Genomic DNA, 69,512 nt, shown 5'->3' with positions numbered 1-69,512 from the left:
AGAAGAAAGGAGAGAAGAGGAGAGGAGAGGAGAGGAGAGGAGAGGAGAGGAGACGAGAGGAGACGAGAGGAGAGACGAGAGAAGAGAAAGGTACATGGTATTGGTGGGGATCTTCTATCGAACAGAGTACAAGGACTATACACCTTCGAGAAGATTTTAGATTTGAGATTTTAGATTTTGATTGTTTTATTTCCAGTAATTGCTTCATGCATTGCTTTGTTTTAACAGACTCCCATAATAACATGAACGTGATACCAAGTTTAAAAAAAATGATGATTCTCTCTCTCTCATGGTTCGCGTTTGAGCCATTTAGGACCGCACCCAGGAAGAGGGACAGACGGGCACCAGGTACCTTGGCCTTCTTGTAGATGTTGTGTCCGATAATTCTGGTGCTTTCGAACATGTCTTTTCCCGGTCCAGAGGCCTGACACATCTCTGTCTTTGGCAACAAAACACAAAAACACAAGAACACACAAGCATGCACACAATCTCGATCAATATCAGGAGCGATCGGTAGCGATCACGTCTCTTCGTCGGCCGACCTGCAAGACTAGCTCTGGGTCCCCTTCCCAAAAACAGTCCATTGTTCCCACTGAGTTTTGGATGTAAGTTCTCTGGACAGCAAAGTACATGTACATGTACTATGCTCCATTTAGGACGACCAATAGGATTAGTGTGTGTTTGTTTGTGTGTGTGTGTGTGTGTGCGTGTGTGTGTGTGTGTGTGTGTGTGTGTGTACCTACCCCTCCCACAGGGCAGGAGCTGTTCAGATAGTCGCAGGGCAGACCGGTGTTGACACAGACCGGACCTGCCGTGTTGGGGCTGACGTCGCCAAGGTTACTGGAGGAAAATCCGGCAACGAAGGGACCCTGAATCAACAGGGGGTCAGACGGACGGACAGATGGATGGAAAGACAGACCCGACGACAGACAGACAGACAGACGGACAGACGGACAGCCCACCTCTCCAGGTAGAGACCCGATGTTCTTCTCCTGCTCCAGCAGGTAGGAGGCGTATCCCATGTTGTCGCTGCTCAGCATCTGGTTGGTGTAATTCATGCTGACGCCGTGGACAGCAAACCAGCTGAGATGACGGGGAGAGGTGGATTTATTCCGATGATACGGTTACACTTTGTGAACATATAGAATACAATGCAATCGGCGAGAAAGCAACATCACGCAAGCGTATCTGAAGATGACGAGATCCAGCATGTGAGATAGTCCGGTGCGATGGCAATAAGAGATTTTGATCTCAAGTTCGGGTCTCGCTGTCTCTGCTTCTTTGGACCCTGATCCTGTTTTAAGGTGCCGAAATTCTCACGGCAACGGCATTAAGGGAGTATGACAAATGCTCTTCCTTTTTTTCCCCCCACAATATATTATTTTCATGGAGCCAACTCCAGTCAATCTGTGCATTACACCTCCCGATTACCAAAATGTGTCAAAAGTGGACAACTAGGTTAGTGACAGGCACCGGAGCTTTACACACCTTTGCTGTCCATGTAAATACACCTGTGTGATCGCTGAGAGAGAGCGAGAGACAGAAAGCCAACGCAGAGATGGCCCAGCTGTACCTGATCATGCCAATACCGTTGCCGCCCATATCCGTCAGCTTGAGCACGACCACCCGCTTGTCCGTGTTGCTGCCGTACCTGACGAGAACGAACGGAGATCAGTGATCATCAATACAGGACACGTAGCTGTCGGGTCAGCACACCGTGTGCAGGCTCCAGTCCGTCTGGCGCACGAAGAGTCACGCCTTCATCTCATTGTTGACGTCCGGACATAAAGTGTTTCATTGGCAGTGAGGTGTACCATGGCAACTGTTTCTCATTTTGTTTGGTCTTTCCTTTGCTTTTGTTTTGATTTGTTCACTTTTAACTGAACAATTCAAGTAACCGCCACCCGAGGCTCTTGTCCTGTATTAATACAGGACAGCACCACCCACAGGTTGAACACGGGTTACTGCAACCGATGTATTGTTTATCTGATTGGCTCAAAGTAGTATTAAGTGAAGTCACTTCTAATAATAATAATAATTATCTAATCTATCTAATAATTATCATCATCATCATCATCATCATCATAAGTCTCATGTCATCTATTTGCCCCACCTGTCCCTCTCCTGCTGGGGGTTGTTGAGGTAGGAGTGAGGGCTCCTGTTCAGGCCGCTGTCCTCCAGGTCTCCTCTGTTCATGTAGATCCGCCCCGGCTTGATGTTGCGGTGGGCTATGTCTATACTCTGGAGGGACAAATTGAGAAACACAAATGGGTACGTGCATTGACAAGGTGTTGGAGGTTTTGCTTTGTTTATCTTCCGGAGGGTAAATCCCCTCTCATATTCATTTAGTGTAGCCGTTTAAACAAATATAAATGAGTATATAGGTATCTTCGGTAATTCCATGGTAGGGCATGGTAGGGCATGGTTGGGCATGGTTGGGCATGGTGGGGCATGGTGGGGCGGTGTCTACCTGGGAGAATGGATTGGAAAATGTTTGCAAACTTTGGCTATTTATCCATTTGTTTCACTTTGGGTTTGGACGCCGTGAGTTGCTCCAGCAAAATTCGCTGGGAATTGCCTTAAGTTGATTAAATAGATGAAAATAAATCAAAACTGTATATCATAAGCATAAGCAGGGACATGTGAAGCAACACATCGTAAATCATGTCATGGTCATCCACATGCATGCACACAAGCGGCCCCACCGACCTGGACGATGCCGTTGACCAAGGCCTCCACGGAGGGTTTGATGTAGCCCCTGCTGGTGACCATGAACAGCGTGTACTGGAAGTAGCCCGCCAGGCCCGAGTGGGTGTGGGTTCCACTCAGAACCACGTTGTCTTGACGGTAAAGGTCTCCATACTTCTTCTGCAGGGCCTGCAGGACCTAGGAAAGACAGAACATTTTTTAAATGTAGAAAAGTGCCCAATGGGTGTGTGTGTGTGTGGCGCTTACCTCCAGCCGCAGCCTCTGAGACATCATACCGATGTCCGCGGTGACGAACGCAACCCTCCTCTTCCCGTCATCGATGATGAAGGCTCGGCTGTAGAGGCGAGTGTGTATTCCCGCCGCCGTCTGGTCCAGGTGTGCATAACCCATCTAGCGATAGAGAGAAAACACGGGCTCCTAAAATGCATCAATGAGATGGCATACGTTTAGATAACGTATAGTCAAAAAAGGAGATAGACATCCGTTCAGTCACAGTGTGCGCAGTTATATCTGGTGCAATAGTATAATGTACTTAATTTTTTTTAAGTACTGAATTTTTTTTCAGACTATGACCCTATACAAAGCAAGCTGTTAAATGCACCAGGTGACGTTTCTGTACGCCAGACTGTTGCCAATGTTGACAGATATAATATTTACAAGCAGCCAATAAAGAATAGCAGTTATCAGTGAGGTCTTGTCAGACCACGGCCACTCGGAAATCATAAACGCACACATGCGCCCGCGCACACACACACACACACACGCACGCGCGCACTTAGACACACAAACAGAGAGATTGAATTTTCGAGAAGGTCTTTAGTATAACAGGTGTATTCTTTTTTTTTTTACTCAGTGCTTGAATATGTTCCTATAGAAATCATTCTTTGCATGTTAATGAAACACTTTTTTACCCCCTAATAGGTCATATGTAAAATAGAACTAGAAGGAAAATGTTTAGTTATTTTACATATGACCTATTAGGGGGGGACAAAAATACATTCATCCAGAAGGTGTGTATGAGGGGGTTACGGACCATGGGGATCTCTGCCGGGGGTCCGGTGCAGTCGGCGCGGCCCACGCCCACCAGGTAGGGGCTCACCTGGGGCTCGGGACCGGGAGGAACGGTGGGGTCCGGGTCTTTGGAGGAGATGGGAGAGTGGGGGAGAGAGAGAGAGGAGGCCAGGGTAGATGAGGTGATGGGGGGGGGGGGGGGGGGGGGATGGAGAGGATGGAAGGGGACGGAAGAGGGGAGAAGCGCGGGGTGGGAGGAGAGTTGAAGTTGTTGTTGTCGTGTTTGTTTGTTTGTTGTTGTTGTCGTCGTGTCTCTTTACCCGCCTGGGGTCTCCACAGCGCCATCACTGCGATCAGGCTCACGGACACGGCGGTCATCACGGTGAGCAGCACGGCCAGTGTCACCTCGAGAGCGTTGAGGCCGCAGCACACTGCACGCCGCCCGCCCATGCTGAACACGAACGCACGTGCACGCACACACGCACACACACTTTTCAGTCAGTTACTCAACAAATATCGACTATGTTGACTGGGATTCTTGTATTTTTTCCCTCTTTGTTTTTTATTGAAGTTTAATTTGTTTTGGGCGTTTATCTTTGAGCCACTTTCTCCTGTCGTCTTTGTTTTTGTATTTTACGACGTGATTTATTTTTGTCTGTGTGACGTCAAGTGTCTCTGAGCACCCTGAAGAGCGCTGCACAAATAGAAAGTATTGTTATTATCATGTAAATCCCATTGCGTGCGCCCTGTGTTTAATGGGGATGAAGTTTGACCTGCCCTGCTTAGTTAAGTAGTGAAACTGTGTGATTAGATAGTGTAGTAAGTGATAAATAAAAATAATCTGCGAATATAGAGTGGAATGATGAACTATAACTAGAAAGCAAGTTTAGAGATATGAACGCCTATGCTGACTTGTAGCATGGAGAGTCACCATACCACAGAGCCCCAAAATATAAATATATTCTTTCAAAATATTAGTTAAGATGTGTGGAGATCAACAGGTGAAATATAATATAATATATCATCATATATCATCATATATAACATAATATGTAGATTTCAAACTCATAAGCCATTCAGTATGTACTGCATTTCTCAAATAAAAGCCAACACACAACAAATCAGACAAAATTCATATATTATAGAGGAATGTACAAAAGCACATCACTTACAGAGACCCAGCGAAAAATAAGCAGAAATGAACTTGCATGAGGCCACGAACCCCCAAACAGTCCTCATCAAATCATATTCATACTTACGTTCGGTGGTTTGGGCTCAACCTGTGACGAGTGTATAACCCTGCTCGCAGAAAGCCCAGAAGAGAGAGAGAGAGAGAGAGAGAGAGAGAGAGAAAAAAAAAGTGGGATAAAATGAAATAAAACAATAGGAAAAAAAAATAAAAAATGAACGGTCCGGAAGAAAAAGAAGCTTGCGCTGAGAGGAACGAACGAAGGTTTGTGGAAGGATGGAAGGAGGGTCGTGTTTTACGGTTCAGGGTGGCGCCGGCGGACGACAAGGGTCAGTCGCGTACGAGGGTTCAACCCTTACATAACTATGAGATATCTCGCCGAGTGTGCGTGCATGTGTGTGCGCGTGGGTGTGTGTGTGTCGGGTCGCACTTGAAGGCGGTGGAATACGGGGTGGGAGTACGATATTGAGGGTCGATGTGACAGGGAGAGAGAGAGAGACTTACGGCGGCGGAGGAAAAGTGCCGCCGTGCGAAATAGAGAGGGTGAGACATCGGAGGTGTGAGAAGCGGCGCTGAGCAGGTATACATGCACATGTACCAACTCCGCCTGCCTTCATCGCCGAGGTCATTTAAGGTTCATACCGATTATGTAGATAATAGTTTTATTGGCGTGTGTGTGTGTGTGGGGGGGGGGGGGGGGGACGTGGATCCGACCCAAGGTCACAGGGAAAGGCTTGTGACGGGCGTCCCGATAAGGAGAGAGATTGGTTACGATTTAACGGCGGCGAAGTATTTTTGAGACCCGACGATACCAATTGGAAATATTCCGGGGTTCAAGGGAACATAGATGTTTTAAATACCACGGCCCTAGTTTGTTCTTGCCGTTTGCCGTATTCGGTGTGAAGCGGGGATATTTTGACATGCCCTAGAAGGGTACATTCACACATCAAGTTGGAAGTGAATAACACGATTTGAGGGTGTTTTATTGAGGTGTTTGTGTACCAGCAGGAGGTTATACCTGTACAGGAGTCCACGCTGATACACAATGACACTTCAACAAAACAGGGCGACAACAACCCTTCGCGAACATCAGGTGTGTTTAACCGAACATCTGTACGTGTCAAAATGTCCGCTTTAGTAACTTTAGTAAGTTGACCAAAGTTGAGGTAAGAGGCAAGTGTACCGTTAGGCAAATCTATCATTTACGATCTCACGGTGTTTGGAGGAGATGATATGCATTCATTTCTCAGTTGGTTATCGACAAATCGGTTTCTTTCGAAGGACAGTTTTCTTTCAAAGATCCTGTTTGAATCCTCCAAAATGACAGACATTCTGGAATAGGACACTTTGGAATCTTTTCACGTGTGGACATAGAAACTCCAAAATAAACACATCTCGCGCCAAATATTTTGTGGGTTTGTTTTTATTGACTCCTTTGACCTTTCCGCACGCTTAATAACAAGACAGTAGTGAGGTATTCGTTTGGAGTGCGAGAGAGACGGCTGGACCCACAGGTCTACAATCAGGAAGTGGAGTTTGGTAAACGAATGGAGAAGTTTAGTCAATTACGAGCCACGTCGAGATCCTTGTCAGGTCAAAGCTGTTAAATTATTTAATACACATACTACCTACAGGCCCGCCCACGGAAGTGGCTGGGCCCCAGAAAAGGTCCAGCGGGGTGTTATCAGAGATCGAATGGGCCCTCCCCAAATGCCTCCGTGGGCCCTAGTGGCTGGGCCCCAGAAAGCCTTCCCCTCACGGGCGGCCCTGACTACCTACAAAAAGCCGGCAGACGTGCTGCGGTGAGATGATGATGGTATATGTGTATTCAAACTTGTTGAACGTCCATCGTGACTAAATGGACAATGTGCACAGAGCGGCAGCTTCCTGAATTCACGCCCCACAGTCTTGCTCTTCACCAAATACAAAAGGAGCGAGAACAATTTCTAAATTCTCCACATGAATGAATTCCTCCAGATATAAGGTTTCTGATGCACTCTGGGACATGACACGGGGACCAGGTGGCACCGACTCAGGAAGCTGATAATCTATTCTGCGCCTGGTCCCGCAATATGAAACAGATACTGAGAACCCTCCACCCAGTGGTGATGAAGGAAGTTACACAGAATTTCACCAAAAGTAAGATATGACCTGTAATAAACACATCCATGTACAAATAAATGAGGGGAAAAAACTATTTCTTGTATTACACTTTTGAGAAATTTGTGCTATTAATATGAATTGATACAACCATTTATATAAATCTATATGGTGACTTTTGGCAAAATTCTGGAAAATACATATATATTTTTCATATGTAATACCCTGCATTCCACTAGTCTTAGTTCATTCTTTCACAACATTTTTTTATTCCCATTCAGAGGCCAACGTGCTTGTGCCCACACCGTATGCAAAAGGAGAGCTGTGGTGGCATTCATAACAATAAGGCACTGATGTTAAAGGGGAATTGTGAGTCAGTGTGTGTACTAATTATTGATATTTGCTGTCTCCAGTTTTCCTCTAAATCGTATATGGGCATTTTTCATCCCCTTTAAAGCATTATCTACCACATTTTAATGTATATGTTCATAGACTACCACTCACTTTTACGAGTGGCTTTGATTATCAAAGGGATTTTAAATTGTTTTTATTTTTTTTACTTTCTTCAACGGGGACGTAGCTTCAATACCCACATTACGATGAGGAATTCTAACATTTATGAGTAGTTTAGGAAGTAGGATATAAAGGAATATTTGTCCAATTATGGAACTAAACCTGTACTCACACTTTCCGTCTCCCTTGTACCTTTTTCTAGGGATCCAGCCGTAGAGATCCACATTACCAGTTTAAAAATATACATTTTGTAATGACTTGGAAAGTGGTTCAGGTTTGTTCTTGTTTTTTGCTTTTGAATTGAACCGTGGCATCGATTCTCTGTGGTAAAAGTGATCGTATAAAGATATTTTTTAACCTTATAAAATCTCCCCCAAATATGACGGTTGGTCATTAACCTAGTTTACACTGGCAACATAAGACAGTGCTTTCTAAAGTGATAACGCTACTGAAGATTAGATCCTCTCTTTTGAACACATGGATTAACAATGATAGATTTTTTTTTTTTTTTACATATGCCATGCCATTGAAGACAAAAGAAAATAAAAAAATTTAAAAATAATAAAAGAAATAAAAAACTCAAAACAAATACTGATACATAGAAAAACATGTATATTTGAAATGGTCTGAGCCACCTTTGCTCTGCTGTGGGAAAGGATCTTCAGACAAGAGGCTGAAATTGTAACATAGGAACCATAAAATCACAAAACAGATAAATACAGAGCAAAATGGTGCTAGTTCTCGGTTGACTTCAGTATTTAACCATATTAAAAGGTTTGTAACAGACGCAAAACAGCGGACCAATACTTTGGCACTGGACTAAACCAATGGTATGTACGGTATAAACAGTCGTATGAAACAGCTGGGCCTCCTACAGGGATTGTATGTTAAGACGCTTTGGCAATTCAAGCATGATATGATGTCAAGGACGTTGTTATCACTAACTCCAATATCTAATCTGGTCTGAGGCGGCAGAAATCTGTTCCTTTTAGCAGCAGCGTTGCTTGGTGACGTCAGGCCGTTGAAGCCTTATTGTCCTTTTTAAAGTGTGTCACCCGTGCGCGGCGGCCTTAAAACGTTGTACGCATCAGCGTAGGACAGTCCTCAAAAGTGGTGCGTTGGACCCTAAGATCGGGGATTAAAATAAAAATAAAAAAATAAAAAATAATAAAAAACATAATGAATGCAATGCATTTGGAGTGTGTTGTGAGGAGTGTCTTTAACATTACCAGGAAAACCTTCCCAGTATTAAACTGACATTAAAGGATTGTATAAACATTTCAACTGAATGCAAATCATCCGATCTGATGGAGGTTCAACGGTTGAGTATATTTTGTCTTTCTCTTCGAGAATTCCTTTTTAGTACATTTGAAGACTCGGTTGGAGTTGACCACGTCTACTGGTATCGTCCCAGTGTGAAAGTAGCTCTTGTACATACTAGTCATATGTACAGCACAGTACAACAATGCCGCCCCCCCCCCCCCAATATTTTCGGCTTTTCAGCATTTTGTAGACTTTCGAGATGTGTGGATGCGGTGTGACCGGACTGGAGCCGAGCCAAACTCTGATGTAAAAAGATGGCAAAAATAAAAAATAAATCAAAAAAATAAAATGGCACTTTTAGAGCTCTTCCATATTTCAAGCGGTCCCCTTCCCTTTGAAAAAATACGGAGACTGGTGATTTTTGGAAAAGTTTTCAGTTCTGGGATTTCACTTTGGCCGGAGAGACGGGTCCTGTGTCGGTCGTGTGGGGTCAATTAAGTCCAGTGGTCCACAGCGCGGGTTTAAGAGTTCCAATCCCCATCAGTCTATGTGGGCGTCTGTCGGTGGGCCAGGGTCAGTCGCTGTCCCCCAGCCGGCTGTACTTGGCCGGGCTGCTCTGAAACAGCCGTTTCCACGGCAGCTGGTAGTGGCGGGGGACGATGCCCTGGACATTGGTCTCCAGGTAGAGGAAGCAGCGAAACCACCAGACCCTGGACACAAAGTTACCTTGCGAGGGCTCCTTCAAGACCTGACAACAAACACACACGTGGATAAACACAGTTATAATTGGCTGAGCATATGTTTGTCTGTTTATTAGAGATGTGAAACGGGCAGAACTATGTCACTTGAACAGCAGTTTGTTGAGATAATTTGTAGAAATTTGTAACCTCAAAATTGACTTTTGACGATTTAAGATTTTGTGCTGTAATTCTTGTTTTTTTTAGTCCTACTTACTGTACTTCTACGTTATGTTGTACTTTAGAACCTATACCTGTTAAACCACTAGTTTATCATCTAGACCACCCACACACTAGCTGGCAATTGTTTAAAAAAGATGATGTTAGAATCGTAAGTTGTCCGAAAAAAAAAAAAAAAAAAAATAAAATAATAATAATAATAATAATTACTCGAGGACATACAGCTATAGCAGAATAGCCAATGCAGCCATTTAAATAATTAATTCATACATATCTTTCTAATGTATCTATGAACGTTTACCTGCTTTTAACACGTTTTAATGTCTTTTATCTTGCAGCACCATCATGCTCAGTCGCAGCCACTTCCAGCCGCTAGAAGGCCCTACCTGCTGGTTGGCCATGGTGTGGTACCACCAGAAGAGGCGGGTGGTGATGTAGTAGGCCACCACCACGTCTATGGAGTAATGGTCGTGGGCCAGCAGGATGCAGAACAGTCCTACAGCGCAGAGAGCCCAGCACAGCCAGTGGTACCACCAGAATCGCTTGGGGGAATCTGCAGAATGAATCAAAGTTCAGTTTCATGGGATGCATTACAAAGATAGTTATGTCATTATGGGCAGGATAATTGAGATCATTTGGTTTTCCGGCAAAAATAACACTCGAAGTACACTCAAGTACATGAAACATAACATGTCACTTTTTATTTATCAAGGTTTATTAAGCAAGGTGAACTTTGTAATATTGATGTTGCATCTTGTGTATTATTGTATTAATTATTAATAATATAAAAAAAAAAACATGACTGTGAGCCACAGCAATGCAAAGTAAGGAGATAATTGTACAACAAAGGTTATCGTATCCTGCCAAACCCAGAACCATGGCCAACTCAGAGGGTCTAACACAAGGCCAAGAATTATACTTGAATGAACTTTCTTTCTAATGTGACACAACATACAAATAGTGTAGCCTATTGAAATTGATTTCGCTTTTTTTTTTCCCTTTGCTATTTTTGATGGAGATCTTAACATTTCTGTAGGTGTTATGCCAGTTTGACGCCACATGGTGTCGCTTGTTCAACATAAACTCTCAAGCGTTTCAGTGCATTTATGCGTGACCTACTGTGTGTGTTAAAACTCACTGTAAATTCATGTGTTGAAGTGCTGTGTGCGTGCTAGCACTTCTGTAAAAGTGGACAAACCATAGTTTGTAGCACAAGATAAGTGCATACAAAAAAGCCAAACATAAGCTTCTACTTGCTGCACGGAAACTCAAAAACGTACTAATAGCTAAACCACCTGACCATAAAAACAAGCATACTCAAGGCTGAAATGGAATTTATATGACTTCAGGCCTCCTCCCCCCCCTAAATGCTACTACAAAATCTTTTTGAAATGTCTATTTTTATTTAAATTCAATAGTGGACACTCATCCGTACGAATGATCGTTGAACAAGTCAACTTTTTCGACGCATTCCTCTCAACTAAATAAAGCAGATACTCAACCCCCTGTTCGAGGGCTGCGCGGTGCTAACTTCGCCTCCGATTGACCGTACTCAACAACGTGGGAGTGTTGGGTTGGAACTCCTACTCCCTCATAAAGAGGTATGTTGGTAGTGGGTACAACATGGCTCCGACCACACACGTATTGAGATTAGAATGTTTGAGTGTGTGTGTGTGTGTGTGTGTGTGTGTGTGTGTGTGTGTGTGTGTGTGAGAGAGCGTGAGAGAGATCGAGTATATTGCTACACAGATACGCAAACTGCCTGTTAAAGTGACTAAACAATTTAGCAAAATATATTTCAAATCATTGTGAAGTTATAAATTACCTTATAATATAGTATAATATAGTAATAATCCACAAAATACACAAATAGATCAATGGTGACTTGGATAAGGATTTGGTCAGAATAGCCCACATACTAGTGAAGATTGGAAATCAAGCCTTCAATGCCATGGGATGTTTCCAGTGTGTGTGTGTGTGTGTGTGTGTTTGGTCCGTGTGTGTGTGTGTATGGCTTGTAAAGGTACTCACACTCCCGGATGAAGAGGTATGAGAGTGTCAGCATGACGGTGTGACCACTGTACAGGTAGTCACCGCACATATGGTGGGAGCCAGTGATGGTCAAACCTCCCCCGGCGATCATCTTCATCACCCTCCTCATCTGAGACACATAGTCTCCCAACACCTGGAGTAAGAGAGGTGGGAAAGAGAGAGAGAGAGAGAGAGAGAGAGAGAGAGAGAGAGAGAGAGAGAGAGAAAATTTTGGCATCACCTCATAGGCAACACATCCAGTCAACACGATATCACCAAAAAAATGTAGCAGACCAATATACTCAAAAATAGACCATCATTTCTGGTTGGCACTAAGTTCCCGCATGTTGAACTCTGACCCCTGAATCCACACCATCATCTACTCGGTAGCTACTTTTGAGGAGATCTCCAAATGCAGGAGCCCCTCAGCCCAGCTGTGCAGCCTGGCTTCCTGTCACTGGTCGGTCTTCTGACAACAGTGTGACCTCTTCTCATCAGAAAGCTCGTCTCTACAATAACCGCACGCTAAGCTGCTTCAAGCGGGCCCCGAGATATACAATATCATATCCTTCATCCATGTGGAAAAGTGCAGAGATCCAAACACTTCGCTGTGGATGTGACCGGCCAAGTCGATAGAAATCATAAACCGTCGTTATTTGCAGCCTCTCACAATCTCCCACCAGCGCCATACAGACGGAAGATAAAGAATTCTGCTCCTGCCCTCTTATCGTCGCTACCATGGCGACAAAATCTATAGTGGACGTGCGTCGTAAGAAGGCATTTATGTTTATTATGGGCAGAAATCAGCAGCAAGTGACCACACATCCAGAGCTACGCAAACAAAGAACACCGCTAATGTTACTGAGATGCTGGGGGAGAAACAGTTTGCATTTACAGTTCGCAGGGGACCCAGGCTACGGCAGCTACGCCTGACCTCTTGAAGCCACCTTTCCAAACGGCTACAAAAAAAAAAAAGTGATATATATCACATACTGAATGGAAATACATATTCACTTAGTAAAACAGGTTGAAAAGAGATATAAAGGTGGCTAGGGTTAGTGAACGACGGTTCTTTTATGACTGAGCCTTCTTTGCGACTTCCTTGATTTCCTTCCAAATACTCATGTTGGGAGCAGAACAGAGACACACACACACAGGATCCAAAAGCATAAGAGCGAGAGAGAAAGAGAGACACAAATATCAAACGTGTGGCATTGTGACAGTGACTGGCAGCACCTCATCGGAAAGTGGTTCAGATGGCGGTGTACGGTGTGGCACGCACTCGCACGACCATGCAAATATGTTTATACAGCTTTGTTGACACCGAGGCTAGCCGTGTTAACCTCTATTGTACTTGAAGAGATGATATCAGCGCTGTTGAGACAAGGCGTCATCCAGTAAGGTGACCCCCCCCACTACCAATCTCAAAACTTATCTCAATATAAACATTCATTTCTGGAGCCTTTCAAGTGCTTTGCACACTTCGCATTGTTACACACATATTGAGGCGATTCCTCATCCTCGAGTTGCTTCTAGGATTTAACTACGACTGTCGGGCACACTGTCACCCCAGAAAACCCAGTTAACCACATGTTTTCCCTTAGCGGTGAGATAGATGGAAACTAAAGCTGTCGTGCTCAAACAGAAATATTACATCTCTCATGCAGAGATGTGCACACACACACACACACACACACACACACACACACACACACACACACACACACACACACACACACACACACACACACACACACACACACACACACACACACACAGCCCTACCGTGGATGGAAAATTGGGACCAGAGAGGTCGCCACAGTCTGGGAAAGAGGCTCGTCAACAAAACAGCTTTAAAAAAAATAAATAAATAATAAAAATTGGAAGGTAAGAAGTTCCGAACAGGAAAGTGTGGGTTTTATTCTATTTTTCTTACCTTTGGGGAGCATGTGAAGTGCATGCCGGGAACTGGCAGGGTGGTGACGTACATGGTTATGCACCTGTACAGGTAGAGCGTGCCCACAATGAAGAAAAAACGACGCCCCACAATTGACCTGGGAGGAAGAGAGCACAAGAGAGAGAGAGAGAGAGAGAGAGAGTGTTACGATTTGGAATATAAAAGAGAAATATAGAAGAACAACAGAAGACAGGAGGGGGAAAACTAAAAAAGAGCGAGAGGGGGAAAAAAAATACGAGGGCTTTACGATTCTGGGAGAAACGCTTCTTTTAAGGATTATCTTTAGGCTCAGAATTGAGATCTCCCTCCTCGCTCACGGGTCTTCTAACTCGCCAATTTGGTCAGCAAAACATGTAAATCGCACGCCTTTGCATAACACAGTGATATCATAACGATGAAGCCCTCCACTGTTCAACCCACATGAACCCATGCCATCGAACCAATGGTACAGAGCACAGGTGTTAAAATCCAAGCGGGCTCGTACATCAGTTCCCGTGGCTCCCGTATGTGTAAATAATCTGTCATTTTATCCTTAATAAATAGGTTAACACTATCAACTAAAGTCAACACAGTGGTTTGTTTGTTGGCTCAGCTTGCTTGGCATGTCATCAGCCGCAGCCAGTGAGGGAAGCAGGGATGAACAACCTGTGCTTTTAAACACGGGTCTGTCCTAATGCAAATGGATTTTATTTTTTATTTTTTCCATTTGAGACATGATTTGAGTTTGTGATATCAAGGTGATTCTTCGAGCAGCCCTTGATGGAACAAATCGGGCGAAATAGCGAGAGGGAATTAAGAAAGGAGGGGGGGGGGGCAGCAAACATGTACTGGAAGCTGAGGTTAAGGGTCAAATCTGGTTTCTATTATCCACACATTACCGCAAAAACATTTCATGTCTCGCCACACAGAGAACCACTGTTTCAACGGATTGAGGGAACTCGCTGACGCAATATTTATGGTTCATACACATTTTAGAGGTTCACTTGAGTAACACCAACTTATTTCAGATAGCATAAATATGGTATGGTTGTAAATTAGGACTTTTTTTCCCCCCAGCTCAAACATATCGCTTTAAGCATTTTCCAAAGGGGGTCAACCTTAAATGATGAATTACCTTTAATCACACATGGGAATTAATCCAATAATCAGTGTGATTGTTGTAGCATTTGTATTCATTTTCCCCTATTTCTCTATATTGGCAGACCAAAAGACTATTGAGCAGTTGGACTGCACAGGTTATCATTACTCCCCCTCAAATATTGTACATAATCAGAAGTAAAAGTTGAAATTCTTGATGAAGTGAATTGATATAAATTAATCCGATCGAGAAGAAATAAGGTCTAAGGAACATTTAACCTATGTGTTTGCGTGATTGGTCATCTTGTGACCAGTTAAATATGTCGTCACGCATCTGATACTGATATACCCTCCATTCATAATATACTACACAATATTGCAACACTATTCAAGAAAAGCTGAGTTTCAAACACAGGTGTAAGGGTTATTTATCTTACTCTTATCTTACTCGCTGAAGTATTTTTATCCAGCACCTGGCCTGTTCTGGGTGTAGATGTGCACACACAACCTCTTCTTGGTGCCTATATCACACGCACGCACACGCACACACACACAGACACACACACACACACACACACCTGTATTTGAGGATGGACCACTGTATTAGCCACAGTGCTACCAGCACCATCCCATTGACCTCGCAAATCATAAACGCCCACTCCTTCCTATCGAACAAATCAAAGAACTTGTCCGGCAGAGGAGGCGTGTTCTCCTTGGGCGGGACGCGTTCATGGACCACCGAGATCATGACGGTGGTCAGCACAAAACAGACCATGGCGTAGACAAGGGCCAAGCCTGTTTTGCCCCATTCCTCGGGAAACGCCAAGCGGGCCGACTCGGGCGGCGCCTGCGCTGGAATATGAATCTGAACCTTGGAGTCTCTCTGGTGTTCGCACTGCTGCTTGTAGTGGTGGAATCCATTCTCCACAAGTCCGTTCCGCACTCCATTTCTCTGAAACGAGTGCGTGTGCTTGGCGTTCCCGTTGATCACCGCGTCGATCGAGTCGACCTCTGTGACGGTGGTAATTGCCGGCAGTCCGTTCAAGGCGACGCCGTTGACCGCAACGTGTCCGTTTTTGTGTGCTTGGATGTGGTGCTCCACCCGCAGCGTCTCGATCCGCTCCAGAAGTTGCTTCCCGCCGTCTGACGTCACCAGACAGAGGGGCGGTGTTGTGAAGTCCGATTGGTGAAGGCTCAACAAGGCTCGTCCATTGAGACTTCTGAGAGAATCGCAGTACTCCTGCAGCCCCTGGTCCCCGAGCCAACGCACCACATCCTCTCCTGTCCAATCAGAAACTTTCTTCATGATGACTCACCTGCAAGAAAAGGAAGGAAATATGAAAAATCTAGGAAAAATATTAATGGCGGTGCTGTTCATGTTTGTGTCCTCTCGTAACACATAAGAACTTCTAATTCGATAAAATCGAGAAGTCTGAAGACGCACGGCTGACTTTAGACTTCTATTTGTTGACTTTCATTTGCAGCAATATTAAGTCACGCTCAAGTTGCGAAGTGACATATCCACCCCAAGTGTCAGTGTGGTTTAAAGATAAAAAATAAAGCAATTACTCAAACTCTATTCTTCCTGTCACGAAGAATAAAGACCATCTGCATAGACAAGAAGCGTTTCAAAACCAGCCAGCCTAAACCTAGTCACAGGCCAGCTGAGGTACATGCATGTTGTTGGAGTAATGACGACGGTAACACCGTGCTGTGATTTACTGCAGTCTGTAGAGCAGACAGAAGGCGTGCTGCTGCTTTTAGTTTGCACCGACTCTCAGTGAAGACAAACAGCCTGTGATTTTAAATCAGCTAAACCAGCAAATAAAATCACAAGGGGGGGGGGGGGGGGTCACCTCCATAAAAGGTTTAAAACACAACACTTCCATAACATAACATAACACTACCCTCACCAACAACAAAAGATACAACAACTGACATTTGTAATCTCTTAAGCGTTTCTTATATTTTAGTAGCTTAAATAGCTTTTTAATTTAAGTTAGGTCTCTGCCATCATCTACTAAATATCCTCCAGTTGTGGCTGGTATTGGGGGGGGTTTAGGCTGGAGGTATTTGGAGAACTCAGCCAGGGTGGGTGGGCTGGGTGGGGCACCTCCCTTTATTGACAAAAGCTTCTTACCATCTGTCCACACACGTCTCCAGGACACAAGCGATTCTGGAGGGTAGTTGTAAAGCAATTAAAAACCAAGAGAAATGAAATGGTCTTTAAAAATGTTGAAAGTTGTATCTTTTCTAAAGAACAGTTATAAAGTGCTTTACAAATTGGGTTGAGAGGTGAATAAAAATAACGCAAGGCAACACAACTAAAAGACAACTGACAGAGATTGGAAAAAATTATATGTGAATGGTGATCTCAGGCCACTGAAAAAAAACAAAGTGTCTTGCCAGGTATGGGGAGCCATTGTTAAAGCAATTCATTAAATTGAATAATTCATTTGAATAAACATATACGGGATATACTCAAACATAATGGCTTAACATAGTTTTAAAAAAAACTATTTTTTGGATATACTTTATCATTTTAAGTCTTTCACGTTCCAGTTGGGGCTGCAGGGTGAGGTAGAAGTTAAGTGTCTTGTTCAAGAGATAACCTGCCTTCCCCGCAATGACTGAGGGGACAAAACACTCACAAAAAGGCAGTAAAAAAATATATAGAAATATATAGAAATATAAATAAAAGTAGGATAGTAGGCCAGCATTGCATCTTACCGCAAACAAATGATATGTCATTCCACTGCTAAACTCTAGACACCAAAGGAAATGAGCTACTTTCATGAAAATACTTGGGATCAAGGTATCTATAGCTAACACGAAAACAACTGGTATTCCTGTCTTACTGGTTGGGTGGAAGACATGTAGAAAGCAGAGACAGGGTGAAAGAGAGACAGAGGGAAGGCCTGTTCTTAGTCGCACAGATATAACAGTGTGGGTATTGATGATCCGTCTCACTGCCTGTATCATCTGATTCAATCAGGGTCACAGAACCATAAAGAGTTTCTCAATCAGCCGCAAATACGATATATGGTTCATGTATATAAACCACAGAGGTGTTTAAAATACCACATCAACTGTTTTGGCACGATGATGAAGTAAACCAAACTATCCCTCAACCTGTAATACTCTCCTAAATAAACACAGCTATATTCCCTTAGTGACATTTCCCAACAACGGCTATAGATGAGTGGCTCTCAAATGGTGGGCCCTGATCCTAAACTGTGTCACAGGTGCGTTTTGAGCGGGCCGGGGTGTTGTGTATATGCCCACCAAATTAATACCAAATTTCCGATGAGGTTATTTTGAAACAGCCTTTCCAACCGTGGTGTGTGGCTGTGATGACCTCATTCTTCAAATGTCCCACAGGTCTCACCATCACACAGTTGTTAGCCAGGTCAATTAAATCAAGGCTTATCTTATCAGATCATCACTTGCTACACTCATGCTTTCCACATTAAAGCTTTAAACTGTTTACACTTTTTAGTCGAGACCACTTAAGAGCCACTGCTGCAGATCAACACACGAAAACCTTCACAAGGTACTTAATCTCCTACGTAAACAAACTATATATAAGATACCTGGCTGCTATTGACGTCTGCGTATTTCTGAAGCCTATTCATCGACTCAGCACCGGTCTTTATATCGACAATCTCACCGCCAATGTATCACTGCCAAAATGCACAATGTTAACATATTCGATATTTATTTTTTTGATGTCGTTTATAGTCCACTGGCCTTACAGTGTATGTAGAGAGATAATTGTGCATGAAACCCTAAATGTAATTTAGCTACACTTTAATCTGTGCGGAAAGTTCAAAGTGCAAAGTTTCTTTACAACTTCTGGTGCAAAACAGTTGAAATACACTTAAGAACTTAAGAAATTAAATGAAAGAGGGTGCAGGGGACAAAGAACTACAGCCTCTTTATCTATATTGACAATCTATATTGATCATTGATAACCAGTTTTAAGGGGTCAAATACTATTTAGCTAGAGGGTAAAATGTCCCTTATTCAGACACATTGCTAAAGATGGCTCCTCCAATTGCTTTACATATGTCTGACAATCAGTAAATCAATAATCCTGATGAATTCACCCACTGTGATTGATTACAGATGTGTCACTGTTTTGTCAACAGATTACAGTTCATCCATTCTTTGCAATCTGACACATGTCTGCCGGGGCCTTGAGCTGCCTTAGGAGCTGGGAATATTTTTTTTTTTTCCAGATATATTTTTTTACATTTTCATGCTTTATTGGACAGTGACAGTGAGTAGAAACAGGGCAGGGGGGAGAGAGAGGGGGTGACATACAGCAAATGGCCTGGTGCTGGAATCAAACAAAGGCTGCTGAGGCAAGGACTTCGCCCAGGATATGGCAATTTTAAGCTGTTTTTACACATGCACTGCAATCCTGATGTATGTATGTATGTGTGTGCGAACGCAAATGTCCGAATCTTTTGACCTGGAAATTACTCAGACTTCACCCAGCCAGCCCTCTAATGCAAAGTCCAGGTAATGTCGGATGCAGTGGTATGTGTGAACGGAGCAGGTAATTTCCCGGATCATTAACACGCGAGCGAGTGGGCGCGCTGCGTGTTGATGACGTCTCTTTCATGCGCCAGTTATTTACCTTTGTACACGGAGCATAGCTGATCTTACTAGTTTCTGCTTTCTTTATTCCTTTACACTCTATTAGTTATATTGAGGATATGTCCAAATACATGGAGTACCAACGTTAAAAAAAAAAAAGCCAAAGTACTGATAAATCTGTAGCCTCGTCCGCCATCTTGGGTGTGCTCTAAAAATCTGCGACATCATTGTGTCAAATCCTGCCTCCTGTATGCTCACCCAGGCTCTGCCCCTGGTCTTAACCAAACTGATTATTTCCAGGTAGTGTAAACGTGTCTGACACGGACAATCTCTGTTTTTTTGTGACATGTGTGAATGGGTAACTCCGGACAATGTCCGGTTATCAGGTCCAGACATTGTCTGGAATGCATGTGTGAAAGCCGCTTTAGAGTAAACTTGCTCAAGGACCATCTTATCCTTATACAATCTGATCCAGCCTTTTCATTTTACAGTTTACTCCAACCTTTCACAAAAATAACATAACTGGCAGATTACTAATGAAAGCAGAATTTTAAACATTGTTCTACATGGTTGACAGGATTGCAGTCAAAAGCACAAGTAAATTCTGTTCAGGTCACATGGTTTATGTCTTTTAAATATATGTTGTCTCTTTTTTCTGCTCGGACTAAAATTTGTGCTGTGGCCGGGCATCAGATCATATTAGATCCTGGCAATCCATTTTATTTCAATGTCAGTCCAGCAACCAATAAACCATAGAGATCAGCATTTCAACTCCATTAAACTTGCATTATGGTCCATTTACTCTTTGTGAGATGAGACCCACTCACCCTGACAGCTGAATGTTGGAATTAGGTAAATGCACAATACTCTCCGCACAGTACAGCATTGTGTCCATAAGCATATGACCATGTGTGTGAGTGTATGGTGTGAATAGGGGTGGATATATCGTAATCGCTCCAGGGTTTCTCCTTAGCATCTAATAAAATACAAATTAGGAATCACAATGAAACATGGTTCCTTTTCACTGCAACTCAGCAATGGTGGTTGTTACAAGTTTCAACAACAACAACAATCTTTATTTGTCACACAGCACACCACACTACAACACATGCTTGCACACACACACACACATGCACATGCTTTGGATGGTGGCCGGTGAAATGAGGCCTCTGCATTTAATCCATCCTGGCTTGTCCTTCCTCCGGGGCCACAGCCAGGAGCAGTGGGCAGCGTACGTGTCCATCGCTGGTCAGACGATGATGTGTGCATGTTTTTTTGGGGGGGGGGTCCTTACTGACGTGAGGTGGAGGAAACCCCATGTGAGCACGGGGAGGACATGCAAACTACACACAGAAAGGCTCCTATTTGGGAGATAACCCGCCGGAGCACGGAGCCAACAGCGCCCCAGGCGGGAATGGAATCCAGGACCTTCTTGCTGTGAGGCAGCAGTGCAATAAGACTAATAAGACTGCCATCTTATTAATGGCTATACAATCGTTTTTAAGCTAAATGGAAGCATCCAGTGAGCACAGGATGGGAGGAGGAGCAGTGGTACTTTTTTCGCTGACTCCCCTGGATGTCTTGAGATTCTTTATAGGGAAGCAGCCGTCGGAGAGCAGAGTCTGCTTCTAACTCTGTGGCTGTACTAATAAATGTTCTGATCTATGGCCCCGTAAAAGTTCAACGGAAGACAGACCTTGATTAGATTAACTAGCCATGTTTGTATGTATGTCACATGGATGTGCGTCATCTGCGTGTGACCCAACATGCTTCTAACTCACTTCCCATTTGTGTGCAGACTACGTTATTTCCTGATTGCACACACACACACACACACACACACACACACACACACACACACACACACACACACACACACACACACACACACACACACACACACACACACACACACACACACACACACACACACACAGCTTGCTTAATTAATTAAATTTCGTCAACAGTCTTAATAAGAGGCCAAGGCCGAAAAGCAAAGTCATGACATACATCCATAATGATTGCAAACGATGACATATAAAGAACAAAATGCAAGTCACATGAAAACAGATTACATTTTGTTCATAAAAAAACAAAAACAAAAACAAAAAAAACAAACGGATCAGGAATCATGTTCTTTCTGTTTTCTGTCTGCGACAACAAAGAGTCATTCTAATCAGTTTAAAGTCACCGGCAGAGTCCAGCTCTTTCTTTCAAAGCTTTCAACAACAAGATGCAGAAGGAGAGACGAGCGCAGTACGAGAAAAACCCTTTCATCCAGTTTGTTTTGTAGCCCTGGGGATGGAAAACAAAAAACAGGCCCTGTGACCGGTTTTCAGCCGTCTCACTGTCCTTCTTGTCTCACCTTTCTGCCGTGCGTGTCACCGTTACGATCACCCCCCCCCCCATCGACAGTCATAAAAAAATATAAATAAAAAGTATATTATCTGTCCATCCCGACCAAGCAGGCTGCTATTATTGCTTCCAAATCATGAAGGGTTGACCCTTGACCTCACCCTTTCGCTGCTCTCTAACTGGCATTATTGAACAACTGTTGCTAGAGAGCAGAATACGGAAGAGCCATCCCTATAAATCCCCTATACGATCACCATCCATAACTTCCCAAGTATTTCAATGCCGTATAAAAAACGTGAACACAAGACGATAGAAAACTTGTGAAACATGCTTCAAAAGATAACGAACATCGCAAGTCAAGTTTGTCTTTCCCGGTTTTATTTCAGGACTGCACTAAAAACTGAGCAGCAGCAATGTAGCCAACCAATAAAATAAACAATATATGACTCAGAATCCATATAAGATTCAGGAGTCGTGTGGCAATTTAAAAAGAACATTTCTGGCACACAAGTGAATCACCGTTCTCTAAATGATGGAGATTATGCTTCTGTCAGTTAGAAAACATCATTGTTTGCTCTCGTAGTTTGGTGTGTTGGAGACACTTGGGTGTGACCCCAAGTAAATAGTGTTGTAAGAAGGGTGAAGTCCCCAGACCAAACTGATCAAAGCAGACTGAGTCGATGCCAAAATCCAGAGCTGTCTTCACACTCGATCTTGCGTACTTATTGGGCAATTTCTTTCCCCCAGAAATTAAAAACAACAATAACAAAGTCATCAACTTTAACATCAATTCAAAAAGATGAAACCAAAGTGTTAATTTCCGTATTAAAATAATGTCTGAGGGTCCGCACGGTCCTAGAGTACCACCACGCTTGTGAGTTTGAGCTAACAGAATGAGCTCCCAGCATAAGGTAGTCAAATCTGATCCAAAAAAGCTGCTGTTATAGGATTAAATAGTGGATAGGATAGAGAGTGAGAGGAAAGTAGAAATAAAACTACAGAATTAATACACACTTATTTTTTTTTTTTTTTTAAAGGGACTTACTGTCTTGTGTTGCCTTCAACGTTGCTGTTGTGTTCCCCTCCAGGACTCCGGTGGACTGAGTAATAGTGACTCAACGGAGCTACAACTCACTGACTGCTCCTCCCTTCGCCTGAATAACTCCTGTGGCCCCGCCCCTCCCTCGTGTCCCTTGAGCCCCTTGTCCAATCACAGAGCGGTCAGCAGGTACTGGAGTTAACACACTTAATATATCTGCGGGCTAAACAATACCATGTGCTATTTTTACAGGGTCAGCAACTGGATCTGATAAATAACTTCTGTCTCCAAGTTACGCAAACACACACACACACACACACACACACACACACACACACACACACACACACACACACACACACAAAGTGGTGGGGCCATTTTGTTGTTGCTCAACGACGCCTTACTTCTTTAAATCTTTAACCACAACTGAAATCTCTCTCTCTCTCTCTGTCCACCCCCCCCCCCCCTCTCGCTATGAGCTAACTTCCAAGTGTGTCCGTGAGTCATGTGCTTTTGGGTTTGCTGACTGACACCCATGTTGACTTAGAAACGGATGATAAACACAGAAAGAATGAGAAAGGGGAAGATATTAGGAGACCCTGGGGGAGAGAGAGAGAGAGAGAGAGAGAGAGAGAGAGATGGAATGCATTCAAATATGACAGGCTGAAAGGAAAAGTTGATCAAGCATTGGGTATCCATGCACATTGCGAAATGGCAGGCTAGGAACTGAACAGATTTATCCTTCCTAAGAAGATTATTATTATAATTATTATTATTATTATTATTATTATAATACACAATCGCCAGTATAGTACCAGTTATATAGCAACCAGTACTTACAGCAATTTCTGATTTGTAGTTGTTATGCTCCAGGGAGAATATTTTCTGATCCACCTTGTAGCCGACATTTGACAAATTCCTTTGCCAAATCAGAAGTCAAGTGAGAATTTCATTTCAAGGGCATCACCGCACAAAAGTCTCAGCACAAAATAAGCTTACAAAACCAAAGTACATTTCCCCCCCCCCCTCAACACTTGAAAAGGAGAGGGCGGGTGAAACACCGTAAATAACTAACTGCACGACCCAATATTGACAACATACGCAAAACCTCCGAGACCTTCCTTTTGTCTCACGCCGCCGACACATAATTATGTAAATGTTGATTCTAAGAGTTCTCAAACGAGCTGAAAGACAGGTCCAAACAGAACAACGCTCAACCCTCTTCTCTCCGAGACGTTTTGATGAAACTGAGGTTTATATATAGTGGGAAAGTGAAACCACCCGGGCCTGTCGGCATTGTCTCAGATACACGCCCAAAACCTCTGCCCCGGGGCTACAAGAACAGCATTCAGCTGGCTGTGACATTCACACCCACAGGCCCCGGAGCGCTGCTTTTCAATGAGCCATCAGGGGACAGAAACGTGTGGAAAGATTTTGGGACAAATATTTAGTCTTCCTGCGTTTAGAGACTTTGGAGAGCTTGTAATTCTGCCCCCACTCTCCCTCTCTCTCATAGACAGAGACACTAAACCCCTTGTCAAAATGTTGCGTTTGTATATCCATATTTCTGTCCATAATACATTAGGAAAAACCATTTGGTCAAAAGAGATTCTATTTCTACAACTTTGTATTGTTAACAGCCTCAGCCACGCCTGCTTTGCGTGACAACTGACAATGAATCATTTACTCCAAGAACAGATCCAATAAACAGAGATTTGGCCAATTTAAGTCATTGAGCGTTAAAACAGAAATGTATTAGTATATATAATAAAAAAGAGAGAAAAGACTCTCTGTTTGACACCGAGACCGGTAATTGCTTCTCTGCCTTGTCAGGCAGCAAAGACCAGCGGCTGAACCGGTGAAACACACCAGTGGTGCAGAACGTTGATATAGTTCTAAGTGCCGTCTCGGAGAAGCCGGCACATAAAGATGAGCAATGAAGCCATTACTGCGCTAACACCGCGTCTGCACAGTGAAGACATTCATTGTTTAAGGAGCTTGTCTGCTGCACCCTGCCCTCCGAGAAGAAACCGCAATGTCTTGGAATTTGCTAATTGTGCCGAGCAGAGATGAGAATCAGATTAAGTGTGTGGACTGAAAATGGTGTTAAGTTGGATGAACCAATTTGCAGTCCGCCAAATTCCTTCTACAATTGAAATAATGCACTATCGATTGTGTTCTATTTTACCCTTAAGATTACCACATTTGCATATAATAACATCAAATCTGGGTAATATTGACTACCGTAATTCAAATATCACAATTTTCTTTTACCCTTTTACCTCAATATCAATACTTTGACCATATTTTGGAGGATGACTAATGGCGCTTTCATGAGATATTTACACGCAAGAAATATTTGAGAAATAACCATTATTAATGTGGATATTATGAACATCCGGCATTGATTAGAACAGGAAGAACAATCTATCACGATAAGAAAGTTGCATTACTTCACTGTGATGCAGACTTTAAGACAACATTTATCGATATTTGGATATTCTATATTAAATAACCTAAATCCCAGACAACATCTAGCCTCATATCACTGTATCAATAATATATTGACATACAGTAATATGGCCCAGTCCTATAAACACAGACACATACAGGCTCTAAACCCCAATGGAAACCTGTGGCGTCTCCGTAAGTGGAGAAGTGGAAGAAGTGACGTATTGTTGAACTTTTCTCACAAAATAACTTTCAAATGCTTGTCATGGGATTCCCTAAACCACCAAGGACAACTATTCACTCTGAACTGCTAAATGTGTCACATAAATTGTTCCGTGCCGGGATCAGACCGGCAGTGCCAGCAACTGCTCCCTTCTGCGTCCGAAAACAAAAACATTAAGCAGCGCAGTGGCCTCTGCTTCACCCCGGCATCGACACGGCAGAGATTTCACTATCGCCAGTGTGAAATTGTCGAAGGGGCTGACCCGGTACGACGGCAACGCCAGGCATTTTTGCACCCACAACCCCTCACTACTCGTGCAGACAGACGCAGGCTCACAAACACACTGGAGTGAGCACACACACTCACATTTTCCATGGCACTCACTCTGACATGTTTAAGTAAACAGCACAAGAGCAGGCGAGAGACCACACACACACAGACACACACACACACTTTAAATTACAGCTCATAAACCATGATTACAATTTGTTAAGCAGGTAGAAACAAACAAACAGACCACCACTATTTGGAGATTTGTTTCCCTGCTATGGCATGTGGTATCTGACCTGTAAGGAGAGCGATATGTGCAGTGCTGGAAAGTAATGAGTAACAAGTACTTGGTTACTGTTCTTAAGTACATTTGTCAACTATGTTCACTTTTACACCTCTCACTTTTAGAACTCCACATATATCAACATATATCCATACTTTTTGATCTCCTAGAGTTGTTTGTTTTGGGGTTTTTTTTTTCCATAAGAATGTCGAATGTTGAAATATATCCAAAGCAAAAAGATCAGGGACTGGATAGGATTAATGGCAGAATAAGATAAACTAGCATTTAATCCCCGGGGGGAATTTGGTCCATATCTTTATTAAATTACTAGGAAACCACTTGCACTATTTTATTGTAAATGGTTATCAGGATATGCACTCATCTGCATTAAAAAAAAAAAGGTTTAGTAGCACAGCCTACAGTCTTAAAGCCTGTGAATAACAAGGCACTGGATTTTCACTTTAACTTCTTTAAGTACCGAAGTAGAAATGTCAATGTGCTGCTTTAAGTAGAGCGGTTGTGTGTCAGGGCACAAGTACAGTTATGTAATGTTAACATATACGACATAGCTTCACATACGAAACTAAACCGAGGGTGTATGACACCCAGCTGTGTCTTGTCAGTATTGGTGCATTACTTCACAACACAACGTCCACACTGGAGTGGACATCATCCATTGTCCATGGCACACAACGGCAACGGTCAGGTCAGACGAGTGCAGGAATCAAGACCTGTATCGTCTCAGAATGTACAATAAGTAGTACAGCCACAGGTTGGATAGACAGACGGGTAGATAGGCGGATAGTGATAGACAGTGACAGACGGACCAACAAATGCATCACCAACATGTTGAATATGCTCATATATTTTGTGACTTGTGCTATTAGGCGGCAGGAGCCAAACCCGTGAGCAGGCAAAGAGTTCGTTGTGCTGTCAACTTTTGCTCTGAATTCACCTTACCTGGGGGAGAGGGAGCTCAGCGGCGAACGTCGGTTAAAAAATTCCATTTGATTCCATTTGATTCCATTTGATTCCATTTGATTCCATTTCATCCGTTCGCTCCGCGCAGCGCCCCCCCCCCCCCCACCCCGCGATACAGCGCCAAGCGGCGACCAACCCGGAAACGTAAGTACAAATAAACCCGCGCCTTAGTCGGCGTTTTCAGTTGTTCTCCAGAAAGGCATTTTCTATTAAATGCAGGTCAAATACTGGTAAAATACTGGTGAAATACAGTGCGCATCTTCTGTATGGAACGTGTGTGTGTGTGTGTGTGTGTGTGTGTGCACTGGCTTTGAGTCGAAAACCCGTGCGCCTCATGCGCCGGAAACGTTTTGTATTGTTCCCCGTCGCCCTCTACGGGGGGGATGGACTAATACACCGAGGACATCGTTCTTTTGAAATATCGACAATGGGTTTTTTTATTGTTATTATTATTATTTTAAATCAACATTTGCACCGCGTCTGGTATTTGAGTTATAGTCTTCGATGCCATTATCCATCGACTCGAGATGGTTTTTCGTCGGCCACCGAGACGCTGAGTGGATTTGCGTCCAGCGTATCGCGAACTGTCGCCCTCTCCTGGTACGGGGAAGAGTTACAGAGCGGGGGGGGGGGGCTACATTTCGAGCCAAAATTGACTGTGCACGGTGGATATCATTAAAAATAAAAACCCGTATAGGGGGTGTATTATAAATCCATCTTTGCATCACATTTGATATTTTGGATTTGTTTTTGCGACGGTGTGTTTAGTTCAACAATCTATCAACGCGGGTAATTGTTTTGGTCGGCCACCGAAATGTATTTGTATTTGTATTATTAACGGTCGCCATCCACTGGACGACGCAAGAACTACGGGGTGGGAACTACATTTCGAGCAACTCCACATGGTGCATTTCATTGTCGAAAAAAATATACCAACAAAAACGATATAATCAAAAAAAAAACTCTATCCGCGTCATCCGTGGTGTTTGGGTTCAGCTTGTCCCAATGACACGTCTCGAATGTAACGTTCTGTAAACTCGGGGAATATTTTTTGATCGGCCACCCTAACCAAAAAAGGTAAAGTTCAGAGGTCACAGCACGAACCCGGAACGAAAAGAAAACACGGCGTGTTTGAGGCCAGTGGCGTTAACGCTTCTACCTCCCCCCAGAGCCGAGCATGACACCCGTACGATCCAAACAACGGCTACTCCTCACCACGTTCAGTCTGGCGCTGACTCGGCTGTCCTGCTGCTCCGTGGCCTCGAACATCCCGGCGATCGCCGACTACTTCGGGACGAAGGGCCGATATGAAGAAGTGAACCCACACCTGTTGGACGATATCGCGTCGGTCAACAAATCCCTCCCGATTCCGCCGCCGTGCGACTCTTGCAGACCGGTTCACTTGACCGCGATTATCCGACACGGGACCCGGTATCCCACCGTGAAGAACATCAGGAGGATGCGGCGGCTGTACGAGCTGGTGGTGGACCAGGCTTCGGGCTCCGAGAAGTGGCTGGAGGAGATCAGAACATCCTGGAAGATGTGGTACACCAGCGACATGGACGGTGAGGACGGACGGAATAGGATTTGTGTTGGAATGTGATAGTGAGATTTCATTGCCAGAAGTTTTCTATTTTTCTATATTTACTTTTTAAAAAAATATATATATTTTTTTTAATTTAATTTTTATTTTTTTTAAGATTTCAAGATCAAGGTTTTTTTTATTTGTCACCTAGATCGCATAATGGAATGAGGAAAAACCTAAAAGTATCATCTTAAATCAGAAGACATTTATACAGCAAGCGAAAAGTATAAGCAAAACATATGTAGCAGAAATGTGTGTGTGTGTGTGTGTGTGTGTGTGTGTGTGTGTGTGTGTACTGTAATTGTAAGGGGCCCCGAGCAAGATTATTATTTTCTATATTGTTTTGTTGTGGTTGTTTGTCTATAAACTCACCCTCACTAATGATGTATGGTAGGATTTTATTCATCTCAGGAGAAGCAATTGAGGTGTTACAGCAGATTATGTCTAAATAGGCAATAATAATGAAGCAATAAATAGAAAAAAATCGGCAATAAACAAAGAAATAAACAATTTATTTTGTTAAAATAGGAAATTGTGCAAGTTGCATGAATATCTATACAATCTGTACAGATACTCTGTGTAACAAGGTGAAAAACAGTGTATAACTAAAAAATAGATACATATAATGTACTAGAAATGTATGTTGGCCAGTGAGGTGACTAAACAATTTCCTCACATAGTTTGCATGTGGGAACAAATGGTCGTATCGGCGATCTTCCCTCACATCCTCTCGTGTCATGGCATCCAGGTAAACTTGTGGAGAAAGGCAGAGACGACCACAGGCATCTGGCGGTGCGGCTGGCCAAGCTCTTTCCGTCCCTGCTCCATGTGGAGAATCTGAGGAAGCACCGCATCCGGTTCCTCACCAGCTCCAAGCACCGCTGCGTGGACAGCGTCGAGGCCTTCCAACAGGGGCTGCACGAGCACTGGGGGCTGGGAGGTAAGAATCAACCATAGCGGCCGATTCGTGTCCGACTTCACGGTGCACTCAAAAGCCTCAGATTCTTTTTTTTTTTTTTTTTTTTTTGGGGGGGGGGGGGGGGGGGGGGGGGAGGGGGCGACAGTCGGATTCAAATGGACAGTGCACCACCCCTCTCCAATGTGTTCTCCACAGGGTTCTTACCAGGTCCTTGAGGTTGCCTTAAGTGCTTGAATTTCGTCCTCAGAAATCTACGTTATGGAATACCTTGAAAATACACCATTTTGTGCTGAAGTGCTCGAAAAGTCCTTGGGGGAAAAAAATCTGATGATTGAAAACCTCTTATATCCCCCCCCCCTCTGGGTTTGTTCTTCAAATCGTAACATAATAAAGTCATTTCTAGAGTGTCTTTACCGCATAAATTATGCCAGGAAAATGTAAATTAAATCCAGCGTGGTTGGAAGTAGACACTTATAACAGTAGATGACAATTAAATTAATAATAGATGTATAGATAATTAATCTAAATAACAATCAATGAGAATAAGATTATTGTATTTTAATTAATCAACATTACATTGAGGAGTGATTATATTTGTTTTCTGTGAAGTCCTTGAAAATGAAAAAATAGTGCTTGAAAAGGTACTTGACGGTTCTTTTCTAATGCCAAAGTGAACCCTGCCCAACCCTCCCTTTCCAGAGGTGTGGTACCGGCACGAGGTGAACGACGATCTGATGCGCTTCTTCGAGCACTGCCGCGGTTTCGTGGAAGGGGTGGAGAACAACAAGACGGCCCTGGTGGAGGTGGAGCGGTTTAAAGAGGGAGCGGAGATGCAGGGCGTGCAGAGGAGGATGGCGCAGCAGCTCAACGTCCCTCAGCACCGCATCACGCCCGGTCGGGGGACGCGTACAGTACGAGACGAGATTTCCTCGATTAACACTTGGGTGTAGGTGTCTCTAACGTCCTCCTCCCTTTCTCGTGGCTCTTCCTACACCCCGCAGACCTGGTGGAAGCCGCCTTTTTCCTGTGTTCCTACGAGTTTTCCATCCGGTCCCTCCACTCGCCGTGGTGCCACCTCTTCAATAAGAATGATGCCAAAGTAGGTGCGTCTATCTAGGTGAGGGTGGCTGTGTATGAGGAGGGGCATATACCGTATACTTTCGCTTATACTACATACACCGATCAGCCCCAACATTAAAACCACTGACGGGTGAAGTGAATAACATGGCTCATCTCGTTCCAGTGGCTCCTGTCAAGGGGTGGGATGTATGAGGCAGCAAGTGAACAGTCAGTTCTTGAAGTTTGATGTGTTGGAAGCGGGAAAAATGGGCAAGCGTAAGGATCTGAGCCACTTTGACAAGGACCACATTGTGATGGCGAGACGACTGGGTCAGAGCGTCTCCAAAATGACAGGTCTTGTGCTGCGTTCCTGGTGTGCAGTGGTTATTACCTACCAAAAGTGGACGTCAGAGCTGTCTTGGCGGCACCAGGGGGACTTACACAACATAAGCGGTGGTTTTACTGTTGTGGCTGATCGGTGTATGTTGACATGTCATTTCACAAAAACGTTTACAAAAAAAGTCACTTTATGCACTTTGGACTTGTGTTTCGTCTTTTAAGTCAGCAACGTCATCAAATACTGCCTGTACGACTGAGATCCGAGTCATAGCATATTCCGTGCCTCGTGTTTTCATTTTTTATGACTTCCCGATTTCAAACCTGGTCTATTCGAGCGTTGACGTCATTGTGGAGATTGTCAGTCGCACCCGTCTGTGTTTCCTCGCATTTTGGGGAAACGACAACAGCTTGAAGAATGACGCAGCAGATGCGATGCTCCTGATTCTCTCTCTCTCTCTCGCTCTCGCTCTCTCCCTCGCCCCCAGGTGCTGGAGTATAAGAGCGACTTGAAGCAATACTGGAAGAGAGGTCACGGCCACAGCATCAACGGCAAGTCCAGCTGCACCCTGTTCCACGACCTCTTCACCCGGCTGGAGCTGGCCGTGCTGCAGATCAGGTCAGCCCCCCCTTCTCCTCCGTTTCCATGCAGGTTGGTTGGTTTCTTCCAATACTTGTGAACCTGAGAGAGGGGGGGGGGGGGGGAAACAAACAAAAAAATAAAACCTATCCGATGTTTTTTCATGGATCATATGTCAATCCCCGTTCGCGGAGAGTCCATATTGACCTGTGATTGGCTGTAACCCTTCCTCCTCCCGTCTCTCCACCCTCCCCAGATCGGGGCAGGAGTTCCCCGAGGCCGTGACGGTTCAGGTGGGCCACGCCGAGACCCTCCTCCCCCTCTTGTCTCTGCTGGGGCTCTTCAAGGACCAGACGCCACCCACAGCGGACAACTACTCCATGCAGAACGGTACGGCGGGAGTCGTGGTGACGTCAGGGGGTGGTGGGAGTTGGCGATCATTTTGGATTCTGGATTTTAGAGGCATCGTGGTGGTGCTTCGACAATACGTTCATTTTTATATATCTTTCTTTCAATCCTTTGAAAGACTATTGGATAATAATAGGACTGGTGGTTAAACCTACTACTAGTGTGTGTGGCACTTTTTTTAAAAGGGTATTTTGCGTTTAACACTATTTTATATGAACATATTTTGGAAAAATATGCCACAGAAATAACCAGTAAACCGCTTTTCATTTCCCTCTCACTGTTCGTATTCATCTTTTATTTATTTATCCATGTTTAACAGGCAGAAGCTTCCGCACGGGCCAGATCGTCCCCTACGCCGCCAACATGCTCTTCATCCTGTACGACTGCCAGCGCGGCCCCAGGCTGCAGTTCCTCTTGAACGAGTCGCCGGTTCGATTCCCGGGGCTGGACGAGGACACGCCGCTGTTCCGGGACGTCCGTCAGACGTACAGGGAGCTGCTGGACGGCTGCGACTTCCAGAAGGAGTGCGAGGTCCCGGCCAGCGAGCGACCACGCGTCCACGATCACAACGCCGAGCTCTAACACTCCGGCTGCCTCTCAGGGGTTTTGGGAAAAGTGGTGCCGTTTCTAAACCCGACCGTTTCCAGTGCGTTTCCCATGAGTTCCTTTTGCGGGTGCATTTGTTTTGGCGTGAAAAGTGGAGAGATGTGGCAGCAATTCAGGGAAAAAATATCTGCAAGGTCATTCGTGGTTTGGTCATGTACTTACGATGTGAGTATGTTTGGCTTGGTATCATGGCTTTTAAATTGCTCAGATTTGACGATAAAACTTTTTGACTCGTGATGTAGGAACCCCCAATGTTTTTGCAGATTAAGTCAGGTAAACTTCTTTAAGACTTGACACTCTACTCATTCCAACTGAATCCACCGATAATTGTCAACAGAAGTTGGCTGACTGAACTGGCAACATCAAGTCGCGTAAATAACTGTCCGAGGCCGAAGGGCGTGTTTCCATAATTGCGCAGGAGCTAGGCTAGCTGATCCCACCCGCAGCCCTGCATTGAGCTAACACAGTTAGCAGCAGTTAGCTTGTCGCTGTCTCCGTACAGGACACACAGGTTTCTCTCTATATGCCACAGGCATATAGAACCAGGCCATTAGAAAATAAATTATTTTAGTAACGTTCAGGCTGATTACTTTATGGCTACAGATAATCTTTTGCACAAGTTGAGATCTGCACAGATAATACTTGGTAGTATAAAACAAGAGTGGCGACATTGTTATTTCCTCTTTTAAATTTGGGGGGAAAATATCAAAGATGCAAGGACTCTCTATATAATTGTGAGGTGATAGCTTTTAAGGTTAATCGTTTGAAGTGTGTTTTTAAGAAAGTAAGTAAACACATTTGGCCTTTTTCCAAGGTTGTTGTGAACATTATTTGAATGGCACAGCAAATCTTAGGGAATGATGAACACCCTTTAAGAATGATTTTTAGATTTAGATTCTATTTATCCTTTACCAACATACTACAGGGTCTATCGGGGATTGTTTACCTACAGGAATAAAGCTTTATATTTATGGTTGAAGGTATGGTAATTTAATGTTTTCTTTTTTTTTTATGGAAATAACGCTTTTCTTGTTTGTAGTAAGTTAGATGAGGACCAAGATGGTGATGTTATTGGCACATGAAGGCAGACATTGTTATGATCCGCTGGGCCAATAGTGTCTCCGGTGAGGATATTTTTAAATACACCGATCACCAAAAAAAGGTAGCCATCACGTTATTTTTTCACACTTCACGCAAACATTCATTGTAGAGGACAGGTTTTTGATATTTTTCACACCAGGTCTCATTAAAATGCTGGTTCCCATGATTTACAACTGTTCATAGCACAACCTCGTCGAATGCTTTGCTATCGAGAAGCGTACCACTCTGCGGCAGCATCTAACTGTGCTTCCATGCAGTCCAATGGGGCAAATGTTTAAGGATATAATTCAAACATTGAATGTGTTTCGAAAATGAGAATGATAGCGTATTTCCTCAAATGTAAATGGGTAGTCAAATAAAAACCAGGCCCTGGAGGCGTGATCTACACAAACACATAAAAGCTCGCCTCAAACAAAGACCGGGGGAATAACTTATCGGAGCTGCAGTGCTGTTCCACTCCCCGAAAAGCGAATAAACACAGTTTTTATTGTTTATGTATTTGATTCACTCAGTTTCCTACTGGCGCAGCAGTAGGGACAGAGGGAGATAGATATTAAGCCCTGCCTCTAATATAAGCCTGCTGACAAAGGCCCTGTATCCTCTGCAGCTGAGGTAATTAATGGCCCCGGTCACTATTTGAGGAAATACCGTAGACACGTGTCTAAGTGTATTCTTTGAACATCTTTTGAATAACAGTGATATTACATTTTATTTCACGCTACTTTTTGCACTTGCCGCTGCACTCGGTTGGCAGATGGATGCGGGGCAACATCCTGTTTTTGAAAAGGAGATTTAAAAGCTTCAATGTTTGGGTAACCGACATTTTATTTAAAAAAAAAAAAAAAAGCCCCTTTTCTAGTCTGCACTAGGACCCAGCTGGCGAGTAAACAGGTAAAACCAAATTTTAACATTCATTTATAGAACATTCTTTTTTTTTTTTGGCCTTCACTGTTGATTTCGATAAAAACCTTTTTTTTTCCCCAGTTTTGCTATTCTTTTCATGACGTGCTTACAATGCTTTAAAGTGCTGGAAAATTGTTCCGGTGCACTTGGCAAAGCTGTACGATGGTACCACAGGTTTTCAACTGACAGCTTGAATAAATATCTTTCAATTTGAGTATTTCTTCATGAAGTTGTATTTATTGCTCAGACTACTAAAATTTCTACTCAACATATTTAAAGGTCTGAATTTTCCATATATGGATAACACATTGTTTAAGCATACACATAATATATATGAACTCTACATAGTAAACGTTACTGAACCATGTAATGTTCTCGCTAAAGCTTCTACTCTGCTCTATTCTATGAAGGAGTATTCAAACGTGACTATGTCAAAGCTCGATACGAGTTGTGTTTAACACAGTTAAAACAATGTTCCAACAAAACTATTTTCACCTCAAAAACAGAATCAAATAAACAACTGCATTATTCACCATTGTTTATACATATTCACAGGTAAATACAAAATAAACACGTTGCTTAAGAAGTAAAATGCCCTGTTTCTTAATTTCTCCTCTGGAGGGAATAAACCATTAAAACCTATCTATGGAGTAATATTTAAATCCTTTTTGTTTTTAATCCAAGTTGAACTTCAGATCAATGTTATATTTTGTTGGCAGTTAAACTCATTTTTAAGTAAGAAAGGTGAGGCGGCCGGACATGAATGTTAACTCATCCAGAATTTTCCCCCAGGAGTGGCACAAATTAGCAGGAAATGTATTTACGGTTTAGAGAAAGTGTCTTCCTTTACCTAGATGAGGTTTCCCCCAAAAACCTTCAGTAAGCCCAGACTACACTGTAAAAGATCTAACAAGTGAATTAAAATGACACTCTTGAATCTCAGCATGCTTTTTTTTTTTTTTTTTTAAACCATCTTAAGTTCCACTTCATGCTGTGAATTTACATACATATATTTACAGTCTTATCTTAAAAAGATAAAAAATAACTATTGCTGCATGTATTATGCATTTTTATGCATTGAAGGTTTGCACCTCAAATTTTACATCTCGAGATTTAAACTACCAATGAGTTTTGCTTAATATGTCGGCCAAATAAACGGGCTGTGACTTTGCCCCCTTCCCGAAAACCACAGTATGACGTTATGGTGGAATATAATACCAAAATAGTGAGACGGTCGAGACGGCCTGACACCGGGTCCCAACAGTGAAACTACAGCACAACGTTGACTGCCACTACAGGAGGACAGCAGCCAAAATCTTAATTAAGGACTCAAAGGATCTCATTTGGATAAATAAGAGGCCCCGTCACTCCCATTTGAGGCAGTCTATGATTAATCTCATCCTGATATGAATTAAAATATAAAACTCTATTTGACACAACCTTGAAATACGAACTTAAACCCACATATTCTAAGCACCTCCCATTTTAACTCGCAAAGTCAAAACTAATTGCACCACCCACGCCAAAAAAAAAGACAAATTCTGCATACTTCGAAGTATGTTCACATATTATGCTGTAAAACTTAATTCAAAATGTGCCCCCCCCCCACATGGAAACAACCCAACTATACAGTGAACCAGGAATCTACCAAGGATGAATACGCTTGTTAAAAATGAATCAACTATAGGTCAGAAATAGAATGCATATAAGCAATATCCATCATACCTGCTGAGCAGAATAGATCTACCGTTTTTATTTAATTAATACTGTGATAAAATAACAAAAAAAAAAAAAACACAAAAAAAAAACAACAACCTTCAAATAAAAACAAAAAACAATTTTATATTTTCTTTTTGTTCACATGCAATCGTGTCAGTTGGAAGATTTTGTCCAAATGGTAAACACAATGTTGTGAAATGAATTCATGTCATTACAATGGATAAAAAAAAAAAAAACTAATAAAAAAACCCCACATTATCCTTGGTGAATAGGTTTGCAACACCGAAGCCAAAATAACCTCAAAAGATGATTCATAGAAACTTGTGTCAATGAATTTGGCAACTTCTTTCTTTCATCAGGACGCATCTCCAAGGCTTTGCAACGATGACTGTTGTTTTTTTTCTTCCCCGAAACACAGACTTATATCAATGACACACCAGGGAACTCCCAGGGAAACAACTCTTTAAAGTCACTTCGGTTTTCTCTGATAAAAAAAAAAGAAAAAAAAAAAAAGTCAAAGCACAATTTTGACCCTGTGCTTCTCAATTACCTGTTGTGCATCTTATTTTCCTGACAAAGTGCATTTAAATGCCTTTGTGGTAATACCTTACCTTCTATCTTTTATCCAAAAATTGTTTCTGTTCAAATCAAAATTGTCTAATGTACTTAATCTGTACAGTCTTAAATGTTTACCTAATTTCTCAAAAGCACTAAATATGAAGCTACCTGGGTAACTTGGAGGCAAATAGGACTTTGGCATGACCGAATTATTACAAAAAAAGGCAAACTACCGCCCCTCAACACGTTACTAGAAACACGACCGTCCATGTGCGTGTTGCATCGTAGACACCTTACCCTTCATAGCAGTAATGCATAAAAACCGGAGGGATATTTTAACGGGTCAGCTTTGAACTAGAAATAGATTCCTGGTAACATAACAGCGACGGGGCCCCGACGAACAAAACAGACCCAAAATAGAAGCCAAACGTCCACAGCCAGAGGTTGAGGTGTGAGGGTGCTGTGTGTGACACGCGCCGACTCGTGGCAATGACTCAAAGCACGAGTAGTTTGAAGCAGCCGTAAGAAAAATAATAATGATTAAAAAAAAATAAAAAAATCTCACCCAACGCGCGCACACACACACACACACACACACACACACACACACACACACACACACACACACACACACACACACACACACACACACACACACACACACACACACACACACACACACACACACACACACACAATGCATATCCATGCACCTGTATATTTCCTTCTACGTGTAACTCTCTTGAGTAAGTACACTGGTTTACATTCAGGGGCGTTCTCAGTCTAGCGTGGCGTGCATCAAGACGCTCTGTCCGCCCGCCAACTTGGACTTCTTCATCTTACTGATGGCTTTCTGCAGGTCCGACTGCTGGATGGGACGGATGTAGTCCTCTGTCGGACTGAGGGAAAGACACACAAGCACCGGGTGGGAGGCACTCGTTAAGGATGTACTGAGAACAAATGAAGAGCCTCGACCGCTAAAATAACTGGCAACAAACGGCCTTTCGATACCTGTCGACTCTCTGCGTGTGCACAAAGTCCCGGACGCAGAGCAGAGCGGCGTCGCGGCACGTCTCCCGGAGGTCACTCCCCGAGAAGCCGTCCGTCCCCCGGGCGATGTCACTCAGGTCGACCGCCGGCTCCACCTGAAAAGCCAAGAGACGCCACCCCCGCCCGCTCTTTCATGAGCATGTCTATGTCTATGATGTCTATGACATCGGGTCAGTTTTGGGCCCGTTCCTGTTGTGTTCTGTTTGTTTTTTTTACAGCGGAAGCGAAGCAGGCACACAATGCTCTCACCGTTTTGATTTGCACTGTCTGTTATTATTTATTGTTTGAGTTCATGGTGCAAGACGGCCGTTAAAAAAAGCATTTTTATTTATTTCCACCTACACTTTCGTTCTCCAAGATCAACCTCAGAATTTGCTCTCTCTGTCTCAGACTCTGGAGGGAGAGGGGAGAAAGAAAGTGAGAGAGAAAAGGGAAAAAAAGGTTAAGTCCAGGCTGAGAGGCTGAAGTTCTCCTGAGGATGCTAGATGTGTGTGTGCGCGCTTACAGGCTGGTTGATATGGAACCTGGTTGGCATCCTCCTGAGAATAGCAGAGTCCAGGTCCTGGGGACGATTTGTGGCCCCCATAATGATGACCTGGTCAAATGGAGAGAAATAGAGATGAATAAAGAGCAGACCACTGAAAGTGATGTGATAAAGTGAGCTTGAGTAAGTAAGGTGATAAAATTAAGAGGGCTATCAAATTTTATTCAAAGTGTAGCCTATAGTTAAAGTGACAATCCATAACAGTATTTTGTTAGAAACAAAAAATAGATAAAAATAAAAATAAAAAATACTGTGGTGTGGGGATGGTGAGGTTTGAGCAGCCACACCTGTCCTGGGTCTAGGTTATTGGGGTCCAGGATCAGGGTGTATGTACATGTTGCTTGTTGGTTGGTCTAACGAGCAACAGGTAAAACCCCCATCCCCACACAAACTCAGGAGAGGAGCCTTGTCATGACATGCTCTCCATCTGCTCCAGGGCTACAATAAACTGGTATCTTCTCAACTCCATCGTCTGCTTCTCTGTGCCTGAGGGCCCTGAAAACGTGTGGTAGGCGAAACTGCAACAAATACTATCGATTTTTTGTCATGGATTACCACTTTAAGCTATAGAACCTATTGTCATTTATATGCATGCATGTGTTTACCTGACAGTGGTAGTCAGTGTCAAGTCCATCCCATAAACTCATAAACTGGGCTTTCATCATGGCTGTTGCCTCGTGGTCAGAACTGGACCGACTTCGCAGGAACGAGTCTGCAATAAAAAAAAAAAAAAAAATGCCCAGTGGAGCAGGAAGTTGTCGTAGTAGATGGAGGCTTCGAGCAGAAAAGCAAACAACAAGCATGGCTGCGCGTGGAAAATGGGATCTTCTCGACGCTGAGGAGGAAACTATGTTTATTGTTGCTGAACAACTAATGCTGCGTTGAGATGGAACACGGTAGACAGAAACACGATAACGGCGCTTTCTGAACGGCGCGGGGAGAGAAAAAAGAAGAAGAAAAAAACCCGGAGTGAGAGGTACGATGGCAAAACAAAACAAGCGATATGTTGCTATGGTGATGACTCCAAAAAATATACTAAACTAAATTATTTTGTCTGTTATTCATATATAAGAATTCTAGCAATGTTTAGCAATTTTATTAGCGCCTCGTCGGTCCACATCTGGACCACACTTGGTCTGCTACGTAACATACCGCTAATTCCGTTACGGAGGACGGCAAATAGTTAAAATATTTAACTCACGCAAAGATGGGTCGCAAATATTCTTGTATGTGCGAACAAGCTCGGCAAGTCTTGTCTTGAACCTCTCCTTTGTTTAAATGAAATTTAAGGAGGAGAAACGCTCCTCGCGGCAAGTCACAAAACCTCGGAGGTGTGGGACGCTGCATACGTCCCCACGCGCCATGGCGCCACCCCCGGTGGCGATGTCATTAGCTTAAATGTTATCAGTTAATCAACCATTATTTGTTATGGTTAAGAACAAGCGATTGAGGAACTTCCTTTAAATTTGGATCCCTAGTCGGAATAATGAGGTCTTATTTTGAGGAATGGGGCAATTTGCCCAAATCCAACTGCCGGCTCCTATTTGCGCACGCTTGGAATTGCGCTTTCCAGGTTAATAATTTGCCGAGTTGGGACTCTCAGGGAGGCAGACCATGGAATGGAATTTGGATCAGCACATGGACCGGTGACGTCAGTCAGATAACCGACAAGTGAATTACATCAGTATTGGCACCCGTTACCGATATTGGATCGGACCCATCTCTAAATCTAACAATGACTTTGTGTGTGTATGTGTGTGTGTGCTGAACATGGAAACATGGACAACATTAAAGGTTCGTGTGTAAGGAGCGTACCTATCTCATCAATGAAGATAATTGAGGGCTGTAGTTTGATGGCCAACGAGAACACGGCGGCAGCCAGCTTCTGTGATTCGCCGTACCACTTGTCCGTCAAGGTGGATGGCTGCAGGTTGATGAAGCGGAAACCTGCCTCCTTGGCCGTCGCCTTGGCGATCAGAGTCTTCCCACATCCGGGCGGGCCGTAGAGCAGGACACCTGTGAACCAGTCGGGCAGCACGGTTTCTACCCTGTAATAAAACAACTTAGCAAAGGCATCTCGCTCTCTACATGCTCGCATGACAGCCGGTCTACCCGTCTGAACTGAGCCTTGACACCCCCCGCCCCCACATCCACCCACCAGGACTGTGCTCCATCCTTACCTTTCGGTGGCTGGAGCAGTCTGGACCCTTCAAAAAGATGCCGTTTCTGAACAGGCAGAATGACCGTATCCTTCAGTTCGGTGATCACCTCGTCCAGGCCAGCGATGTCATGCCACGTTATCTACCCCCACAGAGAGAACGGTCAGATATGCACGGAGATATTTGGCACATTTTACTACACTTCAACACGCTAAGAAAGCCAACATCTGCCAGGTTTGTGTGGAAAATATGCATTCCCGTCTAGTGCATTGGCTGAACACCATTGTTGACTTGTTGTTTTCTTCCTCACAATATTCAGACACTGTAATGTTAAAAAAAACATTTCATCCATTCCATGATGAATATCCCAATTGAAACATAAATAAAATGAAACCATACAACCAAAACAATAAAATGGACTCTCGGGCTCGAGTCACACGCTATCTTCACCTGGTTCACTGTCGGTGGGTGTGTGTGTGTGTGTGTGTGTGTATATAAGGTTTAAAACTGGCTATCCAAATAAGATATACAGGAGGATCTCAGTCCATCAAATGTATGGGACTGGCTGGATGCCAAGAAGCAATGCAGAGATAGAGAGACATATACAATACCAAAATTGGAATCGCAGAAAGAAATAAAAACCGAAGGAACAGAGAGGAAATTCAAATCCGTCCTCTGATGCATCAGTTTTATTGTTGCTTTAATTCTTTTAAAGAAATACTTTGATTCTTTGTACAACTTTGAAAAAATTTGCTTTTTCCTTTGTATGATTTTGAAGAATTATAGTGAAGAATTATTGAAAAGAAACAGCTGTATTCTCTGATCTTTTGAAGCCCCAACCCATCAAACAATCCATTTAGTCATTTGAAGGCTTTTTCCTCCACAGTACCCAACTCAGAATTTTGTCAGCTGAATCAGATTTCGGCTGTTCAATGCAAATATTCGACGAGCCCACGGCGGGTGCACGGGCGAACGGAGGAATGGGGCACAAGTTCCTCCGTGTCCCATTCCTCTAAATAAAACAACTAAAACAGTGTAAACATCTAAAAGCACACTGTTTCTAGTGGAGGAACAGCTCCAAGTCGCTCCACGATCAGGACGCACGGAGAGCTGTGTTCGCGTATAAAAAAATATATTTATGACTCCCCCTATTTAAAATAATAATAATAATTATTATTATTATAATTATTATTATTATTATTTGTAAAGCTCAATAAAAATTAATATTTTTTCGCCGGGGCACAGTGCCCTAACATTTGAATATTGTTGGATAATGGTTAATGATCGGGTTAACAATGGTCGGCTATCAGTCAGAAACAAACTTCTGAATTAGCATCTCGGGTGTTGACCCGTCTACAGTACGAGCATCTTTTTACCCCCTGGCTGTCAAACACACTTTCATTACAAAAAAATATGATAACAAAATAACTCAACGAGTATAGCTTGTTTCTAGAGAGTGGCTGTGACATACAGTTGGTTTGCTCCTGTGACAAATGTATTTTTTGTAAGTCGCTTTGGACTAAAGCGTCTGCTACATGACATTATGTAGTGTTTGTGTGTGTTTCTACCTGCATGCTGAGCGGATCCACCAGGTGTGCAGCAATGCTCATCTCATACTCGGACAGTTTGACGTTCTGGACCCCAATCTGACGCATCAGCTTCTCCGCCTGAGATGCACAACAAGAAATAAAATATGTTGAGAAAGCAGGCAAGTAGTTGTCAGTCAAACACGTCATTTATTAGTAAAGAGTGACTATTTTTAATCTGCAACCAGCAGATAGTGTAGGTTCTGTTGGTCCGTCAAAACTATAAATATGACTGTATCACTAATTACGTGCTTGTTCAACAGTCTGCGCTTTTAAACCACAACCCACACACACACACACACACACACCTGTTTCTGTGCCTCTACTTTCTGTTTCCTGGTGGGGTCTATGGCATCCACCATCCATTTGATAGTGAAGTAGGTGACAGCTCCAAATATGGTCAGGCGGAAGAGCAGGCCGATGACCTCGTTGCGTCCCAGGGGGCGAGTTATGTTGTCAGTGGGAATCTCCTTTAAAACCATGTTTGGATTAGGACGCTGGAAGACAGAAAAAATGTTCATCATGACAAAGCTAAAAAAATAAATAAAATAAAAACATATATACGATCAAACACAACAGCTTTGAGTCCGTGGCGACAAAGCCCCTGTGAGGAGTACTGGAAAAAACGTTATTGTTTTCTCAAACAAACATGACATTTCTCATGGTCTCCAAGGCATCACGTTGCAAAGTAGACGCAGCAAGCCAAATCGAAGTCCTGTTGGGTGAAATCAAGCCGTATTCGTTTGTAATATGCTATGCGTGTGGTGCAATTTTCCCTCCTCGCTATTGAATTCTGAGAAATTCTGCTCCACTTATGCACGCTGAGCGACTTTCAGTAGGTACGTTTTCTTTTCACTGAGTTTGAAGCCGGTTATGTTCCGTTGCGTATGTTTCAAAGTAGCTAGCTGCTATCAGGTTCCGCTTTGCAGTACAGGCGAAATGCGGATATATAACGCAAATGTGACGCCAGTTCATGTACTTTTTAGAATTGCATTTGGTTCTCAAAGGAAAAGGACCATTACACCATAGCTACTGGATGCATCAAGTACTGCAGGCGTAGGATTTCTACGACACATTTGAACTACATTTAGGCTAAGATTATGGACAGGGCAGAGGCAAGTAATATTAGGTAGAAATACTGTGTAGGATATGAGAGGATATGGATTGGGTTATTCTATGAACTGTTATTACACAATTTTAGTTTAGGTCAGACAGCAAGGTAAGCGATATTTTTTCCCTCCATAACTTCATAAAGCACAAGAATTTTCTTGGATTTCTCAATACAGGCAAGTATTAAGTGCGTTGTTTTCTTTTGGAAGGTAGAAGGTACGTATTGGGTTCAGCAGTAGGGGTCTTACAACGTCGGAAATGTCGAATTCTGACAAAACATATGGATGATTCAAATACGCTGTGGTATGTTTATGGTTAAAATGAATTGAAATTTGAGACTAATTAAAGACTTGAAAAAAACTGTATTCAAGATATCTTAAGACAGAACAGGCGTTATTAATCAGAGAGAATGTGAATTGTTTAGACTATTATCTCGGTCAGAAGGCGGGGGAGGAACGACACCACACGGCATCAGCTCCCGGTGGCTCTAACCTTCTGAGACGGGTCACCGAAGACACCTTACGGAGCGAGGGCCCACGACCACTTCACCAAATAAAAACAAAACAAAACAGGTGATAGCGGAGAAGCGGAGGAAGAGGTTTCCCGGGCTCCGGCGTCGCCGCGTTTACAAAACACAACAACAACAAAAACCCCGAAGTTCGAACCTGCAGCCGACGTTAGCTTGACCTTCATCAAAAGGACCGACGCGCCCACGGCGAACGGAGGCCGGAGCGGCAGCGGAGCCCAGTCACCCCGCAACGCGGTTCAAACGACGCACCCGGGCGGGGGAGGGGGGTGGGGTGGGGTGGGGGGGTTTTCCCGACGTTTACCGGCGAACCGGCGCAGAAAGCGTCGCAAACTCACCTCCGTCACGTCAGACCGCTTCCGCGTGCGCGCTTCCTCGACGCCGTGGCCGCGTGGCCGGTGCGAACCGGCGCCCCCCGTCGGTCGGTGGACAAAACACGCCGGTGAGAGGTTCTCCTCCCCCCGGCCCGACTCGGTTCTTGGCGAATCGTTCGATTTATTATTATTATTATTATTATTATTATTTTATTTTTATTTTTTTCGCGTTTGCCCCCGAGTTGTTGAATGGGGTTAAAAATCAAGATAACCGTGTCCCGAAAATCGCCGAGCCTGATTCTTTCAAACGTATCTAGCGTGAATCGCAAATATAATGTATTTCGCTCGGGTAATCTGATCTTGGTGGGCTGCGAAATACACCGGTCGCTTTCGATATGACTTGTGCCAAATGCCTCGGTCTCTCTTTTTTTTTTGTTTGTTTGTTTGTTTGTCTGCTGTGGGTTTTGATTTCGTTTCGTCAGTAAGCCCTCGGGGTTTTTCAGGTTCCCCAGCCCGGCTCCGACTCCCGAGTCATGTAGGATCCGTTCACCGCGAACGGATCGTTACCTGCCGCGCCGCCTTTTCGTTTTCCGCAGCAGAATGACCGCACGGCGCGCCGCGGTCCCGTTAACCCCCAAAACACGTCACGAAACGTCACAAACACGCGTGTCTGCACCGGGACCCACGCAATACTCACAGCGTGCAGTTTCCCATCGGAATTAGAGTAATAACCAAGGCATTGTGTTTCAGAGAAATCACAACAAAAACAACTTAGAAAACAAACAAAAAAAAAAGCTCAACTCATAAATATAGATCAAGATCAAGATCAAGATTTTTTTATTTGTCACATACATATACATACTTTCATACATATATGCAGTGAAATGTAATGCAACGCACCCGGTGATAACACACAATAAGTCCCTAGGAAAAAAAAGAAATAAAAGTAAAGAATTCCTTTCTAATAGACCGACTTACTGACTCCTAAAACGTAATACAGTAAGTGGAATACTTATAGAATAAGATAAAAATATATAGAATAAAATACAATAAAAATAAAATGAAATAAAATGGAATAGATAGAGGGAATATGCCTATGTATGTACAGATATGTGCAATTAAAGTGGCATGTGGCATATAACCATCTATTTTTGTTGTTGTTGTGACGCGAAATGTATTTTCCCCCTGTGATTATGAAAATGGTGGAAGTGGAAATATTTAATTTGTTTCAAGTGGTTCCAAAACTAAATCGGTAGATTTTTCTAAACGAGCGAAGCGTGTCATCGGTCGATCGGCGCAGGCTGCTCGCCTTTCATCCAAATAAACACTGAAGTTATTTATCGCTGAAGGAGTGCGTGGTGCGCACAGATGTTCCGTCCCTCCTGCTGGAAAATCGACAGAGCAGCTATGTTTCGAGGGCTTAATGTTTGATATCCATTCCTATATCAGATTACATCGGTGAAATGCTCATATTCTTGGGTGTGCTTCTGCAAAAAGTTGCGTGTTCATAACGGCAACTTCGATCTTTCATCTTTCAAGCCGACGCAGAGGTTCGCTGGGACCGTTTGTTTACTCTTTTATTGACTATGTCGCCAGATTTCTAAACGTCACCACTGCGTAAATCCTTATTCATAATAGCAAAAATAGCGGGCGTGAGCAAGGCAAATCCTCTTTAAATGTATGAAATTATGAATTATGAAATGATAAACATGTGAAAATTTGTATCATAACGTGTCGGCCAGTTTACACAAGGCTTGTTTATATTGCAGAATGCGTATTATATTATATTCACAAGTTGTTTGTGTTCACCCGGGCTAATCAACTATTTTTGCCTGGAAGCTCTTCCCACGTTGGTGATGTTGTGGGGGCTTTAGAAGCTGAAGGCCGAGATGAAAGGTCCTCTGGGGCAGACAGTTTGTCTTGGTGCAGAAGTTGTTTTATTTGACATTGATCTGTATGGTTAATGCAAACGGCAAACTGGTGAAATTTCAAGGCGGTGTTGGAATTGTTGATTTTATCTATCTATCTATCTATCTATCTATCTATCTATCTATCTATTGAACAATCGATCCCTTTAATTGCTGATTCTATCTATCTATCTATCTATCTATTGAACAATCGATCCCTTTAATTGCTGATTCTATCTATCTATCTATCTATCTATCTATCTATTGAACAATCGATCCCTTTAATTGCTGATTCTATCTATCTATCTATCTATCTATCTATCTATCTATCTATCTATCTATCTATCTATCTATCTATCTATCTATCTATCTATCTATCTATCTATCTATCTATCTATCTATCTATCTATCTATCTATATCTAGAGAGAGAGAGAGAGAGAGAGAGCGCTATCTGTCTGGGATGCCAGGTTTAAGGCCATCAGACGCTGAATTGTGGTAAGAGGTATGGCAACCCTGTGGGGCTGGCAGAACGCTCTCCGCTCTCCGGACTCCTCGCTCCTCTAGCGGTGACGGACGTGAGCGTCAGTCCGCTGCGTGTTCCAGTCAGAGGCGCATCGGAGAGGCTCCTCTCTCCGCTGTTCGGGGTCCAACCACGGCGTCGTCGGTGCAATCGCCGATTTGGACTACTCCCCTTCGGATTAACACGGCGCCCGGGAAGCTGGCATCTGATTGCTTTGTACGAAACGCGGATGGTTTTGTCTCCAATCGGGCGACTGGGAGATCTGGGCCTAAGGTCCCCGGCCTCGCCTGGTTTGAGACCCGGAAGACGGCGCTAGCTGCCGGGCCGTCCGTCTACCAGCAGGTCGGCTAGCCGGCGGACGCTAGCACCTTGATGTTAGCGGACACTCGTCGTTTTCTCAGTGGGTTTTGTATTCGGGTTAACCGGTGCGACCAGCAACTGACAGACGGGGCGGGTTGGGCATTATTTCCAGGTAAGATATAAGGAGGACCGCCGTGGAGAAGGGTTTCTGCACGAAGCAACTCCAGATCGTTTGTCCGGTTTCGAGGATCGCGAGGAGACGTGCGGGCACCGCTATGGCTGCCATCATCAAGGAGATAGTGAGCCGGAACAAAAGGCGCTACCAGGAGGACGGCTTCGACCTGGACCTTACCTGTATCCTTTCTCCGCCGACACTCGCTGCTCGGCGGCTAGCCGCTCGGCTAACGTTGGCCGATCGGGCTCCGCTCGGCTAACGCTAGTCGCTTAGCTAACGCTGGCGAGCCCCGAGCCTGCCGCGTTTCCGCACGGGTTTCAGTTGTGTCCGTCGGGTAAAACTGAACGTGTGTTCGCGACGTTAATCGCGTCCAACGTTCGAGCCGCTGTAGCCGGTGGGGGCTGGCTTGTGTTCCGCACAGTGCTGGCGCTCCACTTAGCCTGCGTTAGCGCTGTGCTTGTATTGGCGTTGCATCAGCGGGGGAGCTAAGTGGTGAGGAGGTGATCCACAGCGCGGTGGCTGCAACAAGATGAAGCTGCAGATGGATGTAAATACGCGGGGGGCTGGAGGAAATGAACGTCTTTCGGGATTGAATCGAAGCTCGGTTCCCAGTGCGGAACCACCGCTGTCATTCGTCTTTAACGGCTGCGAGTCCGAATGCACATATGGACAGTGACAGATGTATTAGGACCCCTCGCCCTCACAATTATGCATTTATTTTATCAATACGTGGATATTATGTGGTGTTAATAACATGTGTCTTCTTAACTTTTTGAACTCTTTAAAATTGTTGCGTCGTTTTTCATTGTTAGAGATTTCTATTCACAGTTACAGTCAGTTTTGCCTTGATCCTATTTAAATTTGAGATGAGCAATATTGCCTCAATTGACGACTGTGACTCATAAGCGAAACATCGAACAATATATAAATTAATCAGGATCGTGTGTGTGGGCTGGTATCTGTTGAAACTTGACAGAGGAGCCGCAGCTGCCCCTGTGATGCCCTTTATTCTAGCAGTGATTGGCCCTAGAAATGTATTGGAAGGATCGCCCATAAACATGGGAGTGAGGGATAATTTAGAGGGGGTCAAAGGTCACAGCGAGTCAGGAACAGATCCTCTGCAGCAAGGTATATGTATCACGCACACGCACTTTGATCCAAAAATCCAAGCCACAAACTTAGCAGCGAGGAAATCTGCGACTTTCTCTCCTTCGTCTGATTATTATTATTTTAATACAACGGCAGCCTCGGACGTTGCCAAAGCAGCTGCCGTGAGTTGCCAATATGCCAGTAATGGTCAAACTTCACCAGCGTTGGCTTGGAGTGACATAAGTAACATTGGCAGTCGCACTCAAAAATTTGGATCCTTTGGAGGCGGAGGAGCGGAGGCCACGACTGGAAGGGAACAAAATGAAATTGTCAAGTCTCTGGAATAGAGATTTGCACATTGAGCCAGAGAGAGACCGCGACCTGTTGGAACACATGGAACCTCTTGGGGGCGGGAATCAAACGTAATGGCGCACCATCAATTAAAATGTGAGGAAAGTGACGAGAATAATGCGAAGCACTTATTCCCGCACACTGTACTGCAATTCCAGTGCTGCGCTGTGAGGTGACGCTGTCGCTGGCAAGTACCCTGTTCGGCCCAAATGTTGCGATTTATGTTGGGTGTAATGTGTTGTTACTGAAAACTGCTTAGATGTAAACAGAATGGCAATCTTTTCATCCAGTGGTGTTGAGATTGGGGGGAGCGGAACCCAATCAACTATCTTCACAGATATCAAAACCTAGGTAGCTATAGGTCATAGTTAGAATTACTAGCAATATAGATATGGAATCTCAAATGTGCTTCATGCTGGTATTTTAACAAATTAAATCAAATTAAATGAGAAGACCAATTTCCAATCAGGAGTAGAATACAGGAACACTTCAGTTCTAGTAGCATACTTTTTGAATATAGTCACGAGATGCAAGGAACGTGTGTGTGTGTGTGTGTGTGTGTGTGTGTGTGTGTGTGTGTGTGTGTGTGTGTGTGTGTGTGTGTGTGTGTGTGTGTGTGTGTGTGTGTGTGTGTGTGTGTGTGTGTGTGTGTGCGCGCGCACACATGTCTGTATATATATATGTGTGTGTGTGTGTGTATATATTTTTTTTTTTGTGTGTGTGTATATATATTTATTTTTGTGTGTGTATATATGTATGTATACGTGTGTGTGTATGTACATATAAAAAAAAAAAAATACAATCAATAATTTCCACGAAAGATAAGATGCTGAAAGTTCAAGCAGTCGAAAGTGAAGTTTGTAGTGGGGTTACTGTAGGGTAACCAGGTGAAAATTGCATTAAATGATGGTACAGCACAGAAAAAAAAGGTTTAAAGTACAGTTCAGACAGCAACAAAGCTGTCTGAGAGGACCAGCGTTCCCAACAGCGTCAAAAAGGCAAAAAGAGAGATTGGCATCGTTTCTTTAAGGTGGAGGTCTAGCTGCACTTGCGGTACGATGCGGTGAAAACCATTTTCGTGTCTCTGCCATGGCGTTCTTTTCACTATTGTTTAGAAACTGGACTAGATTTAAAAAAGGCCTCTTTATTCGGATCACATCGGACATTTCCTAATTTATCTTTATTTACTTTAGTTATAAACCGTTGTTACCAGAGGAGTGGAGTTGCTGCTTTGTTCCAGAGTTGGCCGAGGATCCACTGCAGAGAATTTCCTTTGTGGCAGATCGGTGGCGCTCATTTACACCAGGGTACTTAAGTGGGGCAGGCGTCAGCCCTCTAGTTAAAGCACGGCGTCCCTGTTTTGTGAAGGAACGTTGGTTCTGTTCAACTGCACTTTCAATTATTTAAGTAATGTTTTGTTTTTTTGTTTTTTTTTTGTTTTTTTTTAAAGATGAGTTGGACATTAGTCTCAATGACTTGACCTTTGTGGTTGTTGCCGCTTACGGCGTCTTTGATCACGTTAGAGGCAAATTGGCGCGGCGTTCTGAGGGCTTTCGGCGTTCCAGATCCAACGCGTCACATATGTGTTCGTCTGATTAGGTTGATCTTCAGCATGACAGTTTGAGGCAACACCGAGGACTAAACATTTGGCAATGCAGTACCGCAAAATTCTCAAGGAAATCTTGGTGTTCTGCCTCGGTCTCGGGGCTCATAAACCCTCTCCTGGTCTGCTGGCCAGAGTGGCCCGCAGCCACATCTCGACACTAACCAGCCAGTCGGCGTCGGCTCCAGCGTGCAATTCCTGCAGCATCACTGAAGAGCGGTGGTTGCCGAACAAAATAGGTCATTTTGGTATGCATAATGAAATGGTTTTGGTGTGTGCCGTTTCTGTTACCTACCGTTTGTGGAAACGTCGTGCATGCACGGAGGCATCAGAAATATAGAGATCGAGATGAATGTCTTTTGTAGAATATGTGTGAGGCTGATGACTGTTGCTGCAATGCTGCTGAGTAGAGGGACTAGCTTGACAAAATAGGTCATTTTAGTATGCATAATTCAATTATTCTGTTGGTGGAGGAGACGGGGAGAACTCCCCATCGGGAGACCAAGAAAGGCAGCAGAAATTAGAACGGAACACAAGCCTACAATCCTTTTTTATTAGGTTGCTTTTAATTCCCGTTTAACTATTCAAGCCTATTGCACTGGTGCTCTGGTGTTTGTTTTTATTTTTGCATTTGAATTCTGTTGGATTTTCTGTGGAGCGCTCTCCCGACTGAATTTGTCAAGATTCCTTTTCAATTGCTCTGCTTTTCTAGGTTGATATTGGAGTGGCTGGCAGAGAGCGAGAGAGAGCGAATTAGACGCGAGCCAATATTCAATTTTACTTCCTTTAGAAAAAGAGAACGCCTACATAAAAAATAATTGCAGTGACTCATAACTGTCTTAAAAAAAAAAAAACAACAACTTTTTACTTACATAGTTATAAGATTGATTTTGGTTGCGGCTGCCTAAAAATGGAGGGAAAGAAAATGACAACTCGATGTTTTCTATCGCAACTAGTTATTTAACACTAACCTTAACTGTTTCTCCATGCACTGGAACAGTAAGCAAATATAGCCTTACAACGTGTGTGTGTGTGTGTGTGTGTGTGTGTGTGTGTGTGTGTGTGTGTGTGTGTGTGTGTGTGTGTGTGTGTGTGTGTGTGTGTGTGTGTGTGTGTGTGTGTGTGTGTGTGTGTGTGTGTTTTAACATGAACCTGTTAGTGGGGAGGCTTCAGTTGCCACACAAGCGGCTGTATCGATGATGTCATTGTTACAGAAGGAGAGAGAGAGAGGGCGAGGGACACTGAGTAAGAGAGAGAAAAGGTGCCAGGATGAGGGGCTAGAAAGAAAGGATTTGAAGCAGAGGACAAAGAGAAAAGACTTGCTGAGAGAGAGAGAGAGGGATGTATGAGGTGGAAAAGATGGAAAGGGAAGAAGTGTGGCTGAGGGGGCAGGCGAGATGTATGCAAGGGAGAGATGCGTGGTGGGGGAAAAGGTGAGGTAGTGATGCGGTAATCAGACAAAGAGGCAGAAGAGACGCTCTGAAAACACTGAGGTTTAAAAAAAAAAAAAGGCTTGTCGGCTGGGTGATATGGATGAGTTTTATTATTTAAAAAAAAAAAAAAAAACGAGACGGTCAATTTGTTTCCCTGCTGGTGCTTGAAAAATCCGACGGAGGTTCATCTTATTGAACGGCATTGTAAAGTATAACAAGCCAAAACTCTGGGTTTTCAAATAAAACTCCCTTTTTAAATATGACGGACTTTACAAGCGTGACTCTTATGTGGTGTCCTATTATTTATTTCGAAAGCAAATGTCGTGCCTTGGCAATGTCTTAATTTCTATGATTTATTTGAGGTTGAATTATCGCTCTAGGCCCTATTGTGAAGCGAAAGACGTAGGAAGGAAGGAGGGAAGCGAGATGGACGCACGCAGATGAGAGGCAGGATAGGAGGGACAAAGAAAGAAAGGCGGACGGAGAAATGTCCCCGAGACAAAGGGATATATCGTCAACCGCCTCAAACCCGCTTCGTTTTGACGAACGGTCACGCCGCGTGGACGCCGCCGGTCCCGTGGACGCGCGGCCTAAAAAGTCCGTGGACGTGGCGTCTCGAACCGCGCACGTGTATTTAATTTAATTTTTTTTCCTGTGCCACAGTTGAATGCCGTGAGTTCTGCTTCGATCCTTTAACAGACTGGGCAGGTATCGTGACGTGCATTGATTGTGCCTAACGTGTTTGCTTGTTCCAGAGACTGGGACGAGCAGGAGAGGAAAGGAGGGAAAACGTTGAGGGAAGTTGCTGTGTAGGACTGGGCGAAATATTGACAAAATCAATCGTCCTCACGTTTATGGATAAACACCTCGATATTGATCATTGGACGATATTTTGGAGATGCCAACCGGTGCTTCATAAGGACCAAGCAGGTGGATGCATTGATGAGAACTGAAGTGCAGGGAGTTGCACTGGCTTACTGTGATTAGATGGGTAACCACAATCCCAGGCAATATCTCGCCCCGTATCACGATATAGATATCAAACCGATATATTGTCCTGCCCAACAATCTGGATATATGGAGAGAAAAGTGTCCCACTTGTCTGCTTTGTGGGGGGAAGCCATTTGACCCTCGACCTCTGGAAATGAAAGAGATTGTAACCGGGACGGAGATCAAATCTGGTCCCTCGCTCAGGAGGAGGAAGAGGGTAAAGGGAAAGCGTGTCGCAGAAGAGGGTGGTGGATGCGAGATTAAGAGCAGGGAACCCGGCGGGCGATTGAAGGTGCAGATGACTATCTGAGCTTTGCAGCAGCGCCCCTGTCTTCTTAGAAGACGATAAATATCTGGAGAAAAACCTCCAACCAGATAAAAGTGGGGTCGCTTCCATCTTTGAGGACTTCAATGGTGGTCAGGGCTGGAAGCGCCATCTGATCTCGAGCTCCGAGCCATTGTTTTTTGTTTAACGGTAATAACTGAGACGCTTTGGGATCATGACCAGACCATAATGATCGACAGACAAGGCTTGCCTCCATGTGTCCAAAATGCAGAATATCTCCCTCCTCATTTCAGTTCAACGCAGCTCCCGTTATCTGATTGTGCTGGTGATGGTCGGCGATACAGCGCCCCGTTTTAGTGGCGTTGGACCGACGTGCGTGTTAGTCCATCGCAAAAGGTAGTAAATCCGTTCTTCAACAGACATATCAATGATGTCATTATTTCAGCCAGAGGAAAGGGAGGGAGAGGGGGAGGGAGGGAGGGAGAGGGAGAGAGAGAGACGCAGTGAAAAGGGATTAGGGATACTGGAGACAATCTCACATGGCTGTTTTTAAGCTTTTGTTCGGCCATATGAAGAAGTCCTGGATCAAATGGAATTGTGGGGGGAGAGGGAGGGAGAGAGAGAGAGATGAGGCAGGGAGAGGGCAGGCTTCTGTCAGACATGTCTTTGTCTATGAGTCTATGATGTCATGATTCAAACTGCAGGAGCGAGGAGAGAGACGGGTGAGATCGGGAGGAAAGGGACGGGAGATCGGGGGGGGCGAGATGTGTGACAGAGTGAGAAGGAGCTGACTGGAGTGAAAGGGAAATGCCGAAGGTGGTGAGGGGTCGACGTGATGCGGATTAGGCGTGTGAAATACAGACGGAGACGGGGGAGAAGAGGAGTGAGCGCAGTCGATAGCCACCGACCGACGCCGCTCTTTCACTCGCTGTAGAAAGCGCATTTCACAATATTTTTGACCGAATACTGCTGCATCGATCATTTGCTGTTTATTTCGGGGGGTGACTTGGTGCTTCCGTAAGACATTTACACACAAGAGAAACATTCGGCTCTCACATGGATATTACGGACACCCAGTCGAGGCATTGTTTAGAACAGTCGACAGAGTTCCAGATATTGCAGGAATCTACTGTACTCTAGCCTTAAAGACGGCATTTCAATATACCATATTGCATGACCAAAATCTATAAACAATAATGATTGACGTGAAATATATATTTTTTTCTCCCTTAGTGACAATTAACATACTTCTATGTGTTAAAAAAAATTAAAAAAATAAATAAATCTTGAACACATCTGATGCTGTTCTTGGTGATTTCTGTCTTTGAAGGGGTGTTCACCCGTACCCCAGCTTGGCCTGGTGTGGGATTTGCACCGAAACCGACAAAACAGAGTGAACGACAAATGAAATCAGATGTGAATGTTTATCTAGTAGATTTCAACTGAATAATAGATGAGTTTTTCTCCCTTTTTTTTTTTTTTTTTTTTCTTTTTGCCTCGTCCCCTGAGCGTGGGAGAAAGCTTTGGAGTCCTGCTGTGCATTTCCTCAACCGTGCCTGTCTAGATATATACCCCAACATCATAGCCATGGGCTTCCCTGCAGAGAAACTAGAAGGCGTCTACAGAAACAACATAGACGATGTTGTACGGTAAGTGTGTGTGTGTGTGTGTGTGTGTTTGTGCGTGCGCGCGCGCGCATCTAGGGATGTCACAAGCACCATACACCGTCTCAGCGGGTGCTTTGGTACCAAGTCAGTGGCAGAATTCCTAAAAGGTGACTGTTTTTCTACAGTCGCGGCAGGTACTGAGTTGGTACCGCACGGCTGTGCGACTTGCCACAAGCGGTGATGTTTGGAAAAAGCTGCACGACGACAAACAAAAACCCTCTGCCAAAAACAGGCAGCAAGAGTCGTGCGTAGAAGTGCTTTGAAAGGATGTTCATACAGTAGGAACCGTGTACAAACGGTACCATTGAGAGTTTCAAACGAGAAGGAAACAAATGGAACCCAACCAGCACCAGGAAGAGCGACACCCCAGCCCAAGCAGGCATCAGTGAGTTTAAAATGACAGCATATCATCATGGTGCAAGGGTTACCCCGAGGCCCGACACTAATCTTTACAAGTGGTTGCCAGTTGACAACCATACATCAGGATTGGGACGCCGAGACTGACAGAATTATCGCCAAATTGTATTCATTTTATAATCAAGTTACAATTATCCGGCTCTTATCTAAAAACTTTTAATTAAATATGGAAGTGGTTGCCGAGCAGACCGTGCGGGATGGTTGGCCCAGATCTGGTTTCCCAAGGCAACTGGGCAACTATTACAATCTGGTCCTGCCTGAACTCCACGTTGCCGTTAGTTTTTGTTTTGGGACAGCGGACGTTGCTGTGTCGCAGACTATTTTCAATTTCCATACGCCTATGTGCCATGGCTATTACTTCATGTTTTGAGCTAACTGTCGCCGGTAGTGGGCTACTGTCCTTACCCTTCTGTCGAATGTCTCGTCAAATTATAACGTTCGCGTTTTTTAATTGAGAATCGTGACGGATGGTCTGATGCGGTACGTTTTGTGTATTTTGTATTTCAACTTGACTGAATGCAAACACGTTTTTTTTTGCCTTGGACCGCCATTCAAAAGCTTTTAGCAGTCCTGTTCCTGTATTCCTTGCCAGGAAAACAACAACCAGAATAGTATTGATTACTGTTCAATACGTGAAGGCCAAAAGGTTTTTTTTATTTTTGTTTTTATTTTGAATAAAGGAGTGGATTCTGAAGCACGTGGGGTTTCAGGGTCAATGTATTAGCTCTTGGGCATCATGGACTTTGCATCAGCCACTCAGTCTTTGTGAGGACCCTTGTTGTTATGTGGTCGCTGCCTTTGCGACCCTTTCAGACCCCCGCGTGAGAGTGAAGTGAGGTTCCGCCCACATCATGTTCACCTCTCTCTTTTCTCTCCCAGTAAATAACAGTCTTTTGCCACGAAATGCAAGCTTTTATCGTTTGCTTGTTAAGTGTACAATGTAAGGGTGCAGTCTGCCTCACCGTCCTCCCGTTCTCTCTCCTAGGTTTCTCGATTCCAAACATAAAAATCACTACAAGATCTATAATCTGTAAGTATTGTTACTTTTTCCTCTACCTTTTTATTTCCTTTCACCGTTCTGATATTGGCCGTTTGATAAACAATTGGAAACCCAACTATGAAGACTGCAACGTCGTGCTGTTTGGATATGATGGGTCACCTTGGCCATACGGCGTGTTCCACTGAACCCTTACAGGGACGCGTTGCAAGGTTATTCTGAGTGTTTGCTGACGCTCCTCCTCTTGTTTCGTTTTCCCAAGATGCGCGGAGCGGCATTACGATGCAGCGAAGTTCAACTGTCGAGGTAAGATGGCTTTCCCTTGCGGATAGCCCATTTTCTTGACATTTTTCTTCCCATGATCTTGCTTCCTTACGTCTTAAATGAAAATGTATTTTTGTTTTATTATTATTATTATTATTATTATTTATTTTTAATTTTTTTTAATTTTTTATTTTTGTACAGTGGCCCAGTACCCATTTGAGGACCACAACCCCCCCCAGCTGGAGCTGATCAAGCCGTTCTGCGAGGATCTGGACCAGTGGCTGAGCGAGGACGACAACCACGTGGCGGCGATCCACTGCAAAGCCGGCAAGGGCCGGACGGGGGTCATGATCTGCGCTTACCTGCTGCACCGGGGCAAGTTCTTCAAGGCACAGGAGGCCTTGGACTTCTACGGGGAAGTCAGGACCAGGGACAAAAAGGTACGACGGATCAACAGAATCCAGCCACCGCCCCTTACCTGATAAGTCATGAGGGGCGTTGACGGTATTGCAGAGGAGCGGGATGCACTGGTACCACGTTTTCCCCACCGATCCGAAATCTATAAGTGTCCAGCGATACGGTTTACCAGTCCAACTCCCATTTTTCTTCAAAAGTGACACGTAACATGAACTGAGAATGATGGGGTTTTTTTTCTTATCTAAGTTGGATATGGCTCTTGGTGTCCGTTTTATCTGTCGTGGATGTTCTCCGATATGCGTACCTGAAACCAGTTGCTGCTCCAAAACAATTGAATTATTTTGTTAATTGATCGAATTTCTGAGTCGATTTGAAAGTTGTGAAATCAATGCTAGGTTTGGGAGTTACGCCACCATTTTGCCGCTTAAATTAAATACCACCAGAGTCACTAATTTAAAGTATTTCATCGACCCTGCCAATAATATCTCATACCAGTATCAGTATTGGTCCGTCCCCAGTCACATGGTCGAGGGGCATTGTGACGTGTGATGTTAACACGTGTGTTTCTCTACAGGGTGTGACCATCCCTAGCCAGCGGCGGTATGTTTACTACTACAGCCACCTGCTGAGGAACCATCTAGAGTACAAACCGGTAGCGCTGCTCTTCCATAAGATGGTGTTTGAAACGGTACCAATGTTCACCGGAGGGACATGCAGTAAGTCCCCCTCCTCCTCCCGATTTGTCTATGTTTTGAGTCACTTTGTGGGGTCTCTCACTTTAGCGTCAGCCTCTCGCTCGCTCGTGTGTCTGCAAATCGAAATCGTATTTGTAAAATGATCCGGCGAGGGAAATGTGGCTTCAAGATTGGGGCTTACAATAGAAATTAGGGGTATATTTTTGATTTTAAAACCCAAGACAAGCTCTGGTTACGTACTTCCAGGAGCAGCTATATTCTCAAGATTGACAGGTGGCATACAAAGCTTGAGTTGAAATATACAAGATTTGGAAGTTTCATGTCAGAAATCCCCTGTTCTGCACCTAAATGTAGGCCTATAGGCTTGAACTAGAATATCAGTTCTCAGTTAACTCTAAGTTAAATTTTTATTTTATGATTGATCGCGTTGTTGTCAGGTGCAACACCCCATAAAGACAGGACATTGATGCCATTTTTTAGCATTAAAATGACAGCCCCTTTAGAACGCTTAGAATGCAAAGATCACTGGTGAGATATATCTCTTCTTTTTAATCGAATGATTAACAAACTCAACCTGCGTTTCCTTCTATGCATCTCCATTTCCTGTCTGTTTCAACATTCCAGCTCATTTTGTTTTTTTTTTATATTTTTTTATTTTTATTTTTAAATGCAACTTTCATACGCTTTACACTTGACCCTCTTGCTCCTCTGTCAACTTGGTCCGTGCCTGTTCGGGACCCTCGCTTCTACCTGATAAACACACAAACCCACACTGTTACACACTTGGGAGCTCAGGTCGGGTGACTTATATTCCACCGATTTCTAAAACGGTGTTGGCAACTATTGGCTTATAATGACGAGAGAAATAGTAAGAATAGTACACAAAGACTAAACTTCACCAAAACCCAAGTACATCTTTTTTTTTTTTTTATCTTATTAAAAAAACAAAACGGAACAGCCCCCCCAGGGATCAATAGCCTTATCATGTCTACATTTTACATTCTGGATAAAGTTATTTTCTGCCGTTCTGAGGCTCGAAGTGAGGATCTTCGTCACCGACTGAAAAGCGGGCTCCGGAGATGGAAATGCTGGAGCTTGTTTTGCAGACGTTGGTTGTTGGACAGCGGGGGCTTTGACTCACGAGTCGTAGTCAGGACAGACGCACTTGAAGTGCTGTAGTTTGGTGAGCTGCATCACCTCGTAAGGCCAAATACTTTGCATTTAAAAGATGGTGTTTTGTGTTTCTCACCTCTCTGCAAATCTGTGTTGTTTACTTTTTGTTGTTGGTTTTTTTTTGGGGGGGGGGTTGGAAACACATCAGGGCTTGGTTCCCACTGTCCCTCTGACTCTCCCACTCCGGGCGTGCAAAGACTCACCTGCCTTGTGCAGTGGGATGTACTGCGGTGCATGGCTTTGCTCTGGCTTGTAGTAATGGACACATGCCTTTGGTTTCAGGCGGGGCCTTAGGGGCCCAACAACGTTCCCTTTACCTCAGTGGTGTTACTAGCGCTTTGAAGGTGAAGCAAGTTTTGATGGTTCTCCGAAAAAAATAAGATAAAAGCAACCTGTTGGGGAGAAGGGTTGCCATGCTCTCCTCACAGGAGCAGCTGCACACTGTGAAGGTGGCGTGATATAACAACTGGCTTCTGGACAAGCTTTTTTTTTGTAGGAGAATCTGCCAAAGTAAGAGGGCACTTTATTAAAGGTCATGGGAGGAAAGATGAGTGTCATTCTGGCAAGCTCCTCTTCCACCATTCTTCTTGTTTTCCATTGCAGCAACTCCGGCACAGTACGTTTTGTCCAACTTGAACTTATCACGTTCAATTTTTATTTTTTATTTTTCCTCTCTTGCTGTGAACTTCTAAGATCCGATGTCGGAGAAGATGTGTTGCTTTGACCCACCGCCCCTTGACCTACATCGTGCCTTTGGAGTGCACTCAGTGCATCCTGCCATGGATATAGCCGGTCCACACTTTCCCCCCCCCAAGATCCCATCCAAAAATCTGAGCTCTGATTTCGTTGCTTGAGACAAAAAAAAACAACGGATCTAATGAGCGTTCTTGTCGTATTAACTAAGATTTGGATGTAAAATGGCGGGACGCGTGCCAGCAAACTGTCTCGCGGCCCTGTCTTTCCAACAACCGTCGGGTCCATGATGTCAATCGTTTCGTGGCTGGAGAAAGCCGCCCGGTTCTTCAACTGCGCAAAATATTCCACAGCTCTCTCCCTGATTTTTGCTTCTTCCCGTACCCAACCCTGCAACTGGAACGGCAACGGTTGATCGACAAGGGAGTTGGAGCGATGGGGAGACCTGCGAGGGAGGGGGATGTTTGGATTTATTTTGAACCCGGGGGGACAAGTTTGTGGAAGGATCTTCCACTCTCGGTAGAGATGGAACGTAGTATTCCTGTGCTTGTGGACGTCGTCCTGTCACCCCGTCTCCTATTTTTCTGCTCTCCAATCCCATTGGTCACCTCAACAACACACAGGAAAACGTTACTAATCGTTGCTACAGGGAAGTAAAGGTACTAAGAGAGGGGTTTTATTTTGAGACCTTCACTGAAATGACCACAACACAATGTCCCACATGCACGTCCGGAGTCGATGTGTCCGCCCTGAAGAGTGTCTTCATCGCGTTTCCATATATTTTTTAAACTCCACCCCCAACCACCACCCTCCTATCTACACACACAAATCTCCTCATCTCTCCAGTCACAGTGGTTGCGTGCGTGCGTGCGTGCGTGCGTGCGTGCGTGCGTGCGTGCGTGCGTGCGTGCGTGCGTGCGTGCGTGCGTGCGTGCGTGTGTGTGTGTGTGTGTGTGTGCGCGCGGTTGTGTTGACTTCTCTCTTTCTCTCCAAGGAGACTCTGCTGTTAAAAACAAGAGCGAGGCGATGATTCCTCATGGCTTCAGGAGAGGGAATTGGCACTGGGGTAAAAAAAAAAACGATTTACTCTAATCATTCCCATAGAGATAAAGTATACATGTGTACCTTAATTTGCACTTAATATTTCCATATCAATGTACCCTATTGTGTTATGTTTGCATATTTATCTTTTTTATTATATATAAATTTTTTTACAAAATCAAAAATGTTCTATTATTTTTATTATTCATAAACCTAGTTTTACATTGTTGACACTGTTGAGTTTTTAGTTTTATTTCCCAGATTTTAAGACCTAAATGATGTGAACACCCTCTGTCGTTATTAGGTACCAACAAATGTTATCCAGTAAAAACAGATAAAATTATGCAAGCCATAGTTAAAGCGCTTCTGCTTAACAGCTAGTTTACATTACCCACCATGCCTGTATTCCATGTCGTAGCTGCCACTCGGGGTTGAACAGAGTTTTCCCCATCTTGGAGATGGTTTCGATCGAATGTATTCGGGAAGGAAGATCGGCTTCCCCGTGCCCCTAAAGAACTCGTGGAATGTGAAATATCACTCGCAGCGGGGCGCCGGCTTTCTCGTCCAACGGCCACGTTGGCAGCCGGATCCCAAAACCGGGTCATTTTCATTATTTTGGTGAAGATTTCCGTCATCGATGGCTGTCATTATTCCGTCTATCAAACAATCGACAGAAAGAGCAAACGCGGAAGATTTGAGTTCAGCAGGAAGATTGAGACACACAAATCAACTTAATCCTCCCAACCCCACCACCGCTCACTCTCTGGCATGCATCTGTTAACTCCACTGCTGCCTCCACCCCTCTTACTCCTTTCTTTTCCCTCCTTGCTTCTGTGCAATCTCTCTCCGGTGGCTAGCGTCCGTCGACCGGGTTGCCAGTTCCGCAGCCAGCCGGTCTAGTCTGAGCCTCGTCTTAGCTTTGTGAACGTGAACGACTTGACGTGCTGTGGCGCTTCCCTTTTTTTTTTTTTTTTTTAATTGAGCGCAAAGGGAGGGCTGCGCGGGCAGCAGAGCAGGCCAGACGCAGGAGGGTTGGTTTCCCGGGGGGGATTCGTCCCAGCGCAGGGAGCATCTACGTGGGGGTCTATTGTCTTGAGTTAAATTTTTTTTTTTTTTAATACTTCTATCTTTCTATTGGATTGTATTTATTTTGCCTTGCATACTGTTCACTAAGTACCAATTATAATCCGCTGCACATGGGTGTTGTCATCAGATACACCTGTGTAGGTAATAATGTGGTCGTAGTCAGTCACTTTGAAACGCCGCTAAACTGTTATACGTGTGTGTGATAGGCGAGTTAGAAAGCATGCCTTCAAAATAAGAGCGCACGCTAATCTGCTTGGTTGTAACTGCTGCCGCCCCCTTGCCCCCACCCCGCCAGATCCTCAGTTCGTGGTGTACCAGCTGAAGGTGAAGATCCACACGTCCAACCCGGCCCACACGCGGCGGGAGGACAAGCTGATGTTCTTCGAGTTCCCTCAGCCTCTGCCCGTGTGCGGCGACATCAAGGTGGAGTTCTTCCACAAACAGAACAAAATGATGAAGAAGGTGAGCGCTCCGCCGAATAGCCAAATCGCTTTTAAGACGAGCTCTTGCGAAAACCGGAGGAGCGGTGGATCGCGTTCGGTGCTTCCTGTGCGGCCTCTTAATACCGTCACATTGTTTATTATATTTAGTTTTATTTATTGCGGCGTTATTATTTTCCAGCTTTTTCAGCTCATCAGCGTGTTTGTGAGACGGAATGTCTTCTCACTCAGTTGCGCCGTGAAAGGCCAGAGCAGATGTCGCGATATATTTTCGCCAGGGATTCCAGTCGTATCTATTAGGGATGTAACGAAAGATCAATATGCTTGACAAGCACATTATCCACTACTCGATCAATTCTCTTAGTAAGAGTATTGATATTCAATTCTTCTATTGGGTGAGAAACATCGTTCGGAAAGCTGAGGTTGTATTGCACCGACATCTGACACCAAACTCAAATAGGGTATTCGAGGAGACCCTCAGCACAGAATTGGATTTTTACTTGACATATAAGAATTGAAATGATCCCGATTCAAATATTCAGGGCGGCTCAAGCCATCGGCAGAGGATTAAATTTTAGGGTTTGGCATTGGTATTGGCCCATACGTAGAGTTGATACAAACTGATACTGATATATCGGTTTGGCCGATATGTCGGGCATTATTTGACTTTATTTTTACCACATCGGATCGGCAGTTGTGCAGCCGATGTTTCCCGGTTTTGAAATAAGTGTAATAAACCAATGAACATTGATTATTTATCCTGTACTTGTCTGTTTTACACTACACTACACACTTTTAAGTTGCTCACCAAAATAAGCACAAAGATCCGACTAGGCATTATAAATCCATCCATGTTTGTTTACACTCGCGTTGAGACAGTGCTCTCCAAGCAGGAAGCCATGCTGCGTTCATGGGAAACTCAGACAACTCATTTGTTCGAAGTGACGATGCGTTCACTGGAGCTCGGGGAAACCAAATTAAATATTTGATTTGAAATCATCTTTTACATTTATTTTATCTATCAAAAAGTTGTTTGTGTTTTTATTTTTATTTATTTGTTGATAAATTTTATGTTCTAAAATATAGAAACGTAAAAAAAAAAAAAAAAAATTCCAATTGGTGAAATTTTTTTGCACTTTTTGAAAAATATCGGTCAAAACATCGTTAAGCGGTGGGCTAGGACTCTCCAAAATCGAGATCAGCATCAGACCCAAAAATCTGGCATTGGTCGGGCTCTTGCTGGTACTAGTACTACTAGTGTCTGGTCACTGCAATTACAGTTGTTATGATCATGACATTTCTAGTTGCAAATTAATTGTCAATACCATTAATTCTGATTAATAATTGAAATGTCTTTTTTTTTTATGCCACTATGATAGCATAAGCTTATAATAATCTAATAATACTAATGTCCTGCTGTTGCAGAAGAGCTATTGACATTGAACATTGAAACATACATACATTTTAGGCTTAAATTTTGTACGGCAACATATGATTGTGGCAGCTAATGATTTTACAAAACGATGAGCACTAACAGCTCCACTATAACGCGACGGTGTAATAACGGCGCGCGCGCGCGCGTCGACTGCGGCAGCTCTAACGGCGACTCTTGGCATCCCCCCCAGGACAAAATGTTCCACTTCTGGGTCAACACCTTCTTCATCCCTGGGCCCGAGGAGAACGCCGAGAAGCTGGAGAACGGCAGTGCCGGAACACCCCGGGATCCAGCCGACGGAATCTTCCAGAACCTGGCGCCCGGAGGCGGCGGCGGGGGCCGAGAGAATGACCGAGACTACCTGGTCCTGTCTCTTACCAAGAACGATCTGGACAAGGCCAACAAGGACAAGGCAAACCGAAACTTCTCCCCCAACTTCAAGGTACCCGTTGGTCTCTTTGATTGATTTCCAGCGCTCGTCGTTTACGCCGCTGAATGCGGGGGGTTAATAGCGGGGTCCGATATCTGTCCGACACCAGGTTGATGCTTCATAGCGATTGCGATTTCCAACGTTGGTGACTTTAACTTTTTATTTTTATTTTATGACTATATTTTTTTTAAGTCTCTTTTTGAGGCAATAACGTTAAATGCTCCTGAAGAAGAAGAATGGATTTAATGTTCGTCATTATGTTGAAATGAGCGGGAAAGGGATTGTTTTAAGCCCCGCCCTCTTCAGTGAAGGCCTTTGGATCGGTACCCGGCATGGGCCCTTTCCGAAAATGTCGGACTCTGAAATGATATCATCTTTTGCGTCAAACTCGGATCCTTCAGGGAATGACAGCCCGGCAGAGGTTGACAATTCCAGACTCTGAAAAAAAGGCCCGCCGTGTTTTTGCGCGCCCCACACACACACACACACACACACACACACACACACATACACACACACACATACACATACACATACACGCCGGTGCCTGTTGTGTGAAGGTAGTTGTGTGTCTTTGTTTGTGCGGCAAATTGAAACCTTCCCCTCTCTCTCTCTCTCTCTCTCTCTCTCTCTCTCTCTCTCTCTCTCTCTCTCTCTCTCTCTCTCTCTCTCTCTCTCTCTCTCTCTCTCTCTCTCTCTCTCTCTCTCTCTCTCTCGCAGGTAAAACTGTACTTTACCAAGACGGTGGAGGAGGGCGCCAACTCGGACGCCACCACCGCCTCGGTGACGCCGGACGTGAGCGACAACGAGCCGGACCACTACCGCTACTCGGACACGACAGACTCTGACCCCGAAAACGAACCCTTTGAGGAGGAACACACACAAATAACTAAAGTGTGACGCACTTCTACACAAAAAAGAACCCCAACAAGAGAGACTAGCTAGCGGTTAGCTAAGGGGGTGTAACTGATGTGACGGACCAGTGACTGTCCTCGGGACTCACCCTCCCTCCCCTCCCTCCCTCCCTCCCCTCCCCTCCCCTCCCCTCACCCTCCACCCCCACCCCCCTCCCCCGTCCCAACCGCCCAAGAGAAGGGGGCAGCTGGACAATCAGATGGGGGTCAGAGTGGAGGGACGGATACACATGAACGAATGAATGGACGCGTAGAGGACATTTTAATATTAAGGAGTAAAACTTGAATATTAAAAACTGAGGGACATGTAGACCTATATAGAAACTACACCCAAGACGTCTGGTAAAACGCCACACACACACTCACATATATACGGTCTGTGTGTGTGTGTATATGTGTGTGTATGTATGTGTATATATATATATATATATATATACACACACACACATACACACAAACACAATCACAATCATGCTTCTTCGTTACTTTCCCTCCAGCTTGGTTTGGGGGGCGGGGGCGGCTGTGCTGACTAGGATTTTGTTTTGTTTTTATTGTTGTTTTTTTTTGTTTTTTTTGTTTGTTTCGTTAAATCATTTCCGTTTGCCTCACACTGCGTTTTTTCCGTCTGCAGAGATTTTTTATTTTTATTTCTTTTCCCCCGGCAGTGTAGGGGGGGCGGGGGAATGGTAGTGTAGCGCTCTCTCGCTCTCTCGTGCTCTCTCTCTCCCCCCCCCCCCCCTCCCTCAGTTTCTTTGACCTTCTCGATCGATGGCGACCCAGATCAACCTGATTGCGTTGTCGACTTGCGCGCCCGGCTGCATTATAAAAGCAAGGCAGGCTAAACCTGAGCGATTTATAAACCCAAAGTTAAGCAATTAAAAAAAAATAATAAAAAAAAAAAATCGGCAAAAAGCAAATCTTTATATTGGTTTTGTTTGCTTACATTCTCAAGGGGATTTCCAGGCCTAGAACAGCAATAAGTAAATTTGGCATCCCCTGTAAAGGTACAAAGGTTGGGGAAACCTCTAATGGCAAATCCAAATTGGCATAGCAGTGCATCTCAAAATAATATAGGCTTCCTACGATCTCATTAAAAACCCGGAGAGGAACCGTGACGGGCGGGGCCGATCACAGGCCGAGAGAGGAGTCACCTTGGATTAATCATGGTAATGTAACAATGAAGGAGAGAGTTGGGATTATTCGCAATCTGCCGCAGTTCTTGTCAATCATCCAGTGTGCAACACACAGGCAAACCCACACACACACACACACACACAAGCTCCACACTATCAATACTTGCTGTGAATGATTGTCCTTAGTGCTTTTGGTTTTCTGTGGTGACGTTCAGAGCCCCTGCAGGTGTCCATGCCCAATTCTGTCTTTTCTGCTTGGATCCGATCCCCCCCCCTTTTTATTTTTTTTTTCTCTCCCCCTTTTGACCCACATCCTCCAACAGACCTGGAGATTAATACCTAATGGTCCAAGTTACCCCAGCCCCCAAAGTTAAGCCAAACTTCTTCCGTTCGAAAAAGGTTGGTTTTTTTTCTGTTGTTTTTTTTTTTTTCTCACCGTCTGGAGCAAAGTGAAAAGGGAAAACGCACGGAATTCCAATCGGGACCGGGATCCTGGCCCTGGCTGTATCGGATGTGTATCAGGTCTCGGGGCAAAAATGAATGTGGTCGAAAGTGAAATGGAAAAGTTAATGTCCCCCCCCCCCGCTGTAGCCACAACTCAAAAGCCGGGGCCACTCTTACCTGCGGTCTGAACATAACCTCCTCGTCTTTCTGTTGGTCTTCTGGTTTCACCCGTCTTTGCAACACGAGGACTGCCGGGCTACCCCACCTGGTCGGATTTGAATCCGTGAGCTATATGACGAGACCGGCTACTTACATTCCTTTTAAGCTATGTCTCGCACGCGCCGCGTAAAAGGAATGTGCTTGAAACTCCTCTGCGGTTTTGGCGTTCTTGCCCTTTTCACGACAGTTCATTGGAACGCCATTGTCTCCCCATGCGCCAGGCCCGATCGATCAATCAGTCAATCAATCCATCCATCCCAAGGGGCCCGTGCGTCGCTCTAATCATTTATCTCATCGCCCCTATTTTTAACCAAGCAGCCTGTTTTTTTGTTTTTTTTGTTGTATTATTTGAGGAAAATTGCACCCCGTCGTGGAGTTTTATTCGGGGGTTTGAGCCGCGGGAGTCGTCGCTGTCATTTCTCGCAAAACCCGCACGCTGACGGCGATCGGCCTCTCATTTTTACGGCCCCCTGTTTTTCGAGAGGGGCGCGCGAGTGGACAAGCGAGAGCCCGTGACCGTTATCTTTCGAGCGCCCGGTTGACATTTTTTCCTCATTTCCGTAGGCTGACAGCGCAAGTTCAGGACGGTCAGGAAAGGAAACCCCTTCTTCGAACGGATCATCGAACCCGCATGCACTTCTCAGACTTACAATGCAATAAGAAAGACTTAACAGCAAACAAACCGAATATAGGAACATATCGGTGATTTGTAAAATTGCAAAATCCCATCAAAAAAAATGTTACTTTTATTTTTTTGAATCGGACACCGAATGGCGCAGTGAAAGTAGCCACGGCTGGTTGATGGCCCCCTCCCGACTTTCTTTTAAAGAGTTACACACGTCAGACGAGATGATTGGCTCTTACGGTGTCCAGGTTGTCAGACAGGGTTGCACTTTTTTTTTTTTTTTTAACATTGGACCATGACTTCTCCTCGTGACAAGGGGTTTGGCAGGAGGGGGCCGCGCTTCGCCGCGCGTGTTGGTGCTCTCCCACTAGGCCATTCAACCAATATGCCAGCGTTCAGTCGGTGCATCATCGGGGGCCGGGGGCTCAGATCCTGCCCCCTGTGTTCGTTTGCCACGTCCTCCGACCAGGAGTAAGCTGTCCCCGGGGCCCCATCTCTTTTGGGTTCAAACTGGACAGGTTTCCCGTGGTCTTGGGCAGGGGCCTTTTTATTGGGGGGGGGGGGTTATGCTTAGGAGTGTGTCCCAACGGATAAGCTTAGGTCTAGTACTGAGATCCCGCCTAAGCCCATGATTGACTATTGTTGAGCCTTTTAATTGATTTCTGGCCGTCTGAGGTGTGGTGCTAACATCCCCAGCCAGGCTCTTAGTTATGCCTATTGTCTATTCCATCTGTGGTGCTCTCTCTAACTGCCAAACGACACAGTCGAAACGTGACCCCGGTCACTACAAGCTCCCTCCAACAGCAGAGCCAGCAGTACGTGTAAGCCGACTGTTAAAAAGCGAAGTAGTAGCAGCTATCAGGGTCGTTGCCCCCAAGTCAAGCACTTTTTTTTCTTTCAAAGGATGCGACATCATCTTTAACACAGCCATGCCTCCTCGCTTGCAAGACCTGCCCCGCGCATCTGTCCTGAATTCATTACTAGTCGTGCTGCGAAGCAACTGAAATGTGTATTGTGACAAACTATAGACATGTGAGAGTTTGGTCAATCTGCAGTTGTTCCCAAATGTCGCCTTGTCTTATTCACTGTACAGGGTTCAACGGTTGCAAAGTATTGAGTGTAAGGACCTTGATTCTGGTTGGATCATTCATTAGGCCTAATTTTTTTTTTATTTTATTTTATTTATTATTTTTTTTTTTTTTTGGTGTGTTTCTTTCAATTGCAGAAGAGAAACTGACTGTTTAAATTTTGATGTTGAAAGGTAATCAACACCTCCCCCGCACCCCTGAATTTTAAAATGCGTAATGGTGCATGCTTTGCATTTTTCCGTGTCGAGGTGATGGTAATCACCATTTCCAGCTAATGCTGAGATTTCCATTCTGTCCATCTTGTTAGGTCTCTACCGTGACTTTGTTCTTAATTCGGTGCTCGGGCCTTGCCTCATCTACCCCCTCTGTCCCTTTTTTATGTTTATTTTTTTATTTTTTAGACACAAGGAGCCATTCGGCCCGGCTCATGACGCGGACATAACATCCCTGGGTGGGTTTGAAATGGTCAGAAAACATGGTCGGCGGACATTTAAGGAAGTGCGAGTTTGGGGGGGCGTGTGGACACAGTGGGTTCTGGGTATTTGAGGCAGGCCAGGTGCTTTCCATATCTTTTGACTGTCAGGGTGCTCACTCTGTCCGTCTGTCCTCTTCTCATCGGAACTGTTCCATTCCTTGCTGGAATGAGAGAAATATAGCTACGTATTTGAACATGTACTGTGCACACGTTGACTCAATATAAAGTCTATATATGAGAATATTTAGAGTTGTATTATCATTTGTGGCTCCCGGCAGAGCTGTGTTAAATTCACTACAATAGATGGGAAGAGAACTTTCCACCGCAAATATTAAAACATTTATAAAGGAAAAAAATAAAAATAAATAAAAAAAAAAAGGAAAAAGAAAGAAAAAAATAAAATAAAAATAAAAAGCTGCCATATCAACCTACTAAACCGTTCATTCTGAAAAATGTGTCTTATTTGATTTTAATAGCAGCAAAGGATTGGTTTTTACACAAATTGTCAAATGAAAGTGAACCTGCGATGAAAAGGGTTGAAGAATCATCCTAGCTTCCAACAATCGGAAAGTAGTTTGACCCTTCACCTTTCCACGCGGTCTCCAATGGCCGTCATCCAACTTTCGAGCCGAATAGTTGGATTACGGCGGTTAGACCACTGTCTTTTATTTTAGATGAGAACTCTGTATCAACGGAACAGGTTTTCAACTCCAAAGATACATGTGGACGTACCCCTTTTGTCACGTTTGTACGTTTGTCTCTGGCCATGTTCCCAAGACATTTAATTAAGATTGTTGGGTCCCTCCCCCCCCCTCTGCTGTACATGAGCAAATCCAGAAGATTTTAATCCACCGACTCTCTTTTTGTTGTATTTCTGTTTCCATTGTGTCACTGAACCTGCCAAAACTAAGCTCAATCTTTATTTTTTATGATTTTTATTTTATTTTTTATTTTATTTTTTTTGTACTTCTGTTAATTTGAAGGTGACTAGCATTATGTGGCCTATGGGGAATTATTCATTTGCCTTATTTGTACCTGACGGGGCTTTTCCCCTTCAGTCGTCCCACCTCTCACCCGTCTCAGCCCTCTCCTGTCCCAGAGTCCCTCGCGGCGTCACGCTCTTTCGACAAAAGAGGTCAGCGACTCGCCCGGTTTTCCCGGAACGGC

General features: G+C 44.2%; 5 protein-coding genes across 9 annotated transcripts in view; 2 read left to right on the top strand and 3 right to left on the bottom strand.

The window, feature by feature from the left end:
- asah2 (N-acylsphingosine amidohydrolase 2) overlaps positions 1-4,170 on the bottom strand; it is a gene marked incomplete at both ends in the record, with an annotated part of 8,489 nt that extends 4,319 nt beyond the window's left edge. The window contains 9 exons of the mRNA XM_080021215.1: positions 353-435; positions 740-869; positions 963-1,083; positions 1,574-1,651; positions 2,114-2,241; positions 2,710-2,886; positions 2,956-3,099; positions 3,743-3,846; positions 4,041-4,170. Of these exons, the coding sequence (XP_079877341.1) occupies positions 353-435; positions 740-869; positions 963-1,083; positions 1,574-1,651; positions 2,114-2,241; positions 2,710-2,886; positions 2,956-3,099; positions 3,743-3,846; positions 4,041-4,170 (1,095 nt within the window). The remainder of the gene's footprint in view (positions 1-352; positions 436-739; positions 870-962; positions 1,084-1,573; positions 1,652-2,113; positions 2,242-2,709; positions 2,887-2,955; positions 3,100-3,742; positions 3,847-4,040) is intronic.
- Positions 4,171-9,040: 4,870 nt separating this feature from the next.
- LOC307245379 (phosphatidylcholine:ceramide cholinephosphotransferase 1-like) lies at positions 9,041-22,813 on the bottom strand. Its single transcript, XM_080020937.1, has 6 exons — positions 22,773-22,813; positions 15,346-16,083; positions 13,670-13,787; positions 11,734-11,887; positions 10,089-10,255; positions 9,041-9,533 (listed from the first exon to the last, which is right to left on the bottom strand). Exons 2-6 carry the CDS (start codon positions 16,071-16,073, stop codon positions 9,360-9,362), a joined length of 1,341 nt encoding a protein of 446 aa, XP_079877063.1. The 5' UTR covers positions 16,074-16,083; positions 22,773-22,813; the 3' UTR covers positions 9,041-9,359.
- Positions 22,814-28,151: 5,338 nt separating this feature from the next.
- On the top strand, positions 28,152-34,850 carry minpp1b (multiple inositol-polyphosphate phosphatase 1b; the record flags this gene model as incomplete). Its single annotated transcript, XM_080021595.1, has 7 exons — positions 28,152-28,539; positions 29,308-29,499; positions 30,178-30,372; positions 30,480-30,577; positions 31,362-31,492; positions 31,710-31,843; positions 32,181-34,850. 7 exons carry the CDS (start codon positions 28,152-28,154, stop codon positions 32,441-32,443), a joined length of 1,401 nt encoding a protein of 466 aa, XP_079877721.1. The 3' UTR covers positions 32,444-34,850.
- Positions 34,851-34,994: 144 nt separating this feature from the next.
- Positions 34,995-44,109, bottom strand: atad1b (ATPase family AAA domain containing 1b). Of its 4 annotated transcripts, none has more exons than XR_013844690.1 (11): positions 44,062-44,109; positions 42,396-42,584; positions 42,070-42,168; positions 40,523-40,643; positions 40,158-40,358; positions 38,948-39,054; positions 38,304-38,393; positions 38,141-38,191; positions 37,760-37,893; positions 37,462-37,647; positions 34,995-36,674 (listed from the first exon to the last, which is right to left on the bottom strand). XR_013844690.1 is itself a non-coding variant. In XM_080021596.1 (11 exons), the coding sequence occupies exons 2-10, from the start codon at positions 42,567-42,569 to the stop codon at positions 37,527-37,529; spliced, it is 1,098 nt and encodes a 365-aa protein (XP_079877722.1). In that variant the 5' UTR covers positions 42,570-42,584; positions 44,062-44,109; the 3' UTR covers positions 34,995-36,674; positions 37,513-37,526. The 4 variants fall into 4 exon arrangements, 3 of the variants coding, with proteins under 3 accessions (XP_079877722.1, XP_079877723.1, XP_079877724.1); XM_080021596.1 differs by having other exon boundaries at positions 37,513-37,647; XM_080021597.1 differs by lacking the exon at positions 44,062-44,109 and adding an exon at positions 43,863-43,968 and having other exon boundaries at positions 37,513-37,647.
- A 2,931-nt stretch (positions 44,110-47,040) lies between these two features.
- On the top strand, positions 47,041-64,347 carry ptenb (phosphatase and tensin homolog B; the record flags this gene model as incomplete). 2 transcript variants are annotated; one of them, XM_080021875.1, is made up of 10 exons in its annotated part: positions 47,041-47,119; positions 54,257-54,341; positions 55,762-55,806; positions 56,036-56,079; positions 56,239-56,477; positions 57,029-57,170; positions 60,010-60,081; positions 61,438-61,604; positions 63,208-63,459; positions 64,168-64,347. In XM_080021875.1, 10 exons carry the CDS (start codon positions 47,041-47,043, stop codon positions 64,345-64,347), a joined length of 1,305 nt encoding a protein of 434 aa, XP_079878001.1. The 2 variants fall into 2 exon arrangements, with proteins under 2 accessions (XP_079878001.1, XP_079878002.1); XM_080021876.1 differs by lacking the exon at positions 60,010-60,081.
- Positions 64,348-69,512: the final 5,165 nt, after the last annotated feature.

The sequence above is a fragment of the Zeus faber genome (genome assembly GCF_960531495.2).
Source record: "Zeus faber genome assembly, chromosome: 20".
Classification (NCBI taxonomy): domain Eukaryota; kingdom Metazoa; phylum Chordata; class Actinopteri; order Zeiformes; family Zeidae; genus Zeus; species Zeus faber.
The sequence above is the reverse complement of the archived record's forward strand: the minus strand, read 5'-3'. Positions and strand labels throughout refer to the sequence as shown.

What these genes read in the sequence shown, in the direction of transcription:
- LOC307245379 (XM_080020937.1), bottom strand. Translation starts at nt 16,073, where the DNA reads ATGAAGAAAGTTTCTGATTGGACAGGAGAGGATGTGGTGCGTTGGCTC. An exon ending in TGGTCCATCCTCAAATACAG is followed by an intron (nt 13,788 to 15,345) that starts GTGTGTGTGTGT and finishes TCTTCCTCCCAG; the next exon opens with GTCAATTGTGGGGCGTCGTT. An exon ending in ACACCATGGCCAACCAGCAG is followed by an intron (nt 9,534 to 10,088) that starts GTAGGGCCTTCT and finishes GTTTGTTGTCAG; the next exon opens with GTCTTGAAGGAGCCCTCGCA.
- atad1b (XM_080021596.1), bottom strand. Translation starts at nt 42,569, where the DNA reads ATGGTTTTAAAGGAGATTCCCACTGACAACATAACTCGCCCCCTGGGA. An exon ending in AAGTAGAGGCACAGAAACAG is followed by an intron (nt 42,169 to 42,395) that starts GTGTGTGTGTGT and finishes TGTGCATCTCAG; the next exon opens with GCGGAGAAGCTGATGCGTCA. An exon ending in GGTTCCATATCAACCAGCCT is followed by an intron (nt 38,192 to 38,303) that starts GTAAGCGCGCAC and finishes CTCTCCCTCCAG; the next exon opens with AGTCTGAGACAGAGAGAGCA.